The sequence below is a fragment of the Sardina pilchardus genome, chromosome 17 (assembly GCF_963854185.1).
Source record: "Sardina pilchardus chromosome 17, fSarPil1.1, whole genome shotgun sequence".
NCBI lineage: Eukaryota > Metazoa > Chordata > Actinopteri > Clupeiformes > Clupeidae > Sardina > Sardina pilchardus.
Genome location: NC_085010.1, coordinates 5,940,354 through 6,000,779, shown reverse-complemented (window position 1 = coordinate 6,000,779; position 60,426 = coordinate 5,940,354). Strand labels below are relative to the sequence as shown.

The following is a 60,426-nucleotide window of genomic DNA, read 5'->3' as shown; positions in this document are numbered from 1 at the left end:
AATCTTGAGATACCGGATCTCCTTATTTGGGCAAAGATGGTGGCTTTTTTGTAGGCGAACTTCAGAGGTCTATGGCTCACAGCAGCATACTTTCTTGACACCAAAGTCTTTCTACTGATCTACAGAAGACGGATGGATGGGTTTTTTCGCGCTTGGAGTGTTTATAATACTGCGTTCATGCAGCTCGGAACCTCGGAGGACCTGCCTTTAAAAAGTCCCGACCTCCGAAAAAATTGTGTTCATGAGATCAGTTCGGAAAATAAATACAGGAAACGCATAAATACGTTATTACAACTGCTTAGTATGGTTGAGCAAGAAGGAAATTGTCTTGGGCGAGTGTTTCTGTCTGTGTTGTTAATTTAGTGACAAATTACCTTGCCTATTCGTAATGACAGTGAAATTCACCTCTTGTGTTGTTGCAAGGGAGGCCGTCGTGGTTGGAGAATATGATAGTGACGTCAAGTCGGACACCTCGGGGCACAAAACCTCCGCACGAGTCTCCGAGCAAAAAAACCAACCCGACCTAGCGTTCATGTCATTTTTCTGCTATCGGAGGTCAGAAATTTCCGAAGGTCCGATGTGCATGAACGCACTATAAGAACAGTAGAGGCCTAAATATGAACACAAAGGCCCGCAAAAAGTGAGTTTTGCATGATATGTCCCCCTTTAAACTTCATGACTCTCTTCAGAACTTGATTGTACATAACTATCTGGTGATCTTCAGAGATTTTCTTCCTTGTAAAATACATTACATTTGATTTCTGAATAGAGAATTTAAATCCCAAGTCAACTCCCCATTGTTCTAATATTTGAATTTCCTTTTGCATAAAATTAGTTATATAAGGAATATTTCTGCCTCTTTTCCATATTACCGCATCATCTGCATACAGTAATCCATCACTTCCTTTTAGTTTTAGAAATATGTCATTGATCATTCAACAATATAGGACTAATTACACTTCCCTGAGGAATTCCATTTTCCACTGTGAATTCTTTTGAACTTTCTGAGCAGGGGCGGAGTGGTAATCGGGAGATTCGGGACATTTCCCGCCAGGCCGGCCGGCCGGCCTGATGTTGCATTTGAACTGGCCCAAGACGTGCCTGAGCGGCCACTAGAACATTTATTATCATAAGATATTTTCACAAGGGCATCTATCCCCTGAAATCGCTCATCGTCAATTGTTATTGTTTGGAAACCAACCACTATTTACACCATTTAGTGGGTAGCCTTGGGTGTCTTCGTTTAATTCTTCATATCATTAAAAGTGTTATTTAACTCTTTTGGTCACAAATAAATTCAATATAGAACAGCAAAGCCTCCTGGGAATGGCAAATACGTTTGCTAGGTCAAGTCTATTACAGCAATGTAGGGGGATAGATGAGCGGCCCCTCCTCTAATGGCATGACCCTTTAGCCTGTCTTCGTGAAAGTAGCGTTTTGATAGTGAACGGATTAGCAGGTGTTTGCTTGATTAATATGGAAGGCAAGAAGAGGAAAGAGAAAGAGGGGGCTGAAAAAGGCAGAATTAAGAAGAAGCGACTGCTGGAGGAGGAGCATGCATCTAAATGCTCAAAACAGATTTAGGCTATCCGTAGCCTAGTCCACAGCCATTACGAGTACAGGTAAATTTGACAGAATGAAAAACATTGACGCAAAGCTGAACTACGTTAGGCTACTTGCTAGACGGAAAATATCACAAGCTAGTTAACTCATGTAGCCTACATTTCAAACGAATCAATGGCTTACAGTTTTTTTCAGTGACTAACATAGCGTTTGTCCAAACAGTTGTCACGTTTTCAAAACTCTAAACACATTGTGGCCATAGGCTACCATTCACACATTTCATGTCGTTTTCGCGCAATATGCAGGCAGTGAACACATTTCCACAATGCTTACATTTTCTTAACAAATAAGTTATACCTCTCAACAAAATGATGGATCGTTTTTCTATTATTTTACAGATGTTAACACATGACATCCCACAATAATTAAAACAATTCCAAACCTTAGTAACCTCTGCTTCTGCAATGGTATCAGTTCAAAAACAATATATCTCAGCTGATAATAAACAAACAATTGAATAACTGGCACACAGATGATGTTGGGTAAATTGGGCCAACCACAGCTGATTCCAGTTTGTCTTAGACTCAGTGGCAGGGGTTACTTTTTACATTTACATACACAGTAGAAGGAGGAGGTGATGTTTTTGGAAACAGAAACATAAAAAGACAAATACTGTAATGTTTGGATGAGGAAGAGTAAGAACAATGGGCCCAGGGAGAAGAGCAGTGAAAGGCGCAGTAGGAGGTGCAGGAGCAGTGAGAGGAGCAGGCCCAAGGAGAGGGCAAGGTAGAGCTGTAAAATGCTTTTGAATGTGAACATTACAGTATATGTGGACATACAGTTCCCAACCAAGAAATTTAGTGTAAAAATGGTGTATTGCATGTTTTGCATTCAAATGCCCGTAAAACTGAAACATGAAGTCTGGACCTGGACCTTCATAGATTGACTATATTACATTTAGCCAACATTTTGTTTGTGTTTATAATATACGGAAGGTGGTCGTGCTCAAGGCATGGGTGGGTTGGGCCGGCAGTGGGCTGGCGGCGGGCTGGCGGCGGGTAGGGGGCCGGTGTGGTCAGAATATTCCCGGTGGATTTTAGTGTCCCACTCCGCCCCTGTTTCTGAGCCTACTCTAACTCTAAAAGTACGTTGGGAAAGGAAGTCCAGTATGAAGTTATACATTTTCCCTCCAATCCCCATTCTATCCAACTTGATCAATAGTCCCTCTCTCCACATAGTATCATACAGTGCCTATAGAAAGTTATCATACCCTTTTGAAATAGTTCCTTTTTTTGTCTTACAGCCTGAAATCAAAACCCATTTTAAAAAAAATCTTTTCCAGTTTTATTTACAAATGTAGCTGTACAACATCAAAACAATGAAACAAAAGTCAACAGTTCTGAAAATTAATAAAAAATTAAAAACTAGAATAACAGGGTTGGAAAAGTCATCATACCCCTGACTTAATACTTTGTCAAGCTTCCTTTTGCTTTCATTACAGCCATCAATCTGTTTGGATATGTCTCTATTATAGCTTTGCACACCTAGACAGGGGAATATTTGCCCAATTTTCCGTGCAGAATTGTTAAAAAATAGTCAAATTCTGTAGGGAATGGTGATGGACTGCTCTCTTCAAGTCAATCCACATATTTTCTATAGGATTTAAGTCAGGGCTCTGACTTTGCCACTCAAGGATATTCACCATCCTATCCTTAAGCCACTACTTTGTTCTTTTGGCAGTATGTTTAGGATTTTTGTCGTGTTGGAAGGCGAATGACCTCCCCATCCTCAGCTGTTTAGGAGAGGGACGCAGGTTTTCCTCAAGAATTTTGGTGTACTTGGCAGCATCCGTTTTCCCTTCTATCCTGACCAATTGCCCAGTCCCCGCTGAAGAGAAACATCCCCAAAACATAATGTTGCCCCCACCATGCTTCAAAGTAGGTATGGTGTGTTTTGGGTGTGTTTGGGTGTGTATACTGTGTTTGGTTAGCGCCTGGAGCTCAGTCCAAAAACTTCAATCTTAGTCTCCAAAAAGTTCGATCTTGGTCTCATCTGACCATATAAGCTTTTTCCACATGGTAGCAGAATATTCCAGATGTGTTTTTGCACTGAACTCCAAGCGCAATGTTTGGCGAAAACCAACACAGTACACCACCCAAAACACACCATACCTAGTGTGAAGCATGGTGGGGGCAACATTATGTTGTGGGGATGTTTCTTTTCAGCGGGAACTGGGCAATTGGTCAGGATAGAAGGGAAAATGGATGCTGCCAAGTACACCCACATTCTTAAGGAAAACCTGCGTCCCTCTCCTAGACAGCTGAGGATGGGGAGGTCATTCCCCTTCCAACACGACAATAATCCTAAACATACTGCCAAAAGAACAAAGCAGTGGCTTAAGGATAGGATGGTGAATATCCTTGAGTGGCAAAGTCAGAGCCCTGACTTAAATCCTATAGAAAATATGTGGATTGACTTGAAGAGAGCAGTCCATCGCCATTCCCTATAGAATTTGAGTAAATTTTAACATTTTACGGAAAATTGGGCAAATATTCCCCTATCTAGGTGTGCAAAGCTATAATAGAGACATATCCAAACAGATTGATGGCTGTAATGAAAGCAAAAGGAAGCTTTACAAAGTATTAAGTCAGGGGTATGATGACTTTTCCAACCCTGTTATTCTAGTTTTTCATTTTTTATTAATTTTCAGAACTGTTTACTTTTTTTTCATTATTTTGATGTTGTACAGCTAAATTTGTTAATAAAACTGGAAAAGATTTTTTTTAAAATGGGTTTTGATTTCAGGCTGTAAGACAAAAAAAGTAACTATTTCAAAAGGGTATGATGACTTTCTATAGGCACTGTATGCCTTTTCTATGTCTAAAAAACACAGCTATCATTACTTCCTTCATCAACAGGGTTTTCTCCACTTTTCCGATTTTGTCATCCCCGCGAGAGTTTAACAGGTGTGATAATTCCAAATTCATGGTAATTTCCCATAGGAAAAATCGTCAGATACCGTAACTCCTTATATGGGCAAAGATGGTAGCTTTTTTGTAGGCGATCTTCAGAGGTCTATTATAAATCACCATTCGAATTCAGCTCGAATAAAGAGTATTATTATGGTAAACTTCAGGCAGGATGCGCCAATTTGAAAACACGAGAACTTTGAAGGCTGTACCATATCAGGGAAGCGGGGGGAAACTAGTAGGTAAAAACATCTCATTTGCCCGAATTGAGTGATCGAGTACATCATTAAGAAGGAACAACGATGGGCCCGTTCAAAACTCATTTTTATATTTTTTGCAATGTAATAATTGATTATCATAATATTCTTTTAGCAACCTTAATTTCGGGGGCCCCCGCCAGGTAGATGGGGCCCTACGCGCTCTGCGTACTCTGCGTATGGGGAGCGGTGGGCCTGCGCACGCTTAAGCATTTTAGAGATATGAAGGGTCGAAGGTCATTCACAATCAAAACACTAATATTAACAGGCACAGTGACATTGATTAATGTAGACGAATGGGATGCAACATTGTTCCAAAACTGATGCACAGGTGAGCAATCCCAGATCATATGAAGGTACTGTAAGTACCCTGAGCTTGTATCGGGCAGAGGTTACATAAAGGGCTGTTAATTATTTTTATGTGGTGCATTTTCACAGGGGTGAGATACGTCCTATGAATGAAATTGTAGTGAATCTGTTGGTGATCTGGTGACAAGATAGGCTACTTCTGGAATGTTAGACCACACATCATGCCAATCAAATTCGTCATTCAGACCTGGGCAATCATGCTCCCAGATCCTTTCAACAGGGAGGCCATATTGTCTAGGTAGCGCTAAAACTCGTAACGCCTAGACACCAATCACCATACCCTTGGTTTTTGACTGCACAGTGAACAATTTCCTCATTGGATGAGTGGGTAGAGATGTCTGCCAGGGGACACCATGTGCTTTAAGAGCTGATCTTGGTTGAAGATAAAAGAAAAATGAGGAAAGTGGCAAACAGAATGCACCTTGCAAATCTGAAAAAGGCAACAAACCAACCCCACTAAATATGTCCTTCAAGTGATGGACCCCCCCCCCCCCCCCCCCCCCCCGCTGTTCCCACTGTTGTGTTGTTATCGGCCTCCCGCCAATCAAAAGTGATTTATTATTGAATAAAGGTGTAAGTGTATGCCATTACAAGATATACGACAATACGTTTCAGCTAGCCTACTCTCCAAATTTGTATGAGATGAGAGATAATGGGCCCAAAGCGTAGTTGGCATTGGTAATTAGATACATTGGCAAAAAGAACATCATGTAATGACCTATCCTATAGTAGGCTAGGCCTACTTTCTAAAGTACGCCATGAAGCTCGGTATCTGGCTCACCAGGTGAGAAGAGGCCTTAACACAAAGGACCAAAAATAAAGTTTAAAGTTATATACAGATGGTACGGGTTGAGTGCTCCTTTCTTTGCCGCACATCGGGAATCCCGAAGCATCGGGACTTTGTAATTAAAACTGCAACCGCAAGGGGGCAACATAAGACCGCCCTAATAATATGAAGGTTCGGCTCATGTCGGAAAACACGGAAAAAACCTGAAGACACCGCGCTGGTGACAAGCGGAGAAAAGAGACATGACGCTCGACGCTCTGCAGTTGCAGAGTTTTCGAATGTTTTACAGCCTACCTCACAGCTCTCTCACTCGACGTAGCCTATAACTCAGTCAGTCCAGCAGAGATGCCAGAGCAACGTTTTGGTCAATGGAGAGGGAGAGAAATGCTCTGCATATCCGTCTCATTTAATCATTAAAATGAAGGTGATGACTGGCGAAATTAATCAAACGACGTTTCAATAAACCATTGTTGAAATGAATGAAAATGGTTGTAGAAAATCGCCTGTAGGCCTATCAGAAGGAAATAGCCTTCAATTCAACCTGAAAGACTCGATAGGCAACCTTAGATTAATTCATTAATTCATTACGGTTACAAGACCGTATTTCCGTGAATAGGCTATTATTGTCAAGGCGAAGACGAAAGAGATGGACAAGATGGACATTTAGGCTAGGCCTACATTTATATGCTAGGAATACTTAGAAATGTGTAGGCCTACGCTGTTTTAAACGCTACTTATAACCGTAGGCTACATGCATGGAGAAGATTGCGCATTTTGTAACATTGTAACAATGGATGGTCAGATATGCGATAGGGCAGTGAGGGTGATTCATTGTAACCATCGACTAGTAGGCCTAGCTCCGCAAAATAAGTTTCTAGCAACTTATATGGATCTCGTTATTCATGTTCATGTTGATTCAGAGATAGACATAGACTATGGGCTACTGTGCGTCAAGCTATATGACAGCATTTTATCATGTGGTGAATTAATGACTAATGTCAGTTAAACATGTCAGAACTTTTGATCGGCGTTTCAAATGCATGCCGCGAATAAATGAACTCGACTGACTGAATCCCTTATATTTGTTGGCAAGTGCTAAAATGTATGCTAAGCTAAATAGTGATAACACTTGAACTGTGGCGCAACTGGTTAAAGCATCTATACCGCACATCAGCGACCGGGGTTCAAATCCCACTCCACGAACCTCTCCGGAACCCATCAAGACGGAAGGTATTGTTTTATTAAAAAAATTAAAGTTTTGCGATTTTTTTTATGTTTGTGATGTTTGCTGAAAAGAAAAGTTAATATGTGAATTCGTGGTTCAGCGCACACACACACACACATTTTTACATTTACATAGGCTAATAGGGCTCGGGCACACGCCTTGCATTCTAGGAATATCGCCGCCATTTGGTAGCGCACCGAACGTAATATCCATTCATTCAGATGCACAAGACAAGAAGCAGAAATATAGTAGTGATTTATTCTATTCCTCTTGCAATCGTGGGTTGCACTGTTACACCCCACTACCCAGCAACATACGACCAAGAAGGCAAAAACTACCGTAAGTAACAGGAACACACTACTAGGCGGGAGTAAATCCATAGTAATCCATAGTAAACTAAGGAGTGAAGCTGCCAATATGGCTGTGCCCGCAAAGTTTTGATGTCATGATCCCGAGCCCTAGTGTCAGGCTCAAGTGTCTGTCGTCTCGAGAGAGAGGGGGGAGGAAGGCAGTCGTCCTCAATCGTCTGAGAAGACCAGGCCAGTCGCGGCCCGGTCAAAAGTACCTTCCCCCAAAAAATCCCAGAGCCAGGGTAAAGGAAACACGCCTAATGCCGCCTATAGGTAGGCTATAATGTAGTGAACTGGTTACCCCGCGTACACACTGTCTCCGTCCGTCAACGGATCACGGAGGTTGGATCTGCCGTATGTGTATTTGCATACACGTGATCTGATTGGCTGACGGATCCGTCGCTGCCTGAAAAGTTGAACATTTCTCAACTTTCTTGACGGAGGCAACGGAGCTGAAGCGACAGACGGACCCACAATGCATTTCGAGTCTGCCCCATGCAAAGTGAATGAGATCCGTCGACGGACGGAGACAGTGTGAATGCGGGGTTAGACAAGTGTGGGGGAGGGGGAATGATCGCACAAGACAATTGCTCTTCATGAAATGGATAGTCTCACAGACGGCTGTCGATTTTTAAATAGCCTACTACATCACTTGCGAAATCGGACGTGGCACATAGCCTAATTATAGGCTACTGGATTTAATATAGCAAGTCCATAGACTTTGTTCATCCTATATTATATGCTTTTAAAATGTAATGTGCTGCGGGGAAGCATTGGGGAAGTCAGTTTAAGTTGTCCTGTAACAATTTGCCTCTTATTATAATCAAGAGTAGCCTATACTGCCACTACGCACATAATAGCCTATAAGGTTACGGGCGGATGCGAAGAAGGCCTTAAGTTAATGGACAGAAGGCCTGTTTACATGTCAAACATGCATTAAATCTAAGAAACGAAAAACACAAATATCACACTGTATTGTGTCGTAAACAGTTAAAGAGTCACTTCACCCCATAACTCCACCCACTTCACATTTCTGAAAACGGCTTTGAAAATGGGCGAGACGTTCTGAAATTTGGAGAGAGAGTGCAGCACTGCTGCAACCAATCAACCATGGTGATTTCGTGTCAATCTGGGAATGAGTGCTGCAGACATGGCTTATCACAGGTAGGCTAATCAGGGCAGCAGGTGTTGGGGCGTTTCAGTCCTAATTTGTAACGACCCGGTGACGTAGTGTCGGACTAGAAGTGCAGGACAACGTCAGCATTCCAATAGTATTTTGGACCAACATGCCATGGCATGTTTTCAAACGGTAGTCTGCGCGAGAGAGCAATATCTCCAATACAAAATCAGACGAAATGTTACTTTTGTCGAGAAACACGATTTTTGTCAATATTAACCCTGGTAATAGTACAGTTCACCACTTATAAGTATTTTCAATCAATCAACAGCTCAAAAAACCTATTTTAGGGTGCAGTGACCCTTTAATGAGTTCGTGGCCACTATGCGCAACTGCATGGCGCAGTGAGCTGAATGATAGGAGGACCGACACTTATTAACACAAAGCTTTGTAAAGCACTAACAACCACCCCTCAAAGTTCATTGTCCATAAGTCCAAACAATCAGTATAAAAATCCGACAATCCAAAACGATAACGAGATCTTCCAGAAACGAAAAACAAGTTTGTTGAGTAGCCTAGTGCTTCCAACAATCTCAGCTTTTGCGTTTGTTAGATAAAAGGCATCCTGTCCTGCTGTATTCCAATGAGAAAAAATCATCCACAGGGTAGGCTAAGGGTCACGGTAATGCAGCATGCAGGAATCTATATATAAAAACTATAAAAACTTTGTTAAGCCAGCACCATACATAACAGTAGCTGCCGGCCTTCATTTAAACTAACGGCAAACCCAAAAGCCAAAGCCCAAAGCCCAAAACAAATGAATGGGTTGGGAGAGTCGTCTGGCTGTGTCAGCAGAAAGCAATACAGTCGGTCTCGAGGGGTTAAATAGCGCACGTTACTTGAATTTTAATCTGAAGAAGACCACACGGTCGAAACGTCATTCCTTTGTGCTAAAGAAAAGAAAAGAAAAGAAAAAAAGAAGGATTTCAAGTGTGCAAACCTTTTTCCATTTTTTATGATTTACTCTTGTTCTGCACCTTGACCGGGGATGTGCACAAACTTGTTTTTTACTACACTTGAATTTTAAACCAGCTCTTCTCTTACCAGTAGCCTATAGCCATACTTTAATAATCAGATGTTATGCTCATTTTTGTAGGCTACACCTCACCGGCAAGCACGCACGCAAATGCTGCTGCCGAAACGTGAAGAAAAAAATACGAGGACTGACCATCTAATTTCTCCGCGTTTCCCCCAATACCAAATTTGCCAAACACAATTCGGGAGAAGCAGCGGACAGGAGCGCCACCACAAGCAAGCACTTCTAGCCCAAATTAACATGGCAACGTTGCCTATGACTAAAGTGTCTAAGTAGGCTAGTCCTACTAATATTACATTTGATTGGTAGCATGTTTGTAGCGCGCCAGTTTACCCATCCCCTAGTAGCCTACATCAAAACAGCTTAAGCCTACCTTACATTGCCAGACTTTGCAAAGATTTGGAAAAGATTTTTGAAAAACTACAGTCTCAGACCCTCTCACATCTAAAGACAATTCATTGAGTTTTTAGTCACAGTCTAGTCACAGGCCAGTCTCAGATTAGGATTTTGCAAAGACTGTGGGTCACTATTTACAAGACTGCTGCTATTCCTTCAAATTATTTCCATCGTGCAATAGGCTACACGTCATCATTCACAGGAAATCACATGATAACCTACTCATATCAAAGTATTTTTTTCGCGTTTCTGCAGCATTGTTTGATGTGTGACATCACTAACATATATAGAGTTGTTCTGTCACGTAGAACAGCCGACTAATAAATTATAAGAAATGAAATAACAAATAGCCTAATCATAAAGGCTACAGCTGTCGCCTATTTTGCCCCTTCCTGTTTCATGTTCGCGCAAGGTTACTATTGGTTTTTAATGTTCACGTCACTATTTGCATGAGCCACGACTGAAAAGACTTCCGATAATATCAAACATGTTTGATATTGTCGTAACGGCAAAACTAGAAAAAGACTGCCTCCGACGGACTTAAAACCGCTAATATTGGCACCTTACACTAAACGATTTAGGTGACGGGAGCGCGCTGCGATTTCAGTTCAACTCCCAAGATTTCCGCCCGATTTTGGAAATTTAGTCACCGACTGTTAAGACAGACCAAAATCGTGCAATGTAAGCCAGCCTTTAGAATCAATCAAAGAATCAGCTGTGTCGGCGTTAGGCTGTAGGCGATTTTCTATAGCCTAACCATTTTCATTCATTTCAACAATGGTTTATTGAAACGTCATTTGATTAATTTCGCCAGTCATCACCTTCATTTTAATGATTAAATGAGATTTAGGAATCGACTATTGACGGATATGCGGTCTTCATCATTAAATGTTGAAATGCGGGTTGAAACTTTCTGCCACCTGGTGGTTGTTTGGGTACATTGCCTTAGCCTCGAAAAAAATCGTCTTGACAGCCTGCGGGATCTCTTCGGGAGTCCCGCGGGAGAAGGTGCATTCTCAACCCGTACCCATGTATATTAGGAACTGAAATGCCGCCATCTTCCTTCCTCCTCTGTAAAGTGGCCATAAGTCGCGGCCGCTTGCCTTTCCAAATAAATTTAGATACCCCAAATTGCAGTTTGACCCAATAATCAGAAGGTGGAGGAAAAGGGAGCAAAGAGCTCACAAAAATTATCCTGGGTAAAACATTCATTTTAATCACTGAGACACCAGCTTGAATAGACATAGGGAGAGGCATCCATTTTTCCATGTCTTTCAAAACATTATTCTGAGCAACTAAGTAGTATGTTTAACAATCTGCACTTAGTGGCTCTGTCATGAAGACGTTCGGTGTAGTCGTCTGACGAGCACGCCACTACTTAGCTTCCACTGTTTAACTTTCTGCCCATTCCAACTGTAAATTGTCATCAACTATGACTCCCATCAACCTTTTCTCTACTTCACCTCTATATCTTTGCTTAAATGATATTTGAAACATACAGCGCCCTCCACAATTATTGGCACCCCTGGTTAAGATGTGTTCTTTAGCTTGTAATAAATTCATTTTTTTTCCAAATAATATAGGACCACAATGAAAAAAAGCGTAAAATCTAACCTTTAATACAAGTGCATTCATTTAGAAGGAAAAAAATCCCACATTAAGAAATAATTATTTTACATCAAATCATGTGTGCCACAATTATTGGCACCCCTGATGTTAATGCTTTGTACAACCCCCTTTTGCTAATAAAACAGCACCTAATCTTGTCTTATAATGTTTCACATGATTAGAGAAAACAGAAAGAGGGATCTTCGACCATTCCTCTTTGCACAAAATCTCCAAATCATCCAACGACCTGGGTTCTCTCCTCTGCACTCTCCTCTTCAACTCACCCCACAGGTTTTCAATGGGGTTGAGGTCTGGGAACTGAGATGGCCATGGTAGGAGCTTGATACGGTGTCTGGTGAACCATTTCTGTGTAGACTTGGCCATATGTTTAAGGTCATTATCTTGCTGAAAGACCCAGTGACGATCCATCTTCAGCTTTCGGGCAGAGGCCACCAGATATGATTTAAAATGTCCTGGTATTTCAAAGCATTCATGATGCCATGCACCCTAACAAGGTTCCCAGGCCCTTTGGAAGATAAACAGGCCCACAGCATCACCGATCCTCCCCCATACTTCACAGTGGGCATGAGGTGCTGTTCTGCATACTCATCTTTTTGTTACGCCAGACCCACTTAGAGTGTTTGTTGCCAAAAGGCTCTAACTTTGTCTCATCTGACCAAAGCACACGGTCCCAGTTGAAGGCCCAGTACCGCTCCAGACGTTTGTGCTTATGATTTTGAGTGAGAAAGGTTTTTTTCCCTGCATGCCTCCCAAACAACTTGTTGGCATGTAGATAGCGCCTGATGGTTATTTTGGAGACTTTGTGACCCCAAGATGCAACCATTTGATGCAATTCTGTAACAGTGAGTTTTGGAGATTTTTTTATTTCTCTTACCATCCTCCTCACTGTGCGTGGTGGCAAAATAAACTTGCATCCTCTTCCAGGCCTGTTTACCACTGTTCCAGTTGTTTTAAACTTAACGATTCCTCTGACCATAGATATGGGCAGGTGTGCGAGTGGCTATTTTCTTATAGCCATTGCCTTACTTGTGAAGGTCGACACACATCTGCCTTACTTGAACAATGTGTTCCTTTGTCTTTCCCATGTTGAAGAGAAATGGCCTCTGTGTCACGTCATATTGATAGCCCAGGGAAACAGGATGTTAAGAATTACTAATTAAATGTTCCTACATACTCTGATTGACTTTGTAAACTACTGTAGAAATGACAGAAATGACAGAAATACTTTAATTACATTTATTTCCTAGGAATTGTTAGGGGTGCCAATAATTGTGGAACAGGTGATTTTATGAAGAATAATTATTTCTTAATGTGGGATTTTTTTCCTTCTAAATAAATGCACTTGTATTAAAGGTTGGATTTTACGCTTTTTTTCATTGTGGTCCTATATTATTTGGAAAAAAAATGAATGTATTAGAAGCTAAAGAACACATCTTAACCAGGGGTGCCAATAATTGTGGAGGGCGCTGTAAATACAAGCCTACCGGACTGGGCCAAGCTAGGCATTGTTTACATTGGGGATTTATGTGCTGTTTACACGACAACGTTTTTTTCAAAAACTGTGTTTTTTTTCATCAGTTAGGCCTTTCGTTTACACGACGCCGCCGTTTTGGCGGCTGAAAACGATGGTTTTTGAAAACTGTTCCTAGGGTGGAGGTTTTTGAGAACCCCGTTTTCGTTTTGCCGTGTAAAGGCACATCTGGGGTTTTTATGACGACATAGCCCCACCTCGAACCTCTAGTCCAGCCCCCGCGCTTGACCTCACCTGACTAGACACTTGGCAGAACAACAACACTGGAGCCGTGTGCTGCTACAATTCTGCATGATTTCGACGACCAGCAACAACGCATTAACAATAACCTGCGCCAAAATAGTCTCTAGGCTACTTTTAAATCCACCACCTTCCCTGCTAGACTGCTAGAGTTGATGAACACGTAGCCGTAATCAACTTAATGCAGAGCCTACGAGCACACATTTTGTTTGCGCAGGAGGGTTACCACTCAGACATGCCACCACTACGACATGCTTCCATTTAGACATGCCTCTATTTCGACATGCTGCTATTTAGACATGCTGCCAGTCCGACACATTTTAGTACCCCCATTCCGACAGTTTACAAATCCTATTTTTTTCCAAGTCAATTTAACGGACCCGACGGACGCAAAGTGCGTCAAAAAACACACCCATTCTTCTCTGGTACATTGCTCCGCTATTATTAGTCACAGCGAGATGAGACCTATATTGCATGAAAGAGCAGAACCGGGGCTTTCCAACGAGACTAGATTTTAGTATGAAAATAAAATAAAATCATGAATTGAAATCAAAGTATATCATATTTACAGTCTATATTGCTCTGCGTTCACCCACGCAGCCACTCTCACTTGAATTACTCCGGGACCAGGCATCGCACAGACATGACACGCATATCAAATGAAAGAGGAGAAACAGAGCTTTCCATTGATACCAAACACATCGATCCTTTATCGTTATAAAACAGACGAAGTGACAAACAAATAAGAATGTCATATAGCTTCGGCTACCGCTACTTTCGTTTGATTTAGCCTCGTGAAACCGTGGTCAAAAATATGGCTTGCATGTCAGATAAAAGAGGAGAGCTAGAGCTATCCACAGATACCAAATACAACCTTCTAGGCCATAAAACAGACGAAGTGACAGCACAATAATAACTTAATTTATCTCCACTCAGTCCGCGAATAATGCTGGCCTCCTTTACATTTCAGTAAATAATGTAGGCGAATTTCCGTCGTCTATATTAACCGTGCATGCGAAATACAGGGTTGCTTCAGGTGTTTGGCGGCGGGCAGTTCTGATAGACATTCGATATTATTCTAGGGGGGCATATACAATAACATTACAAGACAGAAATTGAAAAGCAATCCTGTGTATTAGCTCTCAATGGTTGTGCAAACATCCACGATGTGCTTGACATAAAGGGCTGCCAAGTTTCATTACATGCAAGCGTGAGAGTCCATCCGGCGAAAGTTTTGTGACACTTGACAGCTCCGATTAGAGTCGCTTTTTTTGAGCGCGCTCATTGAATGACGAGGAAAGGTATTTGCATAGCTACTGTTGGGAACACCCACTGGCATGCTTCTTCTGGGCAACTTGGCGTTTTCACCTCTGTGTGTAAACGCAAATGTTTTTTTGACCGGTATCGTTAAAGGTGTGAAAGCGGTGAAGACAAAAACACCCTGCGTCGTCATGTAAACGGGGTCTTATTTGAGGGAGACACTTTCTTTTCTTTTCAACAATTGAGAGCAAAATATGGACTTCCAAATAAGCACTTTTGGAAATACTTACAGTTAAGAAGCTGTATTCTGTCACATATCAGACTATCACCACTGGCACCAGCTACTGAATTACAAACCACATTGGAACAAGAAAAGGTTGTTTTAAGGAAAGCGTCAGGCTTTTACAGTATTTTAAGGGAATCTCAGCCTGCTAGTTTTGGGGGCTTAAAAAGATGCTGGGAGAGGGATATGGGAGAGAGTATACCAGACGAAACGTGGGAACAAGTAATCAAGTCATGGTACAAAGTTTCGAGAGAAATGCAGACAGAGTTGATGCGTTATAAAATTATCAATAGGATTTATTGGACCCCATCAAAAATGGAACGGTTAGAAACTCAGATGTGTGTTGGAGGTGCAACACTGAGTGCGGCGCTCTTTTACATAATGTTATACTCTTGCCCCATAATAGATCCCCTATGATCTGAGATTTTATCAATAAGTTGCTGTCCACTGCTCTGGTGCGCCATCGTTATTCTGTCTCTTGGGTGTGGTACCACAGGGGAGTGGGTTAAATGCCCATCAATCCTCATGGTGCCGAACAGCTGTATTAGTTGGATGCAGGATAATATTACGCCATTGGAAAACACGAGTAGCTATATCAACGGTGGAATGGTTTAATGAGATGTCCAAGATTGCCTCTTATGAGAGGTTGTGCTATAGAATGATAGATAAGGAGGACGTCTATATGAAAATATCGGGGCCTTATTTAGATACAATACAGTAAGCTGGTGGTTTGTTTTTCTGTTTCTTTTTATTTATTTTTCTCCCCTTTTCTCCTTTTGTGTATGATGATATTCTAACATTCAGTGATGTACAGTTGTGTATAGTTACACTCACTTTTATACTGTATAGTGTATATCTTTGTTAGTCAGTATCTGCCTGTAGTCCTTCCTGTTCACTTGTGGACGTTCAGTGTTTGTCTTTGTCTCATGTATTTGTGAAAAAACAATAAACAGTGAATTACAAAAAAAGGAAGGGAAACTCTCAATGCCTAGATATTGTTTAACAATTGGAATGCCAGCAGAAATGTTTGAATTGTTAGCGGAATCATTTAAATGTACAGTAGTAGCGCAGATTTTGACCAGTTGATTCTAAAACCTGATATTCTACCATACTCTTCACAAATAGACAGAAGGTGGGGAATGGACTGAGGGACTGAGAAGAGTTTTCTAAGAAAACCATAACATCGTCTGCAAAGAATGAGAGGTGATGATGAGTATTGCAACCCCGTTTGGTCAGGATTGACAAGTTTAGACATATACCACTCCAGACGGCGGGCTATGAGTTTTGCAAAGATTTTTAAATCAGAGTTTAAAAGGCTTAAAGGACGGTAGTTTGAGCATTCTGATGGATCCTTATCTTTTTTCAAGAGCAAAGAGATCAAGGCCGTATTAACATCCCTTGAGAAATTCCCTTCTCAACGGAGAAGTTAATCATGTCAAAAAGGAAGGGACCCAGTTGTTCCCAGAAAGTGGCATAGAACTCAGTGGGAATACCATCCAAGCCTGGTGATTTCCCCCTTTGCATACTCTGCACCGCCATCTTTAGCTCTTCTAAAGTAAACATCTTATCTAAGTCAGCTGATTCTTCTGCTGACAACTGAGGCAGGTCTAACCGATTTAACCACCTGGTACAGTGAGTTTGGTCCAAAGAAACTTCTGAATCAGGATCAGTCCTGATGGTGCCATCTGTAGACTTAATGGCAGATATATCTGCAAACTGATCACTGGCCCTAATTCTCATGGCAAGTGAGTGACTACTGTAGGTCTGGCGGCATGGAAGTAATAGCGCTGACGTGTCCTATGAATTAGGAATTCAGACTTCTTTCTATTTGTTATTTCTTTCTTGACCAAAGATCGTTCCAGAGCTATTTCATCAGTGAAGTTCGTTTGCAGTAGTGAGTCTAATCTGGTAAATTCAGTTTCAAGATTTTGAGGTTGAAGGGACTTAGCCTTAAGTTTATTAGAACAATATAAAATAGCATTGCTCCTATTGAAGCCTTTTCAAAGCATCCCACAATATCCCTGGGTCATCCACAGAGCCAACATTTTAAGATCTACAAATATCTGAAATTCAGCAATAAATTGAGTGATGTAGGATTCGTCTCTCAGCAAAGATGTGTAGAGACGCCATCTAGCAGCACGTTGAGATAGCCTATCAAGGGAGGTAGAGCAAAGGACCCCTTTATGATAAGATAACGCTATAGGAAGTAGCACTGCTTTCTCAATGGAATGAAATAGGTGAGCAGAGGCAAAAAGAAAATCAATCATAGAGAAGGTTTTGTGTCTACCTGAAAAAAAGGAAAAATCCTTACAAGTGGGATTGACTACACGCCAAATATCTATAAGCCCAAGGCTGCTGGCCCATGATTTTAGAGCACTAGTGGCCTGTGACTGATCTCTTGTGGCCAACATTTCATATGTTATTTGTGTCCTTCATGCAGCTATATGAGTTTGCGAGATTTGCTAATTATTACATTCTGTTTTCAGTCTCTTCTTACACAATGTCCCAACTTTTTTCTGATTTGAGGTTGTACATCTTTGTACAAAACAGATCTGCATTGCATACAGCCTTCTATCTTTTTACCAAAACACCACACTTCACATTGACCATACGTTTCACCATACAAAAACAAACATCCACAGAGGTAAAGACTGAACATTGCAAACTCGCCAATCTATCACAAATATACATAGATTTCATCCAATACATTTCATACACATACAAAGTCATCTAGATAGCTACTTTAGACATTGTTTCCTCTAATGGGCAAAGTATCAGGAAGGAACTATATTCAAAGAAACAAAGACCCCTCATTGTTAATGAAGAAAATCCTTGTAGATAGAACCAGAACTTGTCAATAAATTAGTACATTTCTGACTAAAACTTTGCTTCTTTTTGCACATACTGGTGGTGTCCAATGTCCGGATTAGGGGCCTTGTTTCTCTTCAATCTGCAGAACAAAGAAAACTGATTGCAACACAATGCAAGAGATTGATTTACACTGTAAAAAAAAAATAATCATGTTTTGCTATGAACATATTTTGAAAATTATTTTGGCAGATGAGTGTATCAATGAAGAGCTAAACCAGTGTTATAGACTTTAAAATTCAACATCTCTCTCTTTTATTATAATTTCCCCTTTGGTGAAGGCATCAGTTGTGCCTGGTGTTCGATTTTAAACATGATAAATGCAAATGACAGAAGTTTCCACTCATCCACTGTCAATGTTCTGTGCAGTGCCCCAACAACAAGGGTAATATACTGTAGTATTCGAAGTATTTGATCTTTGACAGTGTTGTCAATGTTTCATGAAAGTAACTCAGTGTAGCCTTTGTTATTGTATGCGTGTTCACTTTGAAGAGGATAACTGGATAGCCTGGATAGCCAAGTAGCCTATGCATGTATACTGGAATTTGATAGAACATGGAATGGTTTGCGTACATTGTCAGACGATGTATAATGTTATTTACTGAAACATTTTGGATATTATAAAAGTATACTACTGTCTATTTCATAACATTTAGGTAAAGGCAGTGCTGTTACTTGCCAGAAGTTGTAACCATGTCACTCTAAGCCCATAAGTTCAGTAGGCCCTACCTGTGGTTAATTGATTAATTTGCTGTCATCTAGCCTGGGAATACATACGAACTGTTGGCAAATTTGGAATTTGCAGGCAGTGTTGCCACAGTCCACTATGTTTTGGGGTGTGTTTTTTGTGCTTCTTTTGGTTTGGGGTTGTGTTTTTTGTGCGGTAGCTTCTTTTGGGCTTGCTTCATATTGTTTGATTCTACGTAGAATGCAGGCAACGCCTACATGTACACACAGGGCATTTTAATCTATAGCTCTGCCTCGACTCTGACTGTAACTGTAGGCTCCCCTGACATGATCCCAGAAATTCAACAGAAATTTGGTCTTGAGTTGCTTGTTTTGGGCCTATATTTTCAGACACCTGTTTTTCTTCATGTGACTTGGCAACAGAGATGTGTTACAATACTGTTATTTATACACAGACACACAGACACACACACAGACACACACAGACACACACACTGTATGCCCTTCTGGCCAAAAAGGGCCATTGACACACAATCGCATGGGTGTGTATTTCTTTGAAACTAAATAAACAACTGCATCTAAAACCTTTTTTTTTTAAAACCAGATTGCTGCATTTCTGATATAATTTGGTAAGAGTAATTTACATATAATTCACTGCTAGTTACGCCCCTGCTAGAAGTCATGAGCCAAAGAAACTTGTCCAGACCCTTTTGGAAGGGAGGACTTAATATTAGTCTCTCAGAATCAGGGGTCCTTGATATTGCTTTGAGTGATCATAGTGTCACTTTTTGCGCACACAAGGTACAGTATCTAAATCACTATTGAAGACTGGTAACCAAAGTTCAATTAGATACAGATGTACTAAACATTACACAGCTGAAGAAAGGCTTTCAGGGTGGGATTGGTCAGATGGTTAGGAAGCAATGATGTTGATGGGGCTTGGAGTTTGTTCAAACAGCACTTTATGGCTGCTCTTGATAGTGTAGCACCAATGACGGAAACTAGAGTTAAACAGAGAAGTGCAGAAGATGACTTTTGACATTCTGGATCTCATATTAGACAACGTGATAAATGGTTCAGAAAGTTTAAGAGGTCAACCTTATCATGTGATTATGATAAATACTGTACATATACTTTCGTTCAGGTATAGCGCAAAGTCTGAATTTTTCGCTGAGGCCATTACTGCAAACTCACATCAGCCCAAAAAGCTTTGGAGAGTCCTCACTGATATGGGCTCCAAGGGAAAATCAAAATCTAAGTCTGGTAATATTGGATTAGTTATTGAGGATCAGATGATTTTTGACAAACAACAGGTTGCTTACCATTTTAATACCTTTTTACAACAGTTGCTGCCAGTCTGGTTGATAAGTTACCGAGTGTGTCGGGTAGATATGGCCTATCGCAAGGGTGGCCAACCCCGCGGCTCGCGAGCCACATGCAGCTCTTTGCCTCCTCTCGTGCGACTCGCGGCTGCTCAACTGATGTTCACTTCTCCTCGGACTTATTTATTTATTTTTAAAATAGCCTTTATTTCCGGTAAATAATAATTAATTTCAGAATTTGATAGTAGCCTATTGCCAAAAGTAATTATTAATAGTAACAACAATAATGTCACTGTCATGATAGGGATAGGAATCTTGGCCAAAAAGAAGCAGACGTGTTTGTTCTTCAGCCAGGTTTAATGCTACTGTTACAATCAGGAATACCCTGAAGCTAATCGTAAGTAGAAGGAACACGTGCCATTGAAAAGGAGGATTTATTTATTTGAAAAGGACATTTTATAGCATAACTCCTCTGGTTAATATGTCAAAGTAATAAAAACAAAAGCACTTTGAGAACGCAGACCTCGGCCTCATATTTTGAGCTCGTAAAAATGTTTTGTGTACATGCAAAAATATTTTGTAGTACTCTTTTTTTTTGCGCATCTAAAAATTATTTGTACATCTGCAAATCCGTTTTGTCACTGAGTGGGAAAAAGTTTTGTGAGTTTGCGAATGATTTTTGAACGCACAGATTTTCCATTTGCAAGTGCGCATCTGTTTTCTACAGACACAAAACAGATCTATGGGTACGAAACTATTTACAAGAGTACTATACAAAACTTTTTTACAAGAGTCATGTGACCTAAACAGCCAATCACAGCACTGCTTACTGAACAGCCAGTCAGCCAATCAGCTCGCTTCCTTAATTCTCATAACACTCAAAGCAACTCTCTGTCAAGTTCACTGCTCCCTCACCTAAATGGTCCCATATGGAAAAGATATAGAAAAAAATTATATGCCAGCAATGTGTTTTATATACAAAACTTGTATGATTTACTCTTGAAAGTGGCCCCTTTCTCATTTTCCTCATACAACGTCATATACCGTCCTTACAGGTTACAATGTTTTATATGTTTCAGGTTACACAGATTTAGCAAGGATCTTATAATGGTTTCACTGTCATATAAAAATCTATCAGGTTTTTATATGACAGTGAAATCATTATAAGATCCTTGCTAAATCTGTGTAACCTGTTTTGTATATAAAACACATTGCTGGCATAAAAGTTTTTTTCTATATCTTTTCCATATGGGGTAAGCAGGCATTTCTTTATCTAATGTTAATGTCTCATTGTGAAATTGTACAAAATTAAATTCTGGCATGTTCACAGTCTATGTACATCGTACTGTCTAACTTACAAACTCATTTTGTGCTTGTTGGGCCAACATATGATAAGTAACATTATGCTAACTAGCTAGGCTACTTGTCAAATTAATGTTTTATGTTAGTAATGGCTGTTCATCATAATGCTAGGTTAACGTTACATGTCTCATTTATAATTAGGCTTGCCTTAGTTATCAGTAAGTTACATGTAACACTTGTTTACATTAAATGTGCAACTTATGGTCACACAACATATCAGATCTGGGCCATCAGAAGATCTAGGGTTCTTTTCAGGAGGGAGTAAACACAGACACACACTGTTGAATCAAGTTTTAGATTTTAGTGAAAAGATAATTATATAGGCCTACACATATATACAAATAACTCAAAAGACACACATTGAATAAAGATATCATAAATCACAATCTTTCTGTTTCAGTTTAAATTCACGCAGTAACTTAAATCCACTTTAACTCTATTTGAATTCCTAGTTATGTTCTATTTATTCCTAGTTTTATTCCTATTTAAAGAACTTATGTATTTATCTTTAAGTTATTCTCTTATTTTGTAGTAAACTAATTGACTATTTTACTGTAAGCTAAATTATCTATTAAACTTCTACGTTTAAGTTCAAGTAGCCTATTTCAAATGATTTAACCTTTAGTTCAAACATCAAACCATATCACATTTAAACCCACATAGAAAATGTGTAGCATCAACAAAAAACATCAGTAGCTAATAGGCTACAATATCAAGTTCACACATTAACCCTTTAGGCGCCAAAGTCGCCACATTGCGACATCACGCTTTACTGAATAAAACAGCGGTTTTCTCCGAGTAGAGTGCTAAATCTCATATATACTCCCCACCACTAGTTGGCAGACATCCCATACTTCGACCCGAGAGCACAATGACGTCATGTTTCAATGCAAAATGTTCGAGGAAATCCCACTCAAACTTGTTGATGAGAAACCGGAGATAGTTAGCCACGGAGCTAGTTAGCTGAAGCGGTATTACTGGATTTAGCACGATTTTAAACGAGATGACAAGCAAAAAGTTTACATGTACTGACGTGATAGGTCTCCTTTTCGCTGATTCTGAGTCTGAAGGAGATAATCTGACTTTGGGAGATGACGGTCGGTCGTTTAGCAAGCCTGATAGCCACTTGAAATTTACTAGGCAAAGACAACCTGTGGAGATGCTGGGCAAAGCGAGGAAAATGCTCAAACACAAACACAGACACACACACATACACACACGACCCTTTGCCCAACATAGATGAGAGTATTCATGGATGTGTTAGACGTGCAGTAGTGGTGAGAATAGCGCAGGGACCATGTGTTAGTGTTCACTCGTTCTAAGCTTCCATTACGGCCACAGTGCCTCCATGCGCGGCCGTGTTCACTAAGCACAGCGCACACACGAGTTCATCTCTGCTCCCAGCTCTAGTGCTGATCACATGGGAGACGTGGGCAAAGTGTTTCGCTGATTCTGAAGGAGAATATTTGACTTTGGGAGATGACGGTCGGTCGTTTAGCAAGCCTGATGGCCACGTTGCGTCTTTGCCTAGTATCTAAAGACGCAGCGTGGAGATGCTTGGCCAAGCGAGGAAAATGCACAAGCACAAGCACAGACACACACACACACACGCACACGACCCTTTGCCCAACAGAGATGAGAGGATTCACGGATGTGTTAGACGTGGCAGGAGTGTTGAGAATAGCGCAGGGACCCGCGTTAGTGTTCACTCGTTTTACCACGCCGGCCACAGTGCCTCCATGCGCGGCAGTGTTTACGAAGCATAACACACACGAGTTCATCTCCGCTCCCAGCTCTAGTGGTGATCACAGGGGGAGACATGGGCGAAGTGTTTCGCCGATTCTGATTCTGAAGGAGAATATCTGACTTTGGGAGATGACGGTCGGTCGTTTAGGAAGCCTGATAGCCACGTTGCGCAACGTGGAGATGCTAGGCAACGCGAGGCAAATGCACAAGCACAAACACAGACAGACGCACAAACACACACCCACACACACACACGACTTTTTGCCCAACATAGATGAGAGTATTCATGGATGTTAGACGTGGCAGGAGTGGTGAGAATAGCGCAGGGACCAGCGTTAGTGTTCACTCGTTTTACCACGCCGGTCACAGTGCCTCCGTGCCCGGCAGTGTTTACCAAAGCACAACACACACACGAGTTCATCTCTGCTCCCAGAGTCACAACCCGTTGCTAAATGTAAGCAGAGGCAGAGCCACTCGCGGTCGCGGTGTCAATTCATGGGTTTCATCAGGTCCCTTTCCACAGGTGTATAAAATCAAGCACTGATTATCAATGCAGACTGCATGGTGCTTGATTACTACACCTGTGGAAAGGGACCTGATGAAACCCATGAATAGGAGAGGTGGGCGTGGGAGAGGCTTGATGTGTGTAAGTGTAAGTGATGTGTAGGAACAAATTTGAAATCATTCTGTCTTTTTTCCCACTTTGCCTATAATGATGACTCTGTCGAGAGGGGCCAGCCAGGTTATGATAGGCTGTTCAAGGTGCGCCCAATCATTGACCTGTTTTACTGCTTACATGAGTTTTGCAGTTTGGCAATAGTTCTAAGGGCACCTCAATATTGCTCTTATTGTCTCTGTGCTTTACTTTGCAATTACATGTTGCACACTCTATACTACAAATGTTTATGTGGATAGATGGGCACTGATTAGGCCTCTGCAGCTAAAAAATAGTTACTGTTATTATTATTATCATATTATAATGATTATAATGATTATAATGATAATAATAGTGAAGAACAGAAGAAAAAAGAAAATAAAAATGTCCTCCAATAGATGGGGTGGTGGTGGAGAGAGAGAGAGAGAAAAGACTTCTTTTTCCGTTTTTGTGTTTGAGTGTTGTGGTATAGTAATAGTTCTAGTTTACCACTGTTGGCTTACACTTTACTTTTTCCTGTTCATTTCATATGTGGACAGCATAACAAATAGATTGAGAGGTTGAATTTGATGAAATAAGTTCAACTCTCTTTCAAAATATCAGGTATTTCCTGAAAATGACAAAATCCAATATGGCCGCCGCCCTATGACGTCATAATATGCAAATTAGATGAGCAAATTTATTCTCAACATAAACTTTAGGTTATTCCTAACATTTGTCTCATTTACACTTTTTCTCCATCTCTAACCACTTTCCAGCCAGAGCATTCTGAAATTTAGATATCAAAATCTAGTATTTTTCAAAATAAAACCCGGCGCCCAAAGGGTTAACAAAGCAATCTCTCTGCATCAAGTATCAATCAAGTTATCAGTTCGTTAGGTTCGTTTTTCTATCACAGGCTTTTCTTTCTCAATCCAGAAACTGAAAAGTGTTATCGTAGAATGTAGAAACTGAAAAGGGGAATGTAAACGTTACGCTTCCAGTCGGGTTAATCCTCGGTGTGGAGAATCCATCTTGTATCGTTGTTGGGTAGGCTCGCCATCTTGTTCTCGTGGTCATTACACGTGTTCTCCATGTCCAATAAAGCATTCGTTTTAAAGCAATCAAAGTTTGTATCTTTGAATCAAACTGCGACAGGAAATCTTCAAGAAAAGTCTTTTCTGATAACTGACGTTATGAAAACTGATATCACTCAACAGAAATAGCGCGGGTTCAATGCTGCTAGTCAGTAATAACGCAGGCTAAACTCAGGAGCTAGCATTCAAACAGGGAAAAAACATAAAAGCTGTAGCTTCAGACAGCACGTTTCTGCTCAAACTCAAACTGTATTTAAAAGTATAAAACAAAGTCTTGACCTTAAACTAACTGTAACCGAGTAGTTTGGTCGTCTAAAGTTTCTTTTAAATGTTCTAACTGTATCGTTTTCTCCGCGTCTCTTTTCTCTGTCTCCGTTCTCTTTCTTCCCTCGGATCTCTCTCGAATTTCTAGTTAAGTTTCGATTTCCTTCTTCCTGTCATTACACCCAGTAGAGGGCGCTCTAACATTATTTCTATTCAATAAAGCTTTACTATTTTAAAGCTAGTCTTCTGTCTTTTATTCACTACTTAATCAAACTTAATTTACTTTACATATTTTCTGGTATGATAATTTCTCTCTTTTCAATGAAACATAAGTAAATACACTAAACAATGTTATTTACATTACTTTTAGGCTCTTATAGGTTAGTTTGTAAACCTGGGTTACATACACTTTATTAAATGTGTATGATTTACAGTTTCACTTGTAAGTAGCCTTCCGTTTCAGTTGAACATATTGCTCTATCAACATCTTTTTAATTCTAATTCTGTTAGGTGCCGCTTCACTCTGCAGCTGGATGGTGGAGGTAGGCTGACTGCAACCTAGTGGTCTATGGATGCTATACTGAATGGATGGTAGTGAAGCACAGCACATGTGAATTTCTAAACTCAGAAGAGTCAATAAATGCACTTCAAACAAGTCAATAAATGCACTTTCAAACTGATGAGACGTTGTCAATGGTTATTTGAGCAAGTTTGTGTAACCTGAACCAGGCATAGCTGCTAGCCATAGCCAAGGTCTAGCCTAATTCATCCTGGCTGTACCCACTGAGCAAGCAACGTCTATGGACGTCCAAAAAATAGTGGTCTGTCCAGGCTGTGATCTGGACGTCTATTTTACAGTCAAAATGAGTTGATAAAAAACACTGGGCCAATAGTCCAGCCTGACCCGGTTCAGGACGTCTATAGACAACCAACATTAGTCGCAAATAATCGTTCTGCGAGGTCATAATCTGGACGTCTATTTGACAGCCAGAATCAGTTCATAAATGACAGGGACAATATTCCAGCCTGACCCCATTCTATAGACAGCCAAAATTAGTTGCAAATAGACGTTCTGCCATTCTGGCTACTCTGAGGACGTCTTCTGGATGTGTAATTAAGTCTTTCAGACGTCTTCAAGCGCTGCTATATCACACCCAGAACAACACATCTATTCAACGTCCAGGAGATACGTCTTAAAACATTTCATTCTGGCTAGTCTGAAGACGTCTTCTGGGGTTCGGTTCTGGATATTTTGGACCAGTTTTTGCTTAGTGGGTAGATAAAGCAGGATGTTTTTTCCAACATTTTACCAAATTAATAAATAAATGTTGAAGCGACGACAGAGACGGAGATGTTTGGCAATTTTCGGCATTGACTTTTGAAAGAACAGTCGCCTTGCCGGCTCCAGTGTGAACGCTTGGGACGAGCCGCCTAAAAGCCCTTCAATTGCTGGCTAGCTGTGCAGTGTGAAAGCGGCTTCTGTCATGAAGGACGACACCGAAGTTGTGGTAGGTTTAATTTCTTCCTTTGACCTGTACAAGAGACAGCCTTAATTTTGTTCCGCCCTTGCAAGGAATGTACATAGTTAGCTAGCTAGATCAAAACTATTAACGTTACTAGTGCTTGTACAGTACAACGTTTATAAATATGAAGCATTTTAGACTGCTAAAACTATCCATGATACTTGCATGATCACATCTGTTGACTTTCCACGTCAATCGAAGGGAGCTGATTGGGTGACTGGCTGTTCAGTAAGCAGTGCTGAGATTGGCTGTTTAAGTCACATGACTTTTGGTGGATTGTAAAAAAGTTTTGTAGTCTTGTAAATTTGTTTTGTACTCCTAGATCTGTTTTGTGTCTGTAGAAAACAGATGTGCACTTGCAAATGGAAAATCTGTATGGGGTGCCGATTGTAAAAATTTGTTAAAATTTTTTAGCTGATACATTTTCAACATTTAGCTCACTTTTCTCACATTTAGCGCATTTTCCTCACATTTGAGACAGAAATTCATGTAAAACAACATGTTATACTGTATGTAGTTGTCAAAAACATGTGAAATATTATATATAAATGATATCTCAATCTAAATGTTAAATCTAAATGTTACAGTTATATCTAAATGTTAAATCTAATGTTACATCTCAATCTAAATGTTAAAATGATATCTAAATGCTACATCTAAATATAAATGCTATATCTAAATCTAAATGTTAAAGTTATATCTAAATGTTAAAAGCTAAATCCAAATGTTAATGCAGCTCAAAGTGCTTTACTTTGGGAGCATTTAAAGAGAAACTATGCAGGTTTGACGATTTCATCGTCCTTTTTGTTTTCACTCGTTTCACTCTTGTAGAATTCTCTGCAGAGCTTCCCCTAAGTTACAGCTTTAGCGACACTCCTCAATAAGTCAGTCTGCCTTTTCATGAGCATGACCAATGTCTTTTGGATAAACTACTAGTTTGTGATTGGACCCAAATGTTGTGGACAGGAAGCAGGGGAGATACAGTAGATGTGAAGGTATAGTCACCTTATTTCCACGGTGTAGGACAGGCCTGTAAACTTCAGCTTAAGTAATTGTATAATATTGTATAATTCTATAATATGTAATAATATGTAATAATGTTGTATAACACTGTAGCCCTACATGAGCGATGAGCCAGTAAGCCAGGCAGTCGACGGCCGTTCTGGATTTTTCCAGAACGCACAGATTGCCAGTCCATCCCTGCCACTGATAATTATCACACTGACTGGCTAACCTACAGTATGTCCACAACAAGGTCAACTCCAGGTAAATCACTTATACTTCTAGGAAATCCAGGAGAAATAATGGTTTTACAAGTGTACTACATACTACACTACATAAGGTTCAGGTTCCAACCACTATCTCTCTCCTAGGTGCATCATTTTTATGGATTCCAGGTCCTTACATGGACATGGCAGAACATGAAAAGAGCAGTGTGTGATGGAGGGTAGTTCTTCCTGTATGATTGTAATCTGAAGTATTAGCCTACATCTTCAAAATATTATATTACTAAATGTTAAATGTTGTATTTCATAATGTGTGTTAATACACCACCAGGGGGTCCCAAATAGCTTGACCCAAGGGCCAAATTATGTCAAGCATGCCAAGCCAAGGGCCAAAAAATTCAGGATTAAACACGCATACACCTGCAAACATTGAATAATAATCATCCTAACACTCATGCACATTATTGTATGTCCAATGACAAAAACATTCTCATTTCCCGCACATTTCCCATTTTCGTTTTCGTTCCTTGAACCGGTTCAGAGCCCTGCAACTACCCCTTTCAAGGTCAACTGCAGGTAAATCATCTGTACTTCTAGGAAATCCAGGAAAAATAATGGTTTTACAAGTGCACTACATACAATAGTGAGAAAGTTCAGGTTTCAACCACTATCTCTCTCCTAGTTAGCCATACAGTCCATGGGTCCAAGGATAAAATGATTCTAGAATAGTAGGCCCACAGGAATAGCTTGTAATAGGCAATAGCTGGAGGAAAACCAGCAAAGACCAGCTAAAACCAGCTACCCGCATAAGCTGGTTTCTTGCTGGGTTTTTTTTCAGCAGGGTTATTACTCTAAAAAAAAGGGGTTATATATACAGTTGTATTCTTAAATTCACTCAAATGATGGGGGGTCTTAGCATCTCTGTTTAACATTTTACACTGGTGATTTTAATCATATGTATAATGACTAGGACTATATAATTACTATCAGTTGTCCTTATTGCATTTTAGCAGATATGCGAGTTCTTACCCTTTCATGGTCTGCATTTCTGTGATGGTTTCTGGTAGGACTTTTCCATATGTCTCAGGTAACAGGAGACAGAGAAGGCCTCCAAAGATGGCCAGGCTTCCCATTATAATGTAAGGCAGAAACTTGTGAGATTTCCCTGAAAGGACAAAATGAGGTCATGCATTAGGTCATACAGGTCTGTTTTGTGTGGAAAACTCTATGAAGGTTACCTAATGCCAGACAGTGTGGTGTTACCCAAGCAGTGTGAAGTTATCCAAGTGGTGTGTTTTCCAAGCAGTGGGAAGTTACCCAAGCAGTGGGAAGTTACCCAAGAAATAGTGACTAATCTAATCTACTAGTGCAGTGCCCGTACAAACAATGTTTTCCAAAAAACTTGTTTCCCAATTACGTTGATGCAGGTAGATCATGTTAGATTGGCGATGATGTAGAATCAGGCCAGTGCAGTTAGTAGAGCTTTTTACTCACTTTGCGTAAAAAGGTGAAGGGGAGAGGCGCTTACCGCCGTCACGTCATCCGGCACAAGCTTCCTTGGTCCACCGCTATCACAAGCATTACGGTTCCCCATTGACTCCCATTGATTCTGACTGACCATTTCGAAGGAAAACGTCAATTATGTGCTCAAACAAACGCCGCTGACATATGACAGTAACCATTTCACTTTGATAATAACCTACATTTTTGTCCAACATAATACAGCAAGAATTTCGAAATTTTATCGACGCAACGTGGAGAAACTTAAGGGAGAACAAAAACATTACATCCGTGACCCATGTTCAATGTAATTCCCCATTGACCCTCGGTCACGAAAAATGGCAGCCGTTATTTCTTGAATGTCAGAGTAATGACATTCAAAATGGTACCTTAAGAATACACCACCATTCATAAAGTAACGAAGTATGAAAAAAAAAACACAATTTATCACATGGATCACCCAAACGACTTTAAGCAGATTGTCAAGGCGCAGCTTAAAAAACGGTAAGAAATGGGTGTTAAATATTCCATGACCACTAGATGGCAGCATGACACAACAAATAAAGCGCGCTGCCAAATGAAGGACGGTGCTCCTGCACTTCGGGCCTAAAAGCGGGTGTATTGTATGACCACCAGATGACGCCATTTCACCGCACCTCGGCCCTCATAGCTGAAGCACAGGTTCTTATATATATGTATGATTGATATATATATATATATATACACACGTGTGTGTGTGTGTGTGTGTGTGTGTGTGTGTGTGTGTGTGTGTGTGTGTGTGTGTGTGTATCATCTCTCTCTCTCTCTCTCTCTCTCTATACATATATATATATACAGATGGTACGGGTTGAGAATGCTCCTTTCGTTCCCGCACATCGGGACTCCCGAAGCATCGGGAAAACTGCAACCGCAAGGGGGCAACATAGACCGCCCTAATAATATGAAGGTTCGGCTCATGGAAAAACCCGAGGACACCGCGCTGGTGACAAGCGGAGAAAAGAGACATGACGCTCGGCATGTTAGATTGCAGTTGCAGAGTTTTCGAATGTTTACAGCCTACCTCACAGCTCTCTCACTCGACGTAGCCTATAACTCAGTCAGTCCAGCAGAGATGCCAGAGCAACGTTTTGGTCAATGGAGAGGGAGAGAAATGCTCTGCATATCCGTCTCATTTAATCATTAAAATGAAAGTGATAACTGGCGAAATTAATCAAACGGCGTTTCAATAAACCATTGTTGAAATTAATGAAAATGGTTTTAGAAACCTATAGGCCTATCAGAAGGAAATAGCCTTCAATTCAACCTGAAATAGGCTACTCGAAAGGCAACCTTAGATTAATTCATGAATTCATTAGGCTACGGTTACAAGACCGCATTTCCGTGAATAGGCTATTATTGTCAATGTCAAGGCGAAGACGAAAGAGATGGACAAGATGGACATTTTGGCTACATTTACATGCTAGGAATACTTAGAAATGTGTATAGGCTATTTTAAAACGGAGGCATGTTCATTTTAACCGGCGACGCTGGGTAGCCTACATGTACCCAGCACTTGTTATCACAGATTTTGTCCCCACCACTTTTGACGACTGAAAATAATATGTATTTAACAGAAATCTCTTTAATACATGCCTATGCTTGTCACTTTACTTATAACCGTAGGCTACATGCATGGCGAAGATTGCGCATTTTGTAACATTGTAACAATGGATGGTCAGATATGCGATAGGGCAGTGAGGGTGATTAACCATCGACTAGGAGGCCTAGCTCCGCAATATAAGTTTCTAGCAACGTATGTATCGTATGCATGTTCATGTTGATTCAGAGATAGGCATAGACTACCATAGGCTGCTGGGCGTCAAGCTATATGACAGCATTTTATCATGTGGTGAATTAATAACTAACGTCAGTTTAACATGTCAGAACTTTTGATCGGCGTTTCAAGTGCATGGCGCGAATACAGTATAACGGTGTCAACAATCGAGCTGTGGCGCAACTGGTTGGAGCATGTGCAAGGTACGCCAGCGATCGGGGTTCGAAACCCACTCGAAGAACCTCTCCGGAACTCATCAAGAAAAAAGTTGTCGTTTTATTAAAAAATGAAAGATTTTCTATTTTGCGATTTTTTTTATGTTTGCGATGTCTGCTGAAAAGAAAAGTTAATAGCCTATGTGAATTCGTGGTTCAGCGCACACTCACGCACATTTTTACATTGACATAGTGTCGGGCTCAGGTGTCTGTCGAGAGAGAAGAGGGAGAGGCAGTCCTCAGTGCCACATATAGGTAGGCTATAATGTAGTGAACTGGTTAGACGAGTGTGGGAGAGGGGGCATGATCGCACAAGACAATTGCTCTTCATGAAATGGATCTCACATACGGCTGTCGATTTTTAAATGTAGCCTAGGCCTACTACACCACTTGCGAAATCGGACGTGGCACATAGCCTAATTATTAGGCTACTGGATTTAATATAGCAAATCCATGGACTTTGTTCATCCTATACAATAAGTAGCCTATAAAATCCGACAATCCAAAACGATAACGAGATCTCCCAGAAACGAAAAACAAGTTTGTTGAGTAGCCTAGTCCTTCCAACAATCTCAGCTTTTGCGTTTGATAGATAAAAGGCATCCTGTCCTGCTGTATTCCAATGAGAAAAAAAAAACATCCAAGGTATAGGGTCACGGTAATGCAGAATGCATGAATCTCTCTCTCTCTCTTTCTCTCTCTCTCTCTCTCTATATATATAGACCTGGCTTTTTACCAAATGGCGAACCTCGAAAATTATTTAGGATATAGAGCCGTGTCCATTACGCACTACAGTTATTTTTTAGGCTATTGTTTTATTTGAGTGTTTTTGTCTACCATGGCAAACATAGTTGAAACGTTCGCTCTAAACTTATGTATTGTTTTAAGAGAATACGCCAATGATAATGGCACTTTGTAAAAACAACACATTCTTAGGATTTGTCCTCTCACCTGCAGCAGGCCCATTCAAAAGCCCATCCACCTCATTTGCATTTGAAAGAGCCAATCACTAAAGTGACACATTTAGTCTGGAAAAAGTAGCAGGCTAGCCTACTTTATGAGTTTTTTTGACCCCTCTAATAAATTGCCTATAGGCCTATGGAGGAAGGGCTGCCTAACTGTTCCCCCTAAGAGTTTTTTCATAAGATAAAATGTTTACGCTATTTAAGTTTAGGATTTGGTAGACAAGACAACCTCGGAAAAGTTCTTCAGATAAACATTTTTTTTATCGAATTAAAGGAAAGAAAATGTATCACCGGGGTTTCGGGGCTTGCGAAGGCATTCGTTGATCTTATCGATGCAGTCCTTGCGGCCACTTCTCCCCATCGTAGGAAACTTTCTGTTTAGTGTTGACAACACAAAGGCCTTCACGTTGTGTGGCAGTGCTTGCTTGCCCTTCGATCCATCCCAGTTGGTGGTTTTGCACCTGTCCCTGAGTTATAGTCTATATCATGGGTCTTCAACCGGGGGTCAAGGCGTTCTGCGTGAATTCATTAATCCAACGTTCTCCGCGATGTCATACCATCAAAATGAAACGATAACGTTAATCTTGTGTGTTTGTGTTTCCTTGTGTAAGACAAGTTATATTTACACAAGATGCAGAGACTCTCTGTCTGTATCAGGTTGAGCAAATGAAGCTTTGCCTGAATTTAGCTGAATTTATACCACCAGAGAGGGTTAAAGCGGAGCTTCTCACACTTGAATATTAATTCGCCAATGTGAATGTAACGGTAAACACAGCAACGTTGTATCTAAGACAGCGGCAATATAAACGAAAATGATAGTAGCAGTGGTATAAACGGGATAATCAACTCCGCGCCGTGCGTTTATAGGAAAATAATGCACTGCAATAATGCCTGCGGCGTCGGGACCTTATTAACACTTAAAACGTGCATTATTTTCCTAGAAACGCACGGTGCGTCGTTGATTATCCCTTACATATCCACCTTAGTTGACCCTTGTGACATTCATTCTATTATAGGGCGAGTTTATGCAACACTATGTAAAGAATTATCAGAAACGAGTTGTATAAAGCAGTTACCCCCCTGTTAATAATAACTTATGTTTAGAATGTGTGCGTTCGTGTGCGTGCGCGTACGTGCATGCATGTAGGCACTAATGACTGACGGTTCAAATGATAGGCATGATTTGAGGTGTGCCAGGTGTGGGGGTCCGTGCTCAGTCTCTCTCACAGCCAAGGGGTCCTTGGGCTGAAAAAGGTTGAAGACCCCTGGTCTATATGAGTAAGCGCTTATGCTCTAACCGCATAATAAAAGAAGCACCTGCATTCCACAGCAGTGCTTATGGCAAGGCTATTAACACCTGTCACTGAGCTATGGACAAGCAGTTATGCTCGAAAATTATCATAATAACAGACACACCTAATTGTATGGCTCTATGTATAAACACATACAATTAGCAAGCATTTCCTCCCGATAGCAGCAACGTTTGCTTTCTTTTTCTGTCGGTCCGCGGTTGCTTGGTCAATTGCGCAGCAAATTATCAGATCACCGGACCTAATTTCACTCCATGTCTCGCGGACCAGCAGCAGTCTCCACGTTTCGCGGCCCATAGTTTGAGAAACGCTGCATTAAAGTGTCATTTGGTTGTAGGCTATATGTTTAGCGATTTCTTTGTGTGTTTTTCATTGTAGTGTGTGTGCATTGAGTAGTTCCTTAAAATACGGAACAAAGAGCGTCCCGTAGCCTATCTGTTCAATACGGAAGAAGACTAACTATTACCTATATATTTCTTATAACGAAACGCGAAGAAAAAATACGAGGACTGACCGTCTCGTTTCTCCGCGTTTCCCCCAATACCATGGCGACAAAGATAAATAAATGTGATTTGACATTTAAGCTGATTGCTGACAAATTTGCCACACAATTCGGGAGAAGCAGGGACAGGAGCGCCACCACAAGCAAGCACTTCTAGCCCAAATTAACATGGCAACGTTGCCTATGACTAAAGTGTCTAAGTAGGCTAGTCCTACTAATATTACATTTGATTGGTAACATGTTTGTAGCGCGCCAGTTTACCCATCCCCTACATCAAAACAGCTTAGAATCAATCAAAGAATCAGCTGTGTCGGCGTTAGGCTGTAGGCGATTTTCTATAACCATTTTCATTCATTTCAACAATGGTTCATTGAAACGTCGTTTGAATAATTTCGCCAGTCATCACCTTCATTGTAATGATTAAATGAGATTAAGGAGTCGACTATTGACGGATATGCGGTCTTCATCATTTTGAAATGCGGGATGAAACTTTCTGCCACCTGGTGGTTGTTTGGGTACATTGCCTTAGCCTCGAAAAAAATCGGCTTGACGGCCTGCGGGATCTCTTCGGGAGTCCCGCGGGAGAAGGTGCATTCTCAACCCGTACCCACTGTATATATATATGTATGTGTAGCAATACAGAAATAAACATAAAGATCAGGTGCATTCGTCTTTACTGAACTGATTATATATATATATATATATATATATATATATCTCAATACATAAATCAACATATCAGGTTTATTCATCTTTACTGAACTGATGTTATTGCTGTATGTAAACACACTTGTGGTGCTACAGTCATGTGTGTGTGTGTGTGTGTGTGTGTGTGTGTGTGTGTGTTCAGGTTTCTTCATCCTTACTGAATTGATGTTATTGCTGTATGTAACTTCGGCCAATACTACAGACTTCGGCCAATACTACAATGTTATAACTGTGTTTACATACAACACTAACATCAGTTCAGTAAAGACGACTACACCTGATCTTTATCTGTTTATTTCTGTATTGCTATAGCCTAGATATATATATAGGAAGTCGTTTGGGTGATCCATGTGATAAATTGTGTTTTTTTTTCATACTTCGTTACTTTATGAATGGTGGTGTATTCTTAAGGTACCATTTTGAATGTCATTACTCTGACATTCAAGAAATAACGGCTGCCATTTTTCGTGACCGAGGGTCAATGGGGAATTACATTGAACATGGGTCACGGATGTAATGTTTTTGTTCTCCCTTAAGTTTCTCCACGTTGCGTAGATAAAATGTCGAAATTCTTGCTGTATTATGTCGGACAGAAATGTAGGTTATTATCAAAGTGAAATGGTTACTGTCATATGTCAGCAGCGTTTGTTTGAGCACATAATTGACGTTTTCCTTCGAAATGGTCAGTCAGAATCAATGGGAGTCAATGGGGAACCGTAATGCTTGTGATCGGTGGACCAAGGAAGCTTGTGCCGGATGACGTGACGGCGGTGAGGCGCTTGAGTTGCAGCTAATGGCAATATTAGACACATTACGTACCCGTGCGTTTTTGCTGTTGTTGGGAAATTATAAAGCTAACCGCATGAGCATGGCCATGCCAGTGCTATTAACTTGGAAGTGATGTTTGAGTGAATGTTATACCCATAGCCGATGTCCATATAGAGTCAAGAGCGGCTGTTTTAAATGTACATTTTAACAGAATGCTACCGACGTGTGTGTGTCGGCATATTGTTGCAGCAGCATCCTGATCATAACCTGACTTTCGCCAGATCCTGTAGTTCGCTGTCTGCTTCACACAAGGATCTGGGACTTCTCGATAGGATATGTATTTCTGAAGGCGGGTCCTTGTAAAACATCCTCGCATGTGATTTGATAAACCACTTGCCTGTTATCTTGAATGACGTGCTAGGCTTCTTCAAGCTCTTGCCAAACCCGGTCGGAAGAAGAGTAAAAACATCCTTGCCACCAATAAATGTCTTCAAAACTGTTAATCTTTTAAAGAATGAATACTCGATAGATTCGACAAAACGGTTGAAATAGCAGAATCAATGTCAGCACAAGACTCCTCGCTGCGTGCCGCCATTGTTATTTGAATCAAACACTCGCTTCAGCGCTCCTGATTGGTTGCTCATTTTTTGATCACTGGCAGGGGTTTGGATTGCCCTCGCGTCCAGACCCTTGTGTGGAGCTCAGCGAAACGCCTCTGGTGGAGCATGGCGGAACTACAAGGGTCTGGCGAGAGTCAGGCTATCCTGATCAGGCAACGGAATCGCTAAGGCGATAGGCAACCGCGGTTATTGATGAGTAGGCTATGCAACGTTACGTTACTTTAACAGCGTGGTTACCAACATGGGTGCATGTGTGTCGCGTCGGACTCAGCATGTTTATCCAACAATCTTGAAACGGTCCGTTGTTTTAGTGAGACAGCGTAATTTCCATGAATGGCAACACATGAGTTTGTCAGCAAATTGGGCATTTTTTCTATGGTGGAGTAAGTGAGAGTGAGTAGGGGAGTGGCTAGAGTTAGAGTGAGCGGTAGAATTGCATTTTGCTTCATTTAACGATAACTCCAAATATCTGTCACGCAAGCTTTTGACGAGGTTTGGTGCTGTTTTGAGCTATGTTAGTGGTTTTAAAATGCGCTTTTGACAATCAGTAGTCCCTTCCGGCAATAGCTCCCATGTTTCCGTGTGAGATCTCGCGTACAAACTATTCCAAAGTTTACAGACTGATTGGTGCTTTGTTTTATGTGTAGACACCTAGAGCAAGCTACTGACGAGGTTTGGCGCTATTTTGAGCAATGTTAGTGGTTTATAAATGTGAGTTTGAAAGCGTGTGCTTGTATGCCCTTTGCGATTTTTGGCTGTAGCTCTTTCCCGTGCTAGCTCTGTACTGCGTGATCAACGAAAAATACTTCATCCACGGCTTACTTGAGGCATGTTCATTCAGTTGGGCATGCTGAATGTCAGTTATTATCTTTTGGCTAATTAGCTGGTTTGAATGGCATTGAGCTCAATGAGAATGAAATCAGCTAATTAGCTAACAGCTAATAACTGACATTCAGCATGCCCAACTCTTAGTATGTTAAGGGTATAGTGTTGACATGGGGTTATTTGAATTCCAAAGGCCAAGGGGACTTTATCAGGGTGCATAGTGTCCTGGATCCATGAAATAACTGGCCTTTAAAAATAAAAATAAAAATCCCCTATGGGAATTTAACATGGGCGTTCCAATACTTATGACCCCCTGTATTTTAAGGAAAACATTTATTTATTTACAATACATTATTCATTCACAAAGAAAATGAATGTCCTTAAAGGTTGAATAGTTCCTCATTGTTTCATCTAAGGCATTAAGATACATTTCCAAAAGATGATTTTATATTTAACTTTAAGCATGTGTTCTAATACTTTTGGAGGGCACTGTAGTAATGCGCTAGCACAAAACTAGCAGTGGCTGCGTCTTGTTGTTGCTTGGCAACCATTCATATGGAGGGAATATATTTCTTGGCGGAAGAATGATTATCTATGAATACATCGTTACTTTTTCGTTGCTGTGCATTTGTTTCATGAAATCTTGCTAGATCGACGTGGTAACCGTTCTAGAAAAGCCACTCGAGTCCGTGCTTTATACTGTATAATCGAACAGCTAAGGGGGTTTTACAACAACGCCCCTTAGCTGTTCAATTATACAGTATAACGCACGGCCTCTCTGGGCTTATTGCTTAAGTATCTCAGTCATTGTGGTAACCAGATGACCTGAGGATGTTTACTCACCCAAGTAAATGATGTAGGGGGAGAGGATGGAGGCGACGCGGGCGGCCATGGAGCAGATCCCCATGGCCGTGTTCCTCACCACGGTGGGGAAGAGCTCCGAGGTCACAGAGTAGACCACGCAGAATGCCGCCGTGATGCCGAACTTCCCCAACATCTCAAAAGCTATGGCCAGGCCAGGAAAGTCTGGAAAACCCAAACACAGATGGGAGCTGTAGGGAGGTTCACAGTGCTGACTGACTGATTGTCAAATTGGTCTTAGAGATCTTCTATCAATCAAATATTGTATCTAGACAGGTAGACAAAACCAACGGATCGTTGATACTGTAGAGGACTGATAATTAGGTTGAATGTTTGTCCATCTGACTGTTTGCCCAATCATCTGTCCACTCTGTTTCTTGCCTGCGGGGATGAAACGTATAAAGAGGATAACAGTGCCCCCTAGCAGCAGGGTGGAGGATTGGCACACATGGCGGGAGCAGAACTTTAGCAGGAGTAGGGCAATGACGTAAGCAGGCGCCTCCACTGCGGCCGACAAGAAGGCGTTGAGGTAGGGGCTGCCAGACAGGTTTGAGGTGTTCAGGATCAGGCTGTTGTAGCCAAGGGTGATGACCATCCTACAACACAACACACGTTTACACACATTCACTATGGCTTCGGATGAGATGTCCACACCATTGGATGCAAGATCCAATCTGCAATAATAATAATAACAATAATAATAATAATAATAATAATAAGGCAATCAATTTCCAAAAGAGGATTTTATACTCCTCTTTATAGTCAAATTTAGCATGTGTTCCAATTATGGAGGGGACTGTATATCGGTCAGGCTGTAATCATGTTGTACCTTAAAAGCAAATCCACCCCCCTCAGTGATATCTGAAAATAGTCCCCATAGGCAACAAGCAGTAGTAGTGCGTGATATCACTGCGCCCATTGTATGCCTACGTTTGCAACTTCCCTTGATTATTACGCCATATGAGTGTGTAGTTCCATGTCAAATCAGCCTAGAAAAACGCCAGGTTTAATTTTCAGTTGGTCTTATTGCACTTTATAACTTAAAGGGATATTCCGCCATTTTTGGAAATAAGCTCATTTTCCACCTCCCCTCGAGCAAAACAATCGATATTTACCTTGTTCCCGTTCATCCAGCCATTCTGTGAGTCTGGCGATACAACTTTTAGCTTCAACCTAGCATAGATCATTGAATTGGATTAGACCGTTAGCTTCTCGCCTGCTAGCATCATGCTTACAAGTGACTAAGATTTCTGGTAATTTTCCCATTTAAAACAGGTCTCTTCTCAAGTTAGAAAGTGCAATAAGACCAACTGAAAATGAAACCTGGCGTTTTTTCTAGGCTGATGTGACATGGAACTACACTCTCATCTGGCGTAATAATCATGGCAAGTTGCAACTGTACCATGGGCGCAGTGATATCTGAAAACAGTCCCCATAGGCAACAAGCAGGAAGTAGTGCGTGATATCACTGCGCCCATGGTACGGTTGCAACTTGCCTTGATTATTACGCCAGATGAGAGTGTAGTTCCATGTCAAATCAGCCCTAGAAAAACGCCAGGTTTCATTTTCAGTTGGTCTTGTTGCATTTTCTAACTTGAGAAGACACACGTTTTAAATGGGAAAATGACCAGAAATCTTAGTCACTTGTAAGCATGATGCTAGCAGGCGAGAAGCTAATGGTCTAATCCGATTCAATGATCTATGCTAGGCTGGAGCTAAAAGTTGTATCGTCAGACTCACAGAATGGCTGGATGAACGGGAACAAAATATTGATTGTTTTGCTCGAGGGGAGGTGGAAAATGAGCTTATTTCCAAAAATGGCGGAATATCCCTTTAAGAAGAGACACGTTTTAATTTGGAAAAATTACCAGAAATCTTAGTCACTTTTAAGCATGATGCTACTGGTCTAATCTGATTCAGTGATCTATGCTAGACTGAAGCTAAAAGTTGTATTGCCAGACTCACAGAATGGCTGGATGAACTGGAAAAAGGTAATATTTGCTCGAGGGGAGGTGGAAAATTATCTTATTTCCAAAACTGGAATATCCCTTTAATAGAAACCTGCTTTAGTTCAAACAATTCTCTAGCGTGTGGTTGCTTAAACTCACCATAGCAGGGAACAGATTCCTACCACTGAAGAGACACTGATGCTTCTCAATACATCAAGAATTGAGTATGTTTTCTCTTTATTTCCAAGGAAGTTTCCAATCTGTTGGGGTAGATAATCACATCTGACACTTAAAAGAGGGAAAGAAGGACAGCATTTTTTAGTTGAAGAAACAAGGTTATAGCAGAAGCTTATTAGTTTTTCATTCATTTGGCTGACACTTTTGTCGAAAGTGACTTACATAATTATGTCATTTCTTATAAGGGCCAGTTTACCTAAAGCATTTCCAGGGCTCAATGGTGGCACCCGGGAATGCCGTTTATGGCAAACATAAGAAGGATACAGCGGAAAACAGGTGTTATCGAACGATATTGAGTGGTAACGTTGATTCTGACACAGATGTAAAAATGATAAATAAGCGTTCATCCATAACTGAAAAACTACTGAAAAAGTGTCCTCTCTGGCTTAAAGAAAACACTGTTTTTTCACAGCTTTTTTTTTTTTTAAATGGCAGAATGCTGTCAGATTTTAGCTGTAGTTTAAGTGCATAGTTATAATCTTTAAGTTATAATCAAAGCAGTGGTATCTGTCTGGACTGCTAATTAAGTTCAATTAGGGATGTAACGATTACCGGTGTGACGGTAAATTAGATAAAAATGTTGACGATAACAATTACCGTGTTCATTTCGAATATCATTATTATCACGGTTGATACTGCGGTGTGGTAACCGCGTGTTTAATTCCTCCCAGCTTCATCCGAGCCTGCTTTTGACACAAGCTGAAGGCAACTATGAAACAAAACGTTACCTTACTAATTCTGTTGTCTAATTGATGGATTTAACCATGATTCAGATAAGGCTACACCTGCTTTTAAAGGGCGCAACATTTTCACCCCAAAACGCGCGCTGTATCATGTAGCCACTCTGCGTCTTTTTATGTAGGCCTATGTTCACATTAAATCTAGGCTATTCCACTAACGTTATCAGGAGAATGCCGTGAAGTTTTATGTTGAGCGCTGGGTGTCACTCATTGGATATAACAGATATACCAAACTCCAAATCATAAGCTAAGCTATAAGCAGCCAACATTTCCAAGCAAGGAAAAAGTGAGCACAATGCCATGGTAACCTACCTACTATGGAATTTAGTTCATTTAGGCCTACTGTAGTGTTTAGTTCAATTTCCGAAAAAAGCTACACAGCCTATTGGCAAACTTTTACATCTTGAGAGAGTTCCATCAAGGTAACTATACCGTTAGCTCACGCGTAATGTCTATCATTAATGTACAGTAGCCTAGTGCTCACCAAAATCATAGAAGTTAACATTGCAAGACACTTATCTTTTCTATGATCCCAGCAATATTTTCTTTGACTTGTTATTTTTTTTAACATTCATTTTATTCAATGAAAACGGATATCCTTGAACTATGCGTGACTACTTTCCTAAAACCGAATGAAGGTTAAAGGAATAGTTCGGAATTTTGGACATAGGACCTCATTTCCAACTTTACCGAGGTGATATAGATCGGTGGAGACCGTTTTTATCGCATTTTTAACCCCTTCCTTCAGTTGCAGCGTCCCCCTTTGCTAACGCTGGTTTTGAGCTACCGCATTTCAACGGTAACATCAGTCTGACATCAACAACAGTCTTACTCACTCCACCGCACACTCGAGACAAGCCAATTAAAACGTCAGACTATCGATATACATGTCCGTGTTGATAGAATAATTTTAGAAATAAAACTAACCTTGCAACTCAATGATTTATTACATTTTGAGGGACTAGTTTCTCAATATCAATCCGCCACTGCCATACAGGGAACAAAGTAGGCTATTGCAATGCGATGCAAGGTTCGTTTTATTTCTAACATTGTTCTATCAACACTAGGCATGTGCATCGATAGTCTGACGTTATCATTTATTTATTTCGGGTGTTTTGTGGAGTGTTTTCAGTGGCAGGCTGGATGTTACCGTTGACTTGCGTTATCTCAGCACCCAGGTTAGCACGAGATGAACGCTGCAACTCAAGGAAGGGCAGAAATTCACTGAAAATGGTCTTCACCGACCTATATCACCCCGACTAAGTTGGAAATGAGGTCCTATGTCCAAAATTCCAAACTATTCCTTTAATATAATTAGCCTACTTCACGTATCTCTTAAAGTGACAGGCTCTCAATTAGACCTACACAACATTAAAGTCATTAAAGACAAGTGTAATAGTTTAAAAATCAATATGAAGTATTCAAATTACTGAATATTTTTAGCTAAAAGTAATTATGCAGATCCTAACATATTCTAAACTATTAGCAAAATATATAAAGTTTATGAATTCAAAATATGCAATAGAAACAAGACAAGCCATTTTCTGTGTGTGTGGAGGGTTGAGCAGAGACTAGGATTGCCACTGCTGTGAATGATCGGTATCCTGCTGAAGGCAATAAGGGTTTGCCTATATTTTTAATGTAATAAACACTGTCATACTTTTTTAAACTAAAATATTTCAGCTTGTCTACACCCATCAGCGCTTTAACATATTGTACACACAATTTTTAAAACCGCGATAATACCGAAAACCGTGATAATTTTGGTCACTATAACCGTGGGGTTAAATTTTCATACCGTCACATCCCTAAGTTCAATACTTAATTCCGTGTTGATGGTAGTAAAACATATCATATGCTATTGTAAAAAAACATATGATAAAATGTAATTTACAAAACAGGAATTTACAAAGCAGGTTAACTGGATTTAAACTGTTACCAATTTGCTGATCACTGAATATCTGGCAGAATAAAAGTTATCGCTCAACAATCGGATGTGATTAGACCTGCTTTCCAGAATGGTCTTCTGATGCTCTGTCATGAACCTTAGTCTGTTCTAGTTTGCAGCACAGTAACTGCCTGTTCAGTTCACTGTAATAATTTGTATTATTGTTGTGCATATAAAAATGAATCTCTGGATTTCAGAACTTACTGAGTACTTCATTTAACTTAATTTATTCACTTTTAAGGACAACACACATTAATTTCTGTAAATGTGCCAGTGCTAAGAAACTAATTTTTAACTGTAGTCCTTTGGCAAGATCTTATGGAAATCATCAATTGGCTTGGCCAGTTGCCAAGTGAATAATAAGATATATTTTACACAAGCACATACAAACACAAAACAAAACAAAGACGCAAAAATAAGACACCCTAAGGCTGGCTTACATTGCACGATTTTGGTCTGTTTTAACAGTCGGCGACTAAATTTCCAAAATCGAAAAAAAAATTCGAAATCTTGGGTGTTGTACTAGAATCTCGGCACGCTACCGTCATCTAAATCGTTTAGTGTAAGGTGCCAATCTTAGCGGTTTTAAGTCTGTCGGAGTCAGTCTTTTTCTAGTTCTGCCGTTAGGACAATATCAAACATGTTTGATATTATCGGAAGTCTTTTCAGTCGTGGCTCATGCAAATAGTGACGTGAACATTAAAAACCAATAGTGACCTTGGTCGAACACGAAACAGGAAGGGGCAAAATAGGCGACAGCTGTAGCCTATATGATTATTTGTTATTTAATTTCTTATAATTTATTAGTCGGCTATTCTACGTGACAGAACAACTCTATATCTGTTAGTGATGTCACACATCAAACAATGCTGCAGAAACGCGAAAAAATTACTTTGATATGAGTAGCTATCATGTGAGTTCCTGTTGATGATGACGTGTAGCCTAGTGCACGATGGAAATAACTTGAAGGAATCTAGCAGCAGTCTTGTAAATAGTGACCCACAGTCTTTGCAAAATCCTAATCTGAGACTGGCCTGTGACTAAAAACTCAATGAATTGTCTTTAAGCCTACCTTACATTGCCAGACTTTGCAAAGATTTGGAAAAGATTTTTGAAAAACTACAGTCTCAGACCCTCTCACATCTAAAGACAATTCATTGAGGTTTTAGTCACAGTCTAGTCACAGGCCAGTCTCAGATTAGGATTTTGCAAAGACTGTGGGTCACTATTTACAAGACTGCTGCTAGATTCCTTCAAATTATTTCCATCGTGCAATAGGCTACACGTCATCATTCACAGGAAATCACATGATAGCCTACTCATATCAAAGTAATTTTTTCGCGTTTCTGCAGCATTGTTTGATGTGTGACATCACTAACAGATATAGAGCTGTTCTGTCACGTAGAACAACCGACTAATAAATTATAAGAAATGAAATAACAAATAATCATAAAGGCTACAGCTGTCGCCTATTTTGCCCCTTCCTGTTTCATGTTCGCGCAAGGCTACTATTGGTTTTTAATGTTCACGTCACTATTTGCATGAGCCACGACTGAAAAGACTTCCGATAATATCAAACATGTTTGATATTGTCGTAACGGCAAAACTAGAAAAAGACTGCCTCCGACGGACTTAAAACCGCTAAGATTGGCACCTTACACTAAACGATTTAGATGACGGGAGCGCGCTGCGATTTCAGTACAACTCCCAAGATTTCCGCCCGATTTAGGAAATTTAGTCGCCGACTGTTAAAACAGACCAAAATCGTGCAATGTAAGCCAGCCTTTAGATGTGAGAGGGTCTGAGACTGTAGTCTTTCAAAAATCTTTTCCAAATCTTTGCAAAGTCTGTCAATGTAAGGTAGGCTTTAAGGAGACAACAGCAGCACAGGACAGGCCATCAGGCATGTAGAAAAAAAAACAAAAAAACTCATATACGAGGAAGATCACAAACAAGAATGTTCACACCACCCACACAGATACAACATGAAACGTCAACAGACACTTAGCAGCTTATACTGCCCTACAAAGCAAGAAGGCAGTAACTGCGTTTTTTTAATTATAATTTCCATGACATTCAACTTGTTATTAAGATTGATATTTACCAAAAATAAGATAATGTAAAGTAAAAACAACCTCCACATGTCCAATAATTCACCTACAACTACTTAGGCTGGACAGCAGGATAACTTTAAAGTCTGTTTTTTCAGTTGGCAGTTACTGCCTTTTTGCTTTCTGATTTTGTAATCATGGCCAGCCAGGTTCACATTCCACTGCTCTTTGTGTGCCAAATAAACATTTCTTGAACTACGTCCTATCTTTCCAGACTAAAAGTAATCTCCCCTAAATCATTAACTCAGATTAGAAGGGCCACCACCTGAATGACCCTGGAAAGCAGACGATTATCCAAGACTGGCTTACCTCATCAGGTGTGAAGATGACTTGGGGAACGGTGACTTTGTTCATCCTGGCTGCATTTCTCAGAATGGCCTCAGCCTCCTCCACCCTCCCCCGAGACAGAAGCCAGCGGGGCGACTCTGGGATCAGCCTGGCAGAGGCAGCAGAGTAGAGGAGAGGGGTGGTTAGGTTAAGCTTTCATCCTTACTGATGGATTCTTACTGAAGAAGCCAACAACAAACCCTCACATAAGCATCAAAAGTACTGCCCTTTCACACCAACAACACAAATGCATGGCATGCGGCTTTTTAAAAACACTTTAGATACACCACGACAAAAGGAATCCCTAAAATATGACAGATCTGTGTCATCAATACAAAATCACGGTGCAGGGTAAGCAAGCTGCTCTCAGTTCCTTTAAGATAAGATAAGGTAATACTTTTTTTTACCCCTGCACTGGAGATAAGATTTTATTTAATGCATTGAAATTGCATGTTGATCTCAACTTAGAAATTAAATGTAGAATCCATTATGCAGCCACACCCCAAATGTTAAATGCAGCATGCATGCGGAGAGACCAAAAAAACACACATTGAGCTGTGTTTTCCCTCTAACTTCAAGCTGCAGCCAGTTGAAAAAACACATCAACCGAACTCAAAGCCTCTCATGCTACTATGAAATCTCTTTTTATTTTTTTTTACGTTTTTATTTTGTTGTTTGTTCGCGTCAGTTAACACTAATTCTACTCAACGCTAACGCTACTCAGCTTAAAGGAATAGTTCGGAATTTTGGACATAGGACCTCATTTCCAACTTTACCGAGGTGATATAGGTCGGTGGAGACCGTTTTTATCGCGTTTAGCCCCTTCCTTCAGTTGCAGCGTCCCCCTTTGCTAACGCTGGTTTTGAGCTAACACATTTCTACGGTAACATCAGTCTGACATCAACAACAGTCTTACTCACTCCACCGCACACCCGAGACAAGTCAATTAAATCGTCGGACTATCGATATACATGTCCGTGTTGATAGAATAATTTTAGAAATAAAACTAACCTTGCAACTCAATGATTTATTACATTTTGAGGGACTAGTTTCTCAATATCAATCCGCCACTGCCATACAGGGAACAAAGTAGGCTATTGCAATGCGATGCAAGGTTCGTTTTATTTCTAACATGGTTCTATCAACACTAGGCATGTGCATCGATAGTCTGATGTTAAAATGTATTTGTTTCGGGTGTTCTGTGGAGTGTTTTCAGTGGCAGGCTGGATGTTACCGTTGACTTGCGTTATCTTGGCACCAGATTAGCACGAGATGAACGCTGCAATTCATAGGAAGGGCAGAAATTCACTGAAAATGGTCTTCACCGACCTATATCACCCAGACTGAGTTGGAAATGAGGTCCTATGTCCAAAATTCCAAACTATTGCTTTAACAATTGAAAAGACATTCTAGTCACAGTCCAAAATTAGGCTTTCTTCAAGGCATAACATGCACACTGATGTTCCGTGAACACCTTGTGTCTCTTGAGTGCTGAATCAATCAAAGTATCTGATAATTCTGAGTTGTTTCATTTCATGTCCATGCCTGTGTAATGTCTGTGTTCTTTTCGTGATAGCATTGGTTTCAAAATAAAAGTCACATGACAAAAATGTTGAATTCATATACTGTATATACTGTATATATATAAATGTGACACCCCTAATATCAACTCAAAGTACTACTGAGTTTCTTGCTGCTGCTGTGGTCACGGTGTGTGTGTGTGTGTGTGTGTGTCTGTTTACTTTCGTTTCTGGTCCCATGTAGCGTTATCAGTGTTCTCTCACCACCACAGCGGAACATAGAGCAGTCCAGACGCCACCATGGCGCCCACGAGCCACTGCCACTGGCGCAGGAGGAAGGCCGCGGCCGGCATGGCCATGTAGCCTAGTGCCGAGCTCATGAACACGCCCATGGAGCTGAAGACCACGCGTTCCACTGGCCCCAGGGTCTCACAGCCTGGACCACACACAGGACAGAGAGAGAGAGAGAGGGAGAGAGGGAGGGAGAGAGAGAGAGAAAGAAACTTCCTTTATTGATAGTCAAAAAGAATCCAAGCAGCAATAAAAACAGCCCATAATAAAATGCCCCCCCCCCCATGCGTGTGGGCATGTTTGTGTTCATTTTTATGTACATGTGTGTGTGTGTTGGTGCGTGTGTGTGTAGGTATGTGTCTGTGTGTGTGTATTTGTGTGTGTGTGTGTGTGTGTGTGTGTGTGTATGTGCCTGTCTACAGGCCGATGGGTATACAGTCCTGAATGTACACATAAATTAATTTATTTTATAGCCCCCCATGGATCAAATTCCACAAAACTTGTCACTGGTCTTGCTATCACTTTGTTATATCGATGGCTTTGGCCTGCCCCCTCCACCCTGTTCCTCCGTGACACCCATACTGCCATCTTGGCCTGTCCAAAAAGACAATTCCAAAAATACCACGAGGCTTCCTAGCCACAGAATATCTAGGACCACAAGAAAAAAAACTCCCCCTTTCTTTCAACCCCCCCCCCCCCCCCCCCCATTCACCTTTGAATGGGACTCTTGTACATGGACTACCAACTGCCTTTCAGAGAAGGGCCTGGCCCCAGAATAAAAACCCACCTCGACTTCTTCATTCCTGAGAGGGCCTGAATATTCTTGACTTTAACGCATATCTGATAGAGTACAGTACATTCTTGCCTGCACTCCCAAGTCAATTTGCCATCACTTTTGATAATATTTTATAGTCTGTACATAGTAGAGCCACATGCCTCAAATTTGCGAGCACTTTTGAAGAAGTGTCAGGGCCACTCCTGCAGCACTTCAAAAGAGGCTTTTGGGTTTGGGGAATGTTTCATATCCTGGGTGAGAAAGAAACTGTCAGCATATGCAGACAATGTGACTGTTATGGTCTGTAACAATGATGTGAGCTCTGTTCGTCAGTCTTTGGCAGTGTTTAAGAGAGCATCATCTGCAAAGGTGAATTGGTCTAAGAATGAAGCTTTGTGGTGTGGGAAGGAGGGAGATCCTACACCACCACACCACCACAGCGTTGTAGTCAGCTATACCACAGCACCACCACAGCTATACCACAGCGTTGAGGTCAGCTATACCACCACGCCAACACAGCACCACCACCACTTGATGACATTGCACTCTTAGGGCCCTGTTGAGCACCCGACGCAGGGTGGCGCAAAAACGCTAAGGACAGAAAGGAAGATGATTTCCTGTATGATCTGTATCTGGGATCTGGAGCAGTGATAGCGTGTAGAGATGCCATGGGTGCCTCTCATTCGTCTTTTAATCCTCCAGCTCGTTCCCACCGATCTATAACTAACACTGGATAGACTATCCCATTGTTGCCGCCCAATCATTCTTTATCTAGATCAGTGCGAACGAGGACCGAGGAAGGAAGGGAGGATAGATTAAAAAGACGAATGAAAGGCACCCATAGATAAGACTATATTACAGTATATCATTTGGCAGATAATGAGTGCTGTCCTGGATTTCCTAGAAAGGCAGATGATTTGCCTGCAGTTGACCTTGAAAGGGGTAGTTGTGGACATAGGTTAGCCAGTCAGTGTGATATTTATCAGTGGCAGGCAAAGTCCAGAACGGCCGTTGACTGCCTGGCTTACTTGCTCATCGGTTATGTAGGGCTACAGTTTCCTCAAATATTAGGCTATTAACTTAAGCTGAAGTTTACAGACCTATCCTACACCGTGGAAATAAGGTGACTATATGGTGACTGTATTACATTTTTTCAGAAGCACTCATTCGGCAGACAATGAGTGTTGTCCATGGATTTCCTAGAAAGGTAGATGATTTTTCTGCAGTTGACCTTTAACCCTTAGATGCATAAGTGGGGTCAAAAATGACCCCAGAGGTTGTTTTCTTGCAGTATCTTCTTAATTTTACATTTTTTTCATTCAACCTTCCATGTATTCCTCAAATAGGTTGTCTTTGACATGAGGCCATTTGGATTTGTGTCTAATTGTTATATTTTTAAAGTAATTTCATGTTTTGTATCAATACCACCGATCCGCATACGTGGGGTCAAAAATTACCCCAAGCATTTTCTATGGAATTTCAAAAGTTAACCCTAGGATCTTTTGATTTTTATCAACTGTGGCAGACAGGTATACATTTACTGTTGATTATCACATCTCATGTCCGCAGTCTCACCATCCTGAAGGCTATTTTTACACAACAACATAAATCTAAGTATCATCATATAATGTGACGGCCAAGCGTTCATAGCGACGTCGTTTTTTGATTCTTCGATGTCCGCTCATTGTGAAGCAGAATTCACCAAGCGATATTTACAGAGGGATTTGTTGATATAGCGTTCTTGGCCTGATTTGTATGACTTTTTATGCCTAAAAATAGGGCGAAAATCCATTTTTAAAGCCAATTGGCAGTATTTTCTGATTTACTGGAAAACAAAAGAAGATATTCATAATCACCTCTGTAAATGTTTTTTTATTTGATATATTAACACTACAAAAAAAAAAATTTCAACCTGTCTTTTTCCAATGGTCAGATTCTTCGCATCAAAACATATGCAAATCAGCGCATATTTAATTAGACATGACCTAATTAGCATATTTAAACATAAATACAGAAAACTTGCAATACGTTTTTTTCTCCTATTTATATGAATATTCAACTGGTAAAGTTTCATGAAGATATCTCTAACAATGAGTGTTGTCCATGGATTTCCTAGAAAGGTAGATGATTTTTCTGCAGTTGACCTTTAACCCTTAGATGCATAAGTGGGGTCAAAAATGACCCCAGAGGTTGTTTTCTTGCAGTATCTTCTTAATTTTACATTTTTTTCATTCAACCTTCCATGTATTCCTCAAATAGGTTGTCTTTGACATGAGGCCATTTGGATTTGTGTCTAATTGTTATATTTTTAAAGTAATTTCATGTTTTGTATCAATACCACCGATCCGTATACGTGGGGTCAAAAATTACCCCAAGCATTTTCTATGGAATTTCAAAAGTTAACCCTAGGATCTTTTGATTTTTATCAACTGTGGCAGACAGGTATACATTTACTGTTGATTATCACATCTCATGTCAGCAGTCTCACCATCCTGAAGGCTATTTTTACACAACAACATAAATCTAAGTATCATCATATAATGTGACAGCCAAGCGTTCATAGCGACGTCGTTTTTTGATTCTTCGATATCCGCTCATTGTGAAGCAGAATTCACCAAGCGATATTTACAGAGGGATTTGTTGATATAGCGTTCTTGGCCTGATTTGTATGACTTTTTATGCCTAAAAATAGGGCGAAAATCCATTTTTAAAGCCAATTGGCAGTATTTTCTGATTTACTGGAAAACAAAAGAAGATATTCATAATCACCTCTGTAAATGTTTTTTTATTTGATATATTAACACTACAAAAAAATAATTTTCAACCTGTCTTTTTCCAATGGTCAGATTCTTCGCATCAAAACATATATGCAAATCAGCGCATATTTAATTAGGCATGACCTAATTAGCATATTTAAACATAAATACAGAAAACTTGCAATACGTTTTTTTCTCCTATTTACATGAATATTCAACTTGTAAAGTTTCATGAAGATATCTCTAAGTTAAAAATGTTACCCTATTCACCTATGTTGAGATAATTTTAGGATGTTTACCTTTTTCGCCTTTCTAAAAGCTGATTTGTAATAAAATTTTAATAAACAGTGATACATCAATATGTCCAACATGAAATAATATTTTTTTTGACAAATATATAATAAAAATCATCATCTTTAACCAAAATGAAAGACATTATTTGAGTTTGCAGCAAAAAATGCATGCATTCTAATTGGGGTCATTTTTGACCCCACTCATGGAAGAGTGTAGGTATTGGTAGCCTATGCATCTAAGGGTTAAAAGTAGGCTGGGTGAACCCCTCTGTCAGTCTGCCTCATTGTCAGAACGTTTCCGTCTCTTCTGGAGTGCGACGTACCTGCTGAGCTGAGCTGTGAGTTTTTGCCTTTTTCTGCCTGCCTGGTTTTTAACCTCGACCTGCTTCACCTTTTCTGCCCGTCTGAAGATTTGGTACCTCTGCCTGGCTTTTTGCTGTTTGCCTGCCTTTGTTTTTGCCGCCAGTGAATGAAGACTGACCTGCTGCACAGAGGAAGGATTGGATTCTGTGTTTTCCCCTGCAACCTCCGGCGAGTTCAGTTGCCGTTTTTCAGTTTTTTTCTCAAGTGGACTATCTCCTGTGTTTTTGCTCTTTTTCTGAAACCCCTCAGGGTTGTGGAAGCTGTTTCGGGACTATTAATAATGACCTTTTTTGAGCCCAATCTGACACTCATATCTGAACCTGAGTCCTTCCTGTGTAAACGTGACAGTTGGTCTGATTGGTTGAAGGACTATCCAAACGTACGGAGTCATTTGAACAATGCCTATTGATCACGCCTCTTGTGCAGTAGAAATAAAGTGCAGACTGCAGACTCCCCATACTAATGTTCAATTGTAGAGGAGGGGTAGCCTGGGCTTTTAGTTGGATTGTTAGCACGTTCGACTCCCGATCCGGGGTGCGTTTCCCGGATCGGATACACAATATGCTCACTTATCCAACGAGCCTCATAGGTATAAATGAATACAATTACTTGAAAGTTCTCCAAGCAAGAGGCTACTCAAGTTGACAGCTGTGTAGCCTATGTTGTAGCTACATCATTTAATCATTTGAAATAATTTACCTACGTTCAAAGGTCAAAAATGTACAGTGATTAAGAGCCTACCTTTTACACTTCTAGTGAAAATAGAATAGAATATATACTTTTTTGATCCTGTGAGGGAAATTCGTTTCTCTGCATTTAACCCAATTTAACCGAATTAGTGAACACACACAGCACACAGTGAACACACAGTGAGGTGAATCACACACTAACCCAGAGCAGTGAGCTGCCATGCCCAACCAGCGGCGCTCGGGGAGCAGTGAGGGGTTAGGTGCCTTGCTCAAGGGCACTTCAGCCGTGGACTGGTCGGGGATCGAACCGGAAACCCTCTGGTCACAAGCTTGAAGGCCCTAACCAGTAGGCCACGGCTGCCCCTTACTATTAGTGGATAATAAGACACCAATAAATCATCATCATTCCACAGACAAACTCCCCCAGCAGCCTCCGCATGGGTCTTGAACCTGCAACCTCAATCACGTCAAGCTCACACTCTATTCACTACGCCACTGCACAGTCATGAGATAGACTATATAGATTAGACAGACCATTATTATGTGCTCCATCCAAAGACACTTAACATATGACTACAATGTAATGTTAACATGATACTATGTAACTTTAACTTTTCATAACAATTACAGGCTCACATGACATATACGTTAGCATTCAAAAGGTCTATCACCCATTAGTAAAGATAACGACAGTAAAGATAACGTCAGGTGTTCGAAAGAAACCACGCTAACACATTAGCATTAGGCTACATACAAATTCATGAATAACAACAACACAGTTAACTGCGGTCGCAGTACCTCACCACGCACTGTTGTCGTGTAGTAGGGTAACTCCACAACATTTCACTTTCCACTGTACCCCATAATGTTCACCAGTAATTGTGCGCTTATAGCCTCTGGCAATATATCCTACAACAGGAAATGTTAGTGGGATCGTTGGCTACCATGTTGGCTACATGTCCATCTGTCCGCTGCATGTCATGTACTGGAACTAACCACTAGGGCCGACTTACCACAAGTCAAGAGGTGTAGTTGGAACTACACAATTTTACAATGGTGGTCTCGAACGTTCGTTGCTACTATGCTTTTGGGAAACACCCACGTAGCTCAACGATGCATCGTACTATGTAAGTTCCACCACCATAGTTCAGACTAACGTTTTGGGAAACAGTTGTGTCGTACTTACATAGTTTTAACTATGTTAGTTGCCAGGCGCATAGGAACATAGTTAGCATTGGGGGGGACAAGAATAAGGTCTGTCGCGCATTTTTTTTTAATATAAATAAATAAAGGGGGGCGAATTATAAGTTTTACAAGAAATAAAAACCTATTGTTGAAGTTTTAATGGTCCTCTGTAAGATGCCGCTCTGAAAATATGTATTTCAGTCTTTTTCTTTGATCACCTATTTTTAGAACTGAACATCTGCACATTCAGAACACATTTCTTCCCTGAAAACACACACAGCTATGTCTCTAGGACAACCTAAACTGACTACCCCAATGCTTCCCTGCAGCACCTTTGTAAAGGTTGCAAAAATCACCTTTTTACATGGTTGCATAAACGTTGCTTAAATTAAAATATGTTTCTTCTTCTTGACTTTTCATATGCCATCTAAGTAAATTTTAGGCCTATGTCAGCTGACAGATGGGCGCGCGTTTCGGGCACGAATGGATGGGTTTGCCCTAAGTTTAAATGGAGGCGCGGGGAGCTGTGGCTATTGTTACCTGTATGCAGCAGACAGACAACTCAACAAAGTTACGTGGTTAGGAGATTACTGTATGCTGCATTACCGTGACCCCTTCCTTGTGGATTTTTCTCATTGGAATACAGCTAACGAACGCGAAAGTTGAGATTGCGTTGCACATCAGTGTTGGAACGACTACTCAACAGACTGAGATAAACATTGTATGTGCGTCGTGACAGTGTGTAGGCCTACTCTTGATTATAATAAGAGGAAAATTGTTACATATTTCATTTTAAAAGCATATAATAGGATGAACAAAGTGTCTTGCTATATTAAATCCAGGTAACTAGATAGGCTATGTGCTCGTCCGATTTCACAAGTGACTACATTAAAAATCGACAGCCGTTTGTAAGACCAAAGACCAAAACTTATTTAGGCTATCGTAGACTATACTGTATTCACCCACAGTAGGCTATCCTCTTAACTTTTTCGAAAAGAATGAAAGAAGGCAGTATATTAAAGATATGGACTGTGAGATAGCCTTCAGCAGCTTTGGGCACTCAAGGTGAGGAAGTGCTCCATGCTGCATTATTGAGACGGGCTTCGTTTCGGGAAAAGGAAACATTCTTAAAACACAATGTGAAAGACCTCTGATGCGCACTGATAGCCATAGTTATGGGGCCATAACTCAGGAGGATATAATTGAGCCTAAGAAATCAACAACGTCTGTACTTCGCAGCATTTTTTTTCGGGAGGGGGTCCAACATTGCAGGTGTCCCGACCCCCCCGGTTCCTACGCGCCTGTTAGTAACTATGCTTTTGGGAAACGCACTCCTGGTCCTGAGACTACGACAGCTCCTCCCTGGGTTCACACTCTCAGCAGAAACAGCGCTAATACCAAGACACCACAGGAGACATTAACGCCATACCACAGATGTTACATGCAAATCATCGTCTCTGCCACCTCCACCACACGTACTGTGCCCTGCACACCAACAAGGCCATTTGAGCCGTCAAATCAAAAGGAGTAAATGAGCAAATGTAGAAAACAAACACACACAAACAGAGATACCAAGGATTACTTAAGGGTTCAAATGTACAGTATTCCTACAAACGGCATGGGAAGTCCAGGGAGCGTTGCAGAAGTGAGGTGGTTGCGTGGCCGAGGCGCACAACTCTTACCCAGAACGTAAGCGATCAGATAGTTGGCGATGGAGCCAAACCCAAAGAGAAAGTAGACGGCAGCGAACATCTCCCAGCTGTTCGAGAAGATCTGAGCAAATGTGGCTACCGTCTGGACGACCATCATCACAAAGAGCATGGGTCGCCTGCCAAGTCTGGTGGAGGGCAAGAGCAAGAGATGACTCTTCAGGGTCAGGGAGGTCAAGGTCGTGGTCAGTCTAGGTTATTTTATTTGTCACCCATAAACAATTGTGTTGGATAGAAGGAAACTGTTGCATCAGACAGACATTACAAGACATTATAATAACGGAGCACAATGAATACATCAGAAACAAATGAATGAATGAATAAAAATAAATTAATGAAATACACGCAACTGCATAGGCTACTTACCGGTCTGACATCAGACCTGACAGGAAAGTGCCCACCAGTGCCCCTCCAAAGTAGAGCGAACTGGTGAGCGGTACTTTGTACTCATTGTCACACACCAGATCCCACTAAAACGCCATCAAGTTCACACACACACACACACACACACACACACACACACACACACACAGCATGTTATGTTGTGTTATCTGTTGAATTGCTGTTACATACATTACACCTACAACCATACCTTTACACATGATATAACTACTGTAGAGTTGATATATAATTAGAGTGTACTAGACACATAAAGGGAAGCCGATGATAAAGATTGGAGTAATGCATGTGTTGACTTCAGTGATTACATATCGCAAATTCTTCCGACCACTTTTTCTGCTATAAATTCAGCTCAAACCATTTAACGTACAAACGTCGCTCAACCATCGTTACGTAGGTCTCTCAAACGACAGGTGTGGTATGTAATTTTGACGTTTGACAACTTTATACTTTTAAGATATTTGCCATAAACGGGCTAAAATTTCCCCATTGTAAGTCAATGGGTCGAACGTTCATGTGTTAAAATCTAATGACATCACGATGCTTTCGCGCCTCAAGTTCAACCAAAGACGGTAACTTCCACAACATTAGCCTACTCACCATCTGTCTGACTGACTGTAGCTTATCCATCTCCATGCAGGCTATGTAGTCAACAAACAACTTGGACTGGTCCGAGCTTGCTTTTGCTATAGTTCACATCTGGCACAAATTGCGGTTAACGTTAACGATTTCCGACTAAAACAAATGGCTTAACGTTATTAAGCCAGGCAAAATTGCTCGACTACTTGAATTAAAATAACGCAGACCACGAGAGACCTAGAGACAGTAGTTCAGCTGTAAATAAAGCTAACTTCACTGAATCAATGTCAACCCCCGATCCCGATGTTGAACATAGGTGTTGATCCCCGTCTTTTGGCAGTCACGAGTAGCAGAAACATTTAAATGTTTACCACCGTTAATAGCCTATTCTGAAACTCATGATAGCCTATGCCAAAGCCATCGATATCTCAAAGTTGCGACAGCCGTTGACTTCAATGTTAGAGCCAGATTGGAGCGGTCACGTGGTTAGTGGTTAGCCTCAGTAGTTCCTTTGGTCCCTGGTTTACTACGGGATTGACAGCAGTGATCGCATTAATATTTACGGTAAATACTCAATGAAAATTACTATAAACTGCATTTCCACATACATATATTACTCACTGAAAATGCATTATTATGCACACAACCTTAAGTCATGTAGAAAAGTCTTATTATAACACCTGAGTTATTCATACATTCTCCCATTGAAAGGAACTACTGAACAACCATGACATACCGGATGTGCCGCCATTTTTTGTACATGGGAGTCAATGGTAGTGCCTCAACTTTGAGATATGGATGGCTTTGGCCTATGCTTCATCTAAAGTTAGGCTACAGACTCAAAAAAATGACTTTTAGGCATTGTAATATTTACGTATTCAAATGTAGCAATTATTACAGTGTTATATCAAGTTTCAGTGGGGACTAGAAAAAACCATTAAACTATAGGCTACACAACATATTCATGTAATCAATGTTCTTGATTTGGAAGAGTATTTTTTTACTAGATATTTACTCGTAGTTTCTAAATTAATTACCAACACCTGAACATTTTAAGTAACTTTTACTAAATAAACCTTCAGGCATTTGAATTCGCGCATGCGCCGTTGGACATGCCTGGTAGCAAAGACGGTTGAAAAAGAATCTTTGGTCTGAGCTGAGGTACTTGAAGAAGAAGCTGGTCGCCGAAGAGGTTACCACTTTGCTACATCTGACTGTCGAAATGAGTGAGTATTCCCTTTTTGTTGATGAACAGTTCCATCTCTCACGCTGCAGGTAGCGCATGCAGCAAGGTAAAAACTACACTCTTCTGACAGCGCGGCCGCATTTCTGCCCAGCGAACCAAAGCCCAATTGGAAATTCTACATTAGATGTGAACAACAGGAGACCGTATTCATTTTGCATGCTTCATGTCTGAATGTCCGCTGCCGTCAGAAATGCGGCAAGCATTATAGTAGGCTAGAATGTGCGTAAAACCTGTCTGAAAATGGCTATTTTGAAACTGCTGGCTGTGGCAACAATTTTAAAAGAGTATAGTTCGAAACATATTGAAAAAATGAATTGAACTTTTTGTCACCTCTGAAACATGGCGTGTAGGCCTACTATTATTTTTCCACGCTGGAAAATGATAAAAGATAAGCTTCATGTTACTCTATTGAATTTTATAACACAGCAGGTAAACGGCATTTCAACAACTGCACTTCGTTATTCCCACAGTCAGTAAAACAACTTAAGTTTTGGGCCACCTATTCCCAAAATGCGTTGCGTTTTACGTCACGTTCTCAATCTCTATTTGGAACGAGTTCATTTTAAAATTTGTGAACTATGAACTGAACTAGTTAATGTAGAAAGTGAACTTCCCCAACACTGCTATCAACACTCATGTCTAATTCAAATACTAGGAACCTCCACCTTACTTTAGCAACCTACTTTATAGGCTATAGCAGAGTAACCACAATGAATTCCCTATGACAAACCTAACAGCTATTATTACCCTTGCAATACAGAAATCATCGCAATCACCCTAATTTTAACACAGACCACTTTCCATTCAATTCAACTTTCCATTTCTCTCCATCCATTTACTTCCAACTATTCATTCCTCTATTAAACTGTCCTCTTATCAACATCCATTAATCTACCTATACACCTCCATTAAATTATCAACATTCATTAAACTATTTGTCTTATCGACATCCATTAAACATCCATTAAACTGTCTACCTACACATCCCTTAAACTATGTCTATTAAACAATCTGCCTATCAACATTTATTAAACCATGTCAACCTAGCAACCACCATAAGTGTCTTAGCAACACCTAACAATCTCAATTACCCTAGCAACAACCTAGCAACCACCATTATGTAAACATAGGAACCACCATATTAACCAGCATTTATTACCTTGTCTCCATCTATCTAACCTTCCATCCAACTTTCTCTCCATCCGTTTATTACACTGTCTATCTGTCTATCAACATAAATTAAACAGCTTTGTTTGTCAACATTCATGCAACTATTTATCAACGTACATCAATATCTGTGTCTAATTCAATTGCTACTTAGCAACCTCCATAGCAAGCAACTCTAAAAATACATAACTTTTAACAACACACTCTAAAATACACAACATGTAAATCCTCAGTCGCTCTGTTTTACCCAATCTCTCTTTTTTTTATTATAATTTGTGTTAACTTCAAATTATATTTTACATTTCATTTTTGCCATTTTCATGCACTGGTAATTCCTTTGAATTGCATTTCTAGTTTCCATATGTGATAGGGGTGGGCTTTTCTTTCAAACATCTTTTCTTATCACAAGTTCTGGCTAGTAAAACTTTTTTGTCCGGAGGCTGAAACACAAACAGTGATTCTTGAAGTGCACTCTTTGACCCCTACAACACTTGTTTTGTGTATTGAAATGATAGCTAGTGTGTTTCACACTGAAACAAAACACCATTTTAAAAAGAGTTTTGCCAGAATTGTGGGCTTTTGCAAGAGATTTGTAATGGTCAGTTCAATGTAGTTGGTGATATATGTGTGTATAGTTGTCTGTCAGTCAATCAATCAGTCAATCAACAATCAGAAAAAAAATATATTTTGGATATTGAACTTGTTGTCTTGTATTGTTCATTAGTTTATCTTGAATGATTTGTCCACAGATATGGCATAGTTGCTGTTTACAAATACACACACAAGAAGTACTGCCTATTGGTCAGATTCATTGCCTAAAGATATTAGACCATACATATCACAAACAAATTGACACAACCTTTATGACTCTTGATAGGCATTCACTAGCAGTTATATCAGGACATAGAACAGCCGCTGATATCAGTTTCTCCTATGTTAGTGCTCACCTCAGTGACGATGGTGGACTGGTAGATCTCCTTACTGTACTTCCATCCATCCAGACAGCTCTCCTGCTGAATCTGACTGACGTTGACGTCCACGTCGGGGACGTAGTTGAGCAGGGAGAAGTTCCTCAGGTGCTCCAGGCTGTACCTGCTGCAGGAGCTGCGTTTCACCTGTCCGTCCTGCTCCACCAGAGGAATGCTCACGTTCCTCCAGCTCTCACTGATGTTGCTCTCCTCCGGGATCAAACACTCGTGGGGCGGCGTGTCGGCCACAAACACAATGTAAATACCCACAAAGCCATTGGGCAAGATGCTGAAGGCCAGCGAGAAGAAGACCATCTTCTGGAAACGTCCCCATGTTCCCAGGAAGGAGGTGATCTCATCATACTCTCTCATTTTCTCTCTCCTCTCTCCAAACTGCCCTCTCAATGGAAGGAACTGCCTTCTCTAGGATAGTAATGTTATAATGTATTCAAATTGGAGGATCTGAGTTCATAGGGAGTGCCCAGGTCACAGATAAGTTACCCATAAGTGTGTGTGTGTCCGTGTGTGTCCGTCTATGTGTGTGTGTGTGTGTGTGTGTCTGTGTGTGTGTGTGTGTGTCAGTGTGTGTGTGTGTGTGTGTGTGTGTGTGTGTGTGTGTGTGTGTGTCCGTGTGTGTCCGTGTGTGTGTGTGTGTCTGTGTGCGTGTGTGCGTGCGCGTGCGTGTGTGTGTGTAATCAGCAGACGTAAGTGCCAACCCAGGTCTCTGGTCAAGTGATTCACCTCAAACATTATGAAGGAGTGAGACAGACATATAGATATAAATAGATAGATAGATATATAGATGTCACCCGGTAGCCTATCAGAAAGCAGAGCCAGTAGACGATTACCTACAGGGGTTGGTGATACGCTGAGCGTTAACGATCAAAGATCAGTTTTTCTCAGTCGCTTTGGTACATTTCTCAGATTAGAATTGAAATTCTCAATACCTGTTCAGTCTACAGATCATTGTGTCACTTGTGCACATCAAAAAAGCAGTTTCTCATTCCTTTGATCAAGTTGCAAATGTTTTCGTACATCCATGCAAATTATCATGTACAATTCTCAGCTAAATAGTCTCACCCCCACAACATTTAGACATTTAGGCAAGTCTTTATATGCAGCTGCATTCTTGATAGCTCAAAAAGTTATGGATGGATCTCAGGTAACTGGAATAGAGCCCATATCAGCACACTAGGGCCCTACAAACTAATCAAGGCCCCTCGCGTCAATTTGGCAAAAGTTATATTGTTGATGAGAAGACAGGAGAAGAGAAAGGAAAAGTTATT

The 60,426-nt window shown here is 40.6% G+C and overlaps 1 protein-coding gene across 1 annotated transcript; it reads right to left on the bottom strand.

Moving 5' to 3' along the window:
• Positions 1-15,347: 15,347 nt before the first annotated feature.
• LOC134062461 (organic cation/carnitine transporter 2-like) lies at positions 15,348-59,557 on the bottom strand. The gene is made up of 10 exons (XM_062518473.1): positions 59,120-59,557; positions 55,148-55,251; positions 54,755-54,909; positions 46,985-47,156; positions 45,183-45,309; positions 39,997-40,097; positions 38,270-38,484; positions 37,871-38,053; positions 28,831-28,966; positions 15,348-18,022 (listed from the first exon to the last, which is right to left on the bottom strand). The coding sequence occupies exons 1-10, from the start codon at positions 59,510-59,512 to the stop codon at positions 17,950-17,952; spliced, it is 1,659 nt and encodes a 552-aa protein (XP_062374457.1). The 5' UTR covers positions 59,513-59,557; the 3' UTR covers positions 15,348-17,949.
• Positions 59,558-60,426: the final 869 nt, after the last annotated feature.

Coding starts and splice junctions, on each gene's coding strand:
- LOC134062461 (XM_062518473.1), bottom strand. CDS start 59,512: ATGAGAGAGTATGATGAGATCACCTCCTTCCTGGGAACATGGGGACGT. Junction 45,310..46,984: donor CTCTATGTTCCGCTGTGGTG/GTGAGAGAACAC, acceptor TGCCTCTGCCAG/GCTGATCCCAGAGTCGCCCC. Junction 18,023..28,830: donor GAAATGCAGACCATGAAAGG/GTAAGAACTCGC, acceptor TTTGTTCTGCAG/ATTGAAGAGAAACAAGGCCC.